Genomic DNA, 70,000 nt, shown 5'->3' on the forward strand with positions numbered 1-70,000 from the left:
AGCTATTTAAGTGCTTAGGCACTAGATAATAAACTTGTTAACATTGTAGGCAAGAATGGACAGAGCGTAGTCTTTCATTTAGAGATCTTCACATGCTTTAAAGTTCTATATGTTCATTTACTAGCTACTCTTAAACTGCCACACTGAGGCATGCTGGGATGAGTGACGTTGAAGAGGCGGAGCTTTGTGAAGAACTGTCACACCAATCTTCCCAACACAGATCCACACGGACAGTCAGAGCTCAAAATGCATCTGTAATGTATGCTTGAATAAACATGAATGTGAGCGTTATGAACCGCATACACTGCACAAATCATACTTGATAGTAGTCTTGTAACATGCAGTGAATATTTCTCAGGGTAGGTTTATTTCTGCATCTACGACCCTCGGTAAAATCTATGAAATTGGAGAGGGTAAAATCAATTATAATGCACATAACAATTCACACCCAAAAAAAAATGGAAAAGTTAATTTACATTGTTTTGTACATCAATATTGTAACTGATATGTTGTATACATTTATGACATTTAAAACACATGTGATAACCTGCCCCTATAGATGTGACAACATGCCCCGAGCTGTCTTTCTCTGTATGCAGCATACAGTATATTTACATTTACATTTATGCATTTGGCAGACGCTTTTATCCAAAGCGACTTACAGTGCACTTATTACAGGGACAATCCCCCCCGGAGCAACCTGGTGTTAAGTGCCTTGCTCAAGGACACAATGGTGGTGGCTGTGGGGATCGAACCAGCAACCTTCTGATTACCAGTTATGTGCTTAGACCACTACACCACCACCACTCCAGTGGTGTACAGTATATACTGCACTATGCAGGGAGCAGTGCACTAGTATTCAAGTATTATATAACTGCGCAGTGATAATATGTATGTCTGGTTTCAAGACATATTTTTGAATATTCATGAAGACACAGGAAACATTTTCTGTGCAAATTGGAAAATATACAGCATGCAATGATATGACAGGCCACTAGGGGGATTCATCCTATATTAATTATTAATAAAGTATTACTTTTATTGGCTACACAAAAATGTCCCCATTGAAACCCCAATATTTGGGGGGCCTGGGTAGCTCAGTGAGTAAAGTCGCTGGCTACCACCCCTGGAGTTCGCGAGTTCAAATCCCAGGGCGTCCTGAGTGAATCCAGTCAGGTCTCCTAAGCAACCAAATTGGCCCAGTTGCTAGGGAGGGTAGAGTCACATGGGGTAACATCCTTGTGTTACGTTCTCGGTGGGGCATGTGGTGAGTTGTGCGTGGATGCCGCGGAGAATAGCGTGAAGCCTCCACACGCGCTATATCTCTGTGGTAACATGCTCAACATGACATGTGATAAGACGCACTGGTTGACCGTCTCAGACATGGAGGCAACTGAGATTCATCCTCCGCCACCCGGATTGAGGCGAGTCACTACGCCACCACGAGGACTTAGGAATTGGGAATTGGACATTCCAAATTGGGAGAATTTTTTTTTTTAAATGCAATATTATATTAAAGCATATAATCATGAATTCTATGATATTATGTTTTCATTCTGGAGTCCTGGCTTCAAAATTTAATTTTTGTTATTTTCCACCAGATGGCGCCATTTTTCTCATGTTTAGCCTATGGAGCAAATACAAGCTTTTCCCCTATTCTCTGTTTGCTGTATTATATATCCCTGCAGCCCAATTCAATAAATGATGCAGCTAAAATTTGGTGGGTGTGTTGGTATGGATATCAGAGTGTGTTTTGTATGTGTGTATTAAGAAATGTGTGTGTGTGTGTGTGTGTGTGTGTGTGTGTGTGTGTGTGTGTGTGTGTGTGTGTAAAAACAACAGTGGCATTATGTAAACAAACTGGCATTTGAAGGGTTAATAATCCTGAAAAATAATAAATATTTGGTATTTATGATCAGTCAATCTTAGTCAGAGAAAGTGGAAAATAATATTAATATACAACTAATATACAAAATGTAACAAAATACTGTCCCAACTTAAATTTTTTTGGGGGGGTTTACATAAATACAGTTTGTTAGCAATTTTATTCCAAGTCTGAGTAAAATGGCTTAACTAGTACACTTCAAATAATGAGTCAATAAATAGATGTTTAAAATCACAGTAGGTTCTAACATTTTATAGCATATATTTTGGCAAATATTGCAACTCAGACCTTATGGTGACAGTTGAAGGGTTACATGGTGATCCTGTGTGTGTGTGTGTGTGTGTGTGTGTGTTGTTGCCAGCTCTCCTCATGTGTCTTGTGGCAGCAGGAAATTAGTAGGTTTTCCTTCAAACCATGTGATTTGTGGCCATCTATATTCTACAAACACACACTCACACTCACACTCACACACACACACACACACACACACACACACACACACACACACACACACACACACACACACATCTATAACCACCCATCTAACCTTACAGCACTTTTCAATAATAAATGAGTGGATGGACTAAACTCTCTCTCCTCATATATACTGAATATCAGTCTCTCTCTCTCTCTCTCTCTCTCTCTCTCTCTCTCTCTCACATCACACACACACACACACACACACACACACACACACACACTCCTACCCCAGGGGGAGGGAGGAATAAACATTTAATTTCCCCTGGTCAGCATACAGGACGTCTTATATGCTGTAAGGAGAATGAAAGTGTGTGTGTGTGTGTGTGTGTGTGTGTGTGTGTAAAGTGGGGTTAGACAGAGATTTGGTGATTATACTGTTGGCACACTAGTGTGCTGTTTCATTGGTTCTTACATAAGAAGCACAGAAGACTTGTGTTCAGTTAAATAAAACTTCACTGGCATGACTATTGAAATTCAATATGGCTAATGTAATATAGAGCGCATTATAAACTTAAATAAATAAATAATAAAACCTAATTCCAAAACCTAGTGAGCAGCCTCACTGCCTATTGCAACAACCTTATAAGGTCACATTTACACGGATACATTTTCATTTGAAAACTTGTTTTCCAAAGTATGCGGTAATGGGGGCCGTTTTTGAAACGCTCCATTTTGATACAGGAAATCGCCGTTCTATTGTGGATGAGAGGTGCAAATGTAGCAGGGGTATCTAAAAGTATTTGCACCAGGGTGTCGCTGTCCTTTTCTGCATATCCTGGCCCGTTCGGCATAATGTGATGGCCCGTTTCAGCTTATCGTCTCCGTTCAGCCTCGAACAGCCCTGTTTCGTGGCAGGCCCACCGGGAAAAGTCCCGGTTCTGGTCCCTATGGCCAGTCCACCCCTGCATATAATATCTGCCACTATTTGCACTGGGGTGTAAATAGCATCTGCCATAAAAACATAATATATAAATATAACAAATATAATTATATATCTATTTATATGTTTAAATATGACATTTTATTCGACTTGTCCGCCATCTTGGATAATGTTTTATTATTATGCATTATGAGAACACCTTATATTTGCACATGCAATGCTACAAACTGTACAAATGTTCCTTATACCAGGATTTTTCCTTCCCATACAAGAATGTTTCCTTATGCCATACAGGTAAAAGATCCAATCACCTTCATAAACAAACATGACCTGTCAATCAACTTGATTGCATATGCATTAGCTATTCCAGCCAGTCTTTCCCCATTCAAGCATAGGAGCTGCACTGGCATGACTGGAAATAGCCTCCCGAGAGCGTTGCAAAGATTGCCGGCAGTGGACGGACTTGCTAGAAAGACTTTAATTAAACAGCATGTGTGTCATAATCTTGATTAGCACAAAAATACATTTCGACTCGTCTCGAAAATTGAGGTAACAGTGAGGCACTTACAATGGAAGTCAATGGGGCCCAATTTTTAAATGTATTTTAAAAAACTCACTTTTTCTCACAAGTGTAGCCACAAAACATAAACAATACGCATGTTTACATGATTTTAGTGTGATAAAATCATGTACTCACCTTTACTTTTTAAAGTTATAACCAATTTTACTACTTCATTTCCATGACGATGTAATTTCAACAAACCTTAAAATGAGTGTAAAAATGAAATGAAGAGTTTTAACAGAAGAATGAACGCAAGTGATTTCGTAAAATTGTAAGAGTCACATTTCTGCCTTTAAACACGTCAAAAATTGGCCCCATTCACTTCCATTGTAAGTGCCCCACTGAAACTTCAATTTGTGCTTTTTTAAAGTAAAGGAGGGACGAGTCAAAATCATTTTTGTGGTAATCAACATTATGCAACAAATGCTGTCGATCGAGCTTAACTTGAAAAAAAACCCCCACCATGGTAGATATCCAAAAATCATGGCAGTACCATCATACTATGTCCAAAAAAATGGTAATAGCATGGTACTTTGTGGTACCTTTTAGTAAGTGAATAACTGTATTTATATCTGTGGTCTTTGGGGCCGATCCGTGTCAGGTGTTACTTTGACAAATGAACTCCGAGAAATGAATCAGTCCTGCCACAAATCCACAAAAACTGGATCAGCTTTTATAAATTCAATCAAACCTCTGAAATATCCCTCCTGTTAAGTTCTGGCAGCTGCTGAGAGAGAGAGAGAGAGCGATAGAGAGAGGCAAGCGAGGAGTACAAGAGAGGGAGGAGGGAGGCGTAATTGTAGGCTGTGAGATGTATATTTAGCTGGGTGCGTATATAGCAATTATGTTTATATATACGCATGTCTGCTCTGTACTCTTGCTATATTACTGACCACTAACTCCGCCCCCATATGACCATCGCTACGGTAACAACCACACGTTTCACTTTAAAACCCTAATGACAGAGTACAGCCACAGACAGACGGACGGAGAGAGAGAGAACAGCATCCCTTACAAAAAAGTACCATGGTATTACCACAGTTTTCTGGATGTGAAACTTCATGATGGTAATAAATAGCATGGTCTACAGTGTGAATGTTGCCATTTTTCAGTGCTATGTTATATAAGCCTATATCAAAGTATTAGGGATGGGAATTGCAAGGAATTAAATAATTGCAATTCCAAGGATCCATTGACAATATTCAGTATTTGTAGATTATTTTTTCACGTTTCTATGGTATACTGGAAAACAATGATAAGCATTTCATACGTTTTAAAGGCTTTGTTTGTCAAAAACATTCAATTTATGCAAAGAGTCAATATTTACAGTGTTGACCCTTGTTCTTCATAATCTCTACAATTCGATCTGTCATGCTGGATATCAGCTTCTGGGCCAAATCCTGACTGATGGTCATCCATTCTTGCCTTATTAGTCCTTGGAGTTGATCACAATTTGTGGGCTTCTGCTTGTCCACTCGCCATTTGAGGATTGAACACAGGTTCTCTATGGGATTAAGATCCGGGGAGTTGCCTGGCCACGGATCCAAAGTTTCAATGTAATCAAATCAAATCACTTTATTGTCACACTACCATGTACACAAGTGCAACAGAAGGTGAAATTCTTGTGTGCAGGTCCGAGCAACATAACAGTCATGACAGTGACGAGACATATACCAATTCAAGTAAACAACATACTTACACAACACGATTTACAAATCAAATGTACACATACTTACACAACACAATAATTATATACAATGTACAGTAAACAATACACACAATATACAATACAATAAGTAAGGAGTATATTAAATATATATATATATATATATATGAAGTAGTATATTGAGGAGAATATGTTGACAGTCCAGTGTGAGATTATAGGTTAATAAAGTGCAGAGCGACTTATTGATCGTGATAGATCAAGTGTTCAACAGTCTGATTGCTTGGGGGAAGAAGCTGTCATGTAGTCGGCTGGTGCGGGTCTTGATGCTGCGATACCGCCTACCTGATGGTAGCAGTGAGAGCAGCCCATGACTCGGGTGGCTGGAGTCTCTGATGATCCTCCGAGCTTTTTTCACACACCGCCTGGTGTATATGTCCTGGAGGGAGGGAAGCTCACCTCCGATGATGTTCCTGGCAGTTCGGACCACCCTTTGCAGGGCTTTGCGGTTGTGGGCGGTGCTATTGCCGTACCAGGCGGTGATGCAGCCAGTCAGGATGCTCTCTACAGTGCTGGTGTAGAACCGTGTGAGGATGTGGTGGTTCATTCCAAACTTCCTCAGCCGTCTCAGGAAGAAGAGGCGCTGGTGAGCCTTCTTCACAACGGCCTCAGTGTGGATGGACCATGTGAGTTCCTCAGTAATGTGGACACCGAGGAACTTGAAACTGCTGACTCTCTCCACCGGTGCTCCGTTAATGGTGATGGGGCTGTGTTCTCCGTCTTTCCTCCTGAAATCCACCACAAGCTCCTTGGTTTTACTGACGTTGAGGGAGAGGTTGTGCTCCTGACACCAGCGTGTCAGAGTGTGCACCTCCTCTCTGTAGGCTCTTTCATCATTGTCAGTGATCAGACCTACCACCGTCGTATCGTCAGCAAACTTAATGATGGCATTGGAGCTATGTGTTGCCACACAGTCATGCGTGTATAGTGAATACAGTAGGGGGCTGAGAACACAGCCCTGCGGGGCTCCAGTGTTGAGGGTCAGTGATGAGGAGATGTTGCTGCCCATTCTAACCACCTGACGTCTGCCTGACAGGAAATCCAGGATCCAGCTGCACACCGAGCTGTTTAAGCCCAGAGCCCGGAGTTTCATATCAAGCTTGGAGGGCACTATGGTGTTGAATGCTGAGCTGTAGTCAACAAACAGCATTCTCACATATGTGTTCCTTTTTTCCAGATGGGAGAGAGCAGTGTGTAGTGTAGATGCAATGGCATCATCAGTGGAGCGGTTGTTGCGGTAGGCAAACTGCAATGGGTCCAAACAGGGGGGCAGAACAGAGCAGATCTGATCTCTGATTAACCTCTCAAAGCATTTGCTGATGATGGGGGTCAGAGCAACAGGATGCCGGTCATTTAAGCAAGTGATTGTGGCTTGCTTTGGTACAGGCACAATGGTTGATGTTTTGAAGCATGTGGGGACTACAGACAGGGAGAGGGACAGATTGAAAATGTCCGTAAAAACACCAGCCAGTTGATTCGCGCACGCTCTGATGACGCGGCCCGGAATGCCGTCTGGACCCGCAGCTTTACGGATGTTCACCCGTCGGAAGGATCGGGTTACATCCACAACAGAGACGGAGAGTGAACCAACCTCTGTAGCGTCAGCCGCGAGTGCTCTCTCCGCGAGGGCGGTGGTGTTGTCCTCGAAACGAGCATAAAATGTATTAAGTTCGTCCGGGAGAGATGCAGCGGTGTTCACAGCGGAGTCTTTATTCCGTTAGTAGTCCATGATGGTATTAATTCCCTGCCACATGCTTCTAGAGTCAGTGGTGTTGAACTGACCTTCAAGTTTGTGCCTGTACTGGCGTTTGGCTGCACTAATGGTGTTACGGAGGGCATAACTGGCTTGTTCACGCTCCTCCGTGTTAGAAGAATTAAAAGCGGAGGACCGCGCATTGAGTGCCGCGCGAACCTCGCCGTTAACCCATGGTTTCTGGTTGGGGTATATCCGTATTGTTTTGGTCGGAACAACATCGTCTACGCACTTCCTGATGAAACACGTTACGCTGTCAGCGTAAACCTCGATGTCGTCATCCGAGGCGGACCGGAACATCTCCCAGTCCGCGTGATCAAAACAGTCTTGTAGCGCAGAGTCTGATTGGTCCGACCAGCACTGGATCGTTCTGAGGGTGGGTGCTTCCCATTTCAGCTTCTGCCTATAAGCGAGCCACTTCGTTATCACTCTTGCCTTGTGACATGTGCTCCTTCATGCTGGAAAATGCACGGATCATCACCAAATTGCTCCTGGATCGTTGGGAGAAGTTGCTCTTGCAGGACGTTTTGACACCATTATTCATGGCAGTGTTTTTGTGCAGGATTGTGAGCGAGCCCACTCCCTGTGATGAAAGCAGCCCCACACATGGATGGTCTCAGGATGCTTCACTGTTGGCACGACACAGGACTCACGGTATCGTTCACCTTTTCTTCTCCGGACTATTGATTTTCCAGATGTCCCAAACAGTCGGAAGGGGGCTTCTGTCCAATCCTTGTACTTCCTGCAGAATTTCAGTCTGTCTTGTTTTTCTTGGAGAGAAGTGGCTTCTTTGCTACCCCTCGACACCAGGCCATTGTCCAAAAGTTTTCGCCTCACGGTGCGTGCAGATGCACTCACACCAACCGGCTGCCAATATTGAGCTCTGCACTGGTGGTGACACGATTCCGGAGCTGACTCCTCAGGAGGAGACGGTCCTGGCACTTGCTGGAAACTCTGGGACATCCTGAAGCCTTCTTCACTGCAGTTGAACCTCTCTCCTTGAAGTTCTTGGTGATCCGGGAAATGGTTCTTTCAGGTGTAATATTCTTTGCAGCAATTTCCTTGCATGTGAGACCATTTTGATGCAAAGCGATGATGGCTGCACGTCTTTCTTTAGAGGTAACCATTGCTAACAAGAACACAATGATTGGAAGCACTTCTTCCCTCCTTTTATAGCAATCAGTCTGTTCTTATAATCCAATCAGGATGATAGAGTGATTTCACCTGACTAGTGCTCATTCACACTTTCCCAGGTGCTGCTGAAATGATTAGTGAAATGATGTTAGCTGGTCATTTTGTGCCAAGACCAAAAAACAGTGAAATGTTGGGGTTTTTGGCCAATGAAGCCTTTTGCAATTATTTAAAATGCATCTGAACACTATGCACAATAATCTAGAAAGAATGTGAATCAACACCACAACAACTGATGCAGAAAACGTTGCGAAACACTAAACTTGTGTTGTAGTTATGCATAAATTCTGCTTTATGAAAGTGTGAAAGAACTGTTTGAATGCACCGCCTTTCTGTTACTAAGGACATTTTGTTATTTAATGATATATTAAATAAATAAAAAAATTGTTTAAGATTATCCTTTTAATCCCAGTCTTCTGGGAGTGTGTTGAGGAGGCATGCAAAATTGCTCTTATCAGTAAACTCATTGAATGACGCTTTTCAAGTGAAGTCATTACTGGTCCAAACTGAGATCTCTAGTCCAACACGCTGACATACCCCTCTATGACCCAACACACATGAAAAAAACGTGTGCTCCTCTTTCTTAACACTCGTTCACTTCATATGTGTGTATATGTGTGTGTAGTTTAGCAACTGGAAACTGAAGATTTCTAAGAGTGTATAGAGAAAAGTGCCTCTGTGCTCTCATAAGTGTGTGTGAGTGAAACCTGATACTTCCCCTCAAAATGGAGCACATTTATTAAAAGGAGAAATATTTTCAAACGTGACAAATTCTTTGGATGGATAAGGCCTGTGTTTTGAATGGTATAAGGTATATTTAATGCATTTTTCTTAATGGCAATAGTGACATTTTATTCAGCTCCGTGTGAGTTCTGAACACTGGTTGAAGTCGGGCGGAACCGTTACAATGTGTCAGGGGTCATTACACTGATGCACTGATTCATTGTACAAAGCAAGCCCAGATGATGACACAAATCCAGTACTTTACAGCCTCTAAGAGCATTTTAATTATTACAGAAGCACGTCAAGTCTTAACTATCATGAAAATGCACATTATGACGTTGTCTGCAAGCACATTTCATGTGGAGTTCAAAGTGGCGACACCTCCGATCATATTCCGAGACCTGAAATATCAGTACAGGCCGATACTGATCCAATACCAGTGTTTTCATCTATTTAAAAATATCTCTCTCTCTCTTTATATATGTATATATATATCCGTCTGTCTGTCTGTATGCCTATTTATCTATATATCTGTCTGTCTGTCTGGCTTCCTCTCTATCTATCTGCCTGTCTATCCATTCATCGGCCCGCCTGCCCATCCGTCCGTTCGTCCACCTACCTGCCTGCCTGTCTGTCTATCTGTCTATATGTCTGTCTATCTATCTATCTGTCTATCTATCTATCTGTCTGTCTATCTGTCTATATGTCTGTCTATCTGTCTATCTGTCTGTCTATCTGCCTGTCCATCCATCCATCCGTCTGTCTGTTTGTCTGTCTGTCTATCTGTCTATATGTCTGTCTGTCTGTCTGTCTATCTGTCTGTCCATCCATCCATCCGTCCGTCCATCTATCCGTCTGTCTGTCTATCTGTCTATATGTCTGTCTGTCTGTCTATCTATCTATATGTCTGTCTGTCTGTCTCTCTGTCTGTCTCTCTGTCTGTCTGTCTGTCTATCTATCTATATGTCTGTCTGTCTGTCTCTCTGTCTGTCTCTCTGTCTGTCTGTCTGTCTGTCTGTCTCTCTGTCTAAAATTACGGTATAGCTGTAATCCAAAAGAAATGAGACGTAAACGGCAACTATTTTAGTTCAATACCATAATGTGTGTGTGTGTGTGTGTGTTTGGGTACTGGGACTGTAATGTCTTTCAGAAAAGAAGGTGGGTCTTTGCAGTTTTCTTTTTGCTCTTGGATTGAGGATAAACTGTGTGTGTGTGTGTGTGTGTGTGTGTGTGTGTGTGTGTGTGTGTGTGTGTGTGTGTGAATATCATTTTACCTCAGACGAACAGGGAGGCTATTGATGACTTGCTCAGAAACTTACAAACACACTCAAAAGTGAAGGTCTATTTATGCTGAACTGTGTGTGTGTGTGTGTGCGCATGAATACACATATTTTCTTTATCAGTATGTTTGTTTTGTTTTCCAGTAGAAATATCTCAACATCTATAAAACAATATATATTTACTTGAGATGCAAAAAAAAAAAAATATTTATTTCAGAGAATCATGATCATTTCTTACCATATCAATACACCCCCCCCCCTGTTTTAAGCACACATCTAACAACAAGGCCACATGGATTTTGATATGTTTTGCACCTCTCATTCGCACTGGTATGCAGTTTTTGTCCACCAAACACTGAGGCCACATCCACATGGATCGGTTTAAATTTAAAAACTCTGTTTCCAGTTTCCTAATGTAATAATAGTAGCTAAATTCATGCGTTTTGAAGTGTAATAGGCCCTGTCCCATATAGCACCCTCTGCCTTCGCAGTCTTCCTCGAGTCCACGGGACGTCTGACTACCACTCCTAGAGTCGTGAGTTCGAATCCAGGGCGTGCTGAGTGACTCCAGCCAGGTCTCCTAAGCAACCAAATTGGCTCGGTTGCTAGGGAGGGTAGAGTCACATGGGGTAACCTCCTCGTGGTCATGATTAGGGGTTCTCGCTCTCAATGGGGCGTGCGGTGAGTTGTGTGTGGATTGTGGAGAGTAGCATGAGTCTCCACACGCTGTGAGTCTCCGCGGTGTCATGCACAACGAGCTATGTGATAAGATGCGCGGATTGACGTCTCAGAAGCGGAGGAAACTGAAACTTGTCCTCCGCCACTCAGATTGAGGTGAGTAACCGCGCCACCACGAGGACCTACTAAGTAGTGGGAATTGGGCATTCCAAATTGGGAGAAATGTTGTTTTACATATACATGCAGTTTTACAAATAATTATTTGAAAAGACATGACACTGATAGATTTGCAAGTCCACTGTGATTGGGCGAGTCGATCAGCATCAGGACTGTTGGGTAGTAATCCACTGTGGAGCTCACACTGATGCAGGCTCAGGCAAAGGACCCATTTAGAGCACCCGTCTGCACCCTTCAGAGTGCTAAAATGTCAAATGGGACACCCTACAGTCTAGTAGACTTTGTGGGAACGCACAAATGAAGGCCACGAGACCGCACGTCCACATTAAGTGTGCCATTTGGTACACTGCCTGAGTGCGGACGTGGCCTGAGGCTTTATAAAACACCCTCTAGTACCGCAAATTTGGAAAATGATGAAGATACGAAACAGAAATAAAAGGGTCCAAAGAGTGAGAGTGATTTTAATCAATAAGGCTATTGACTTCAACGGCTCCAATATGGCTCTTCCACAGACACCACTGAGATGGTTTGATCATTGTGTATGTAAACAGGAGCATCCCGCCCATAATTAATGCTTCAGGTAGAAGTACACATACAGTCACACAAATATAGCTTGTATACACAGTGATGTTTGCAAAGGTCAGCATCAATATTTCTCATACTTAAGGTTAGGGATCTGAACATTAACCTTAAAAGGAATAGTTCACCCAAAAATGAAAATTCTCTCATCGTTTACTCACCCTCATGCCGTCCCAGATGTGCATGACTTTCTTCTGCAGAACACAAATGAAGATTTTTAGAAGAATATCTCAGTTCTGTAGGTCCATACAATGCAAGTGAATGGTGGCCAGAACTTAAATATACTCCAAAAAGTATATCAAGGCAGCATAAAAGTAATCCATATGACTCCAGTGGTTTAATCCATGTCTTCAGAAGTGATATGATAGGTGTGGGTGAGAAACAGGTCAATATTTAAGTCCTTTTAACAGGAAATTTCCACCTTTGACCAGCCCCGACCAGTAGGTGGCAATATGCACCAAAAAAAAAAAAAAAAATGAAAAGAATAAGGATGTGGAAGTCAAAGTGAAAGTGGAGATTTTCTAATAAAAAAGGACTTATATACACAGTATTGATCTGCTTCTCACCCATGCCTATTATATACTGCTTCAGATCACACAGATTAAACCACTGGAGTTTTATGGATTACTTTTATGCTGCCTTTATGTGACTTTTGAAGATTCAAAGTTCTGGTCACCATTCACTTGCATTGTATGGACCTACAGAGCTGAAATATTCTTCTAAAAATCTTCATTTGTGTTCTGGAGAAGAAAGAAAGTAAGTCATACACATCTGGGATGGCATGAGAGTGAGTAAATGATGAGATTCTATTTTTGGGTGAACTGTTTCTTTAAGTATTAAACTGCCTTAACTTAAAAGTACATTAAATTGTGCGGATAGAGATTGTATATTCAATTGGATTTAATATGTGGATGAAGTATGGGTAAGACATTTCCCCCTGCTGCAGAAGCTCTGGGTCTGAGTGATAAGAAACAAGACTATTAAAGCAACCCAAAAAATTAAAACTGTCATTTACTTGTATTACCATTTGTTTTTCGACATATGTGGTAACACCATGTTTTATAGACATCAGGACGTAACATGGTATTCTTAGTAGTACCTTGGATTAATACTATGCTACATAGTCATGGTAATCCTCCAGTACCATATACCACCACAGCACTTTATACTTTAAGGCTTTCTTGCAGAAACAAAATTGTTGAGAAATGCACAAGGCGAGTACAAACTGAAGACTGAGCACTAGACAAACCAGAGAGAGGAACTTAATTAAGGACAAAGGATAAAACGTGGTCAATAGCAAGTTCCAAATTGTAACATAACTGAAGGAAAGAGTACAAGACCCAATAGCGTCATCTACTGGTTGACAGAGGAAAGTACAAAAGCTCTGCATAATCACCTCAAATATCAGCACACACACACACACACACACACACACACACTTCCTCCATTTCTTTAAATTAAGCACAAATGGAGGTTACAGTGAGGCACTTACAATGGAAGTGAATGGGGCCAAATTATGGAGGATTTAAAGACAAATGTGAATTTTATAATTTTATCAAAAGCACTTGCATTAAATAATCTGTTAAAACATTGTGTGTAATTCACTTCCATTGTAAGTGCCTCACTTTAACTCATTTTTTAAAGAAAAGGAGGGAAAAGTCCAAATAAATTTGCGTTTTTCACAAATGCTGTCGATTGAGCTTAATTTGTATCAAACCCGGAATATTCCTTTAACAAAGTAAAAGGCAAACCACAAATATCTCAAGACTCTTTAAGAATAAAGGGTTAGTTCACCCAAAAAAATGAAATATTTGACATTGATTACCCTCAGATTTTGAAGAATGTTGATGCTGCTCTTTTTCCAATGAAAGTGAATGGTGACTGAGGCTGTCCTTTGTGTTCCATGGAATTCCAGCTTGAGGTTGAGGTTGATCCCCTGAAAGATATAAAAGTATAATAACAGCCTACATGATGTAACCAGTGATGGGTGTAATGCATTACTAAGAAATGAATCTGTAATTAAATTACTTTTTTATTGAAAAAATAAAGGGGTTACTCTTAATTTTTCAGTCATTTAATTACAGTTACTTATGATGTAATTGTGTTAAATACTATATAGACTCTAGAACAATTCAATACAAAACTATAGTGAATTTAAAATCGATATAAAATGTTCAAATATATGTTTTCTAATTTAACGCTGCCCCCTTAAATTCTTTGGCCAGTTCATGAATAATTTATTAGATTGTATATGATTTATTTGAAAGAATTAAAAGAATAATTTAATGTTTATCCTTGTATTTTTCATCTGGTCGAGGTTGATCAGGTTTTAGAAAGTAATTATTAATAAGTAATGCAATTACTTTTCAGACAGAGTAATTAGTACAGTAATCAAATTACAATGTAATGAGTTAGTAATTAATTACTTTTTAGAGCAACTTACCCAAGACTGGATGTAATAAAATATGTATTGCCAATTTTTTACATGTACCTGTCACGAATGGTGTGGAAGCTGGACAAGACAGACGAGAGGTGTGGATCCAAAAGCAGTTTTATTAAATAATAAGAGGAACACAAAACACTGGAACAAATTAAAGGTCCACGATGGGAAAATGAAATAAACACACGAACACGAAACATCCACGAACGATCAAACAAGGGAACAAGAGCAGGCATAAAACATTGGAAACATGGAACATCAAATACAACGACCGACAAGGGAATGGAGGAACAAACAGGGTTTAAATACACAAGGACACAATAAAGACTAAACGAGACACAGGTGAGAACAATGATGAGTGCAGGCAGTTAGGGAGGCCGGGAATTGTAGTTTTCTACACAGACAGCGAGACTCAGGGTGGACAACAGGGAAAACGTGACATGGAACAGGATCGGTGATGGGTGAAACGGAAAACACGGAGCAGACCACACGGAAACATGACATAAACGTGATGGGTGAAACAGAGAACATAGGGCAGACACAGGAACGTTACATAGCCGCCCTCAAAAGGACCGGATTCCAGACGGTCCTAAGAAGAGACAGCATAGAAAAAATAAACAAATGTTCAAAGAGAGGGGGGCTGGACAAGGGGGAAAACAGACAGACCAAAGGGGCCACAAGGGACACAAAGACGGACTAAGGAGGCACAAGAGACACAGAGACAGACCATGGGGAAAAAAGGGGCAAATAGGCAGTCCACGGGGGCACAAGGGGCAATTAGGCAGTCCATGGGGGCACAAAGGGCAGACAAGTAGACCTGGGAGGCCGAGAGGGCAGGCAAGCAGTCTCTGGGGGTGTGTGAAGGGAACCGGGTCCGGTGGCCTGGGGGGCGTCCACCGGGTAGGGACAGGTTTAGGAGGCCAGGGAGGTATCGACCGGGCAAGGACAGGTTTGGGTGGCCCAGGAGCTGGCCACAAGGCAAGGGCCGGTTCAGGGGACCTGGGAGGTGGCCACAGGACAGGGACAGGTCTAGGAGGCCTAGGAGACGGCCACAAGACAGGGACAGGTCTAGGAGGCCTGGGCCATCGGACAGGGAAAGGTCCAGGAGGCGGCCTCAGGACAGGGACAGGTCCCGGGGCGAAGCTGAGAGGGGCTCTGGAGACGGAAGGCAGAGCTCTGGTAAGCTCGGAGGGCGGAGCTCTGGAAAGCTCGGGAGGCGGAGCTCTGGAAAGCTCGGGAGGCGGAGCTCTGGAAAGCTCGGGAGGCGGAGCTCTGGAAAGCTCGGGAGGCGGAGCTCTGGAAAGCTCGGGAAGCTCGGAAGGCGGAGCTCTGGAAAGCTCGAGGAAGCTTCGGAAGGCGGAGCTCTGGAAAGCTCAGGGAAGCCTCGGAAGGCTGGGGAGCTCTGGAAAGCTCGGGAGGTGCAGGCTCTGGACAGGCGAGGCTCTGGAAGGCTCGGGAAGCGGGGCTCTGGAAAGCTTCGGGAAGCGGGGCTCTGGAAAGCTCGGGAAGCGGGGCTCTGGAAAGCTCGGGAAGCGGGGCTCTGGAAAGCTCGGGAAGCGGGGCTCTGGAAAGCTCGGGAAGCGGGGCTCTGGAAAGCTCGGGAAGCGGGGCTCTGGAAAGCTCGGGAAGCGGGGCTCTGGAAAGCTCGAGAGGCCTGAGACCCGGAGCCCTGAAAGGCTCGAGGGGCTTGAGAGGCGGAGCCCCAGGAGGCTCAGGAGGAGGAGCCCTGGAAGGCTCGAAGGGCGGAGCCCTGGAAGGCTCGGGAGGTGCTGGCTCTTGGACGGTCATGGCTACTGGCGCTGGCTCTTGGCTCGGGCGAGGCTACAGGCGCTGGCTCGGGCGAGGCTACAGGCGCTGGCTCGGGCGAGGCTACAGGCGCTGGCTCGGGCGAGGCTACAGGCGCTGGCTCGGGCGAGGCTACAGGCGCTGGCTCGGGGACGCAGACCGGGGCAGGCGTGGGCTCAGGCTCGCAGACCGGGGCAGGCGTGGGCCACGAGGCGGAAGCCCGTCTTCTCCTCCTCCGGGCAGATGAAGTGGACCGTGCTGGCTCGTAGAAAGTGACTGGCGTGGGGGTGCGCTCGCTGACAGATGGGGCTGGCGTGACAGGAAGCGCCATGGGCGACTGGAGAGTCATCCCTGAGGGGAGAGAGGTAGGGTCGTTCTCAGCAACGCCCACGGTTAACGGTGAGCCACAGACCCACAAAGTCACCTCTATGTAACCGCACAGAGTCCATTCGCGCGTTGCCGGTGGCAACCGCTCTCTCAGTGAGGCGTTAAGATTGCCCCAGAAGAAGCACACCAGGGCTGAGTCTGGGAAGTCAGAGACACTCGCCAGCTCGAGGAAGTCACCGACATGATCCTCCACCAGTCGGTCCTCTTGCCGCAGGCAGAGCAGGCGATAGTTGGCTTGCTGAACCGCTGGATCCATTGTGGTCGGTCGTTCTGTCACGAATGGTGTGGAAGCTGGACAAGACAGACGAGAGGTGTGGATCCAAAAGCAGTTTTATTAAATAAGAGGAACACAAAACACTGGAACAAATTAAAGTTCCACGATGGGAAAATGAAATAAACACACAAACACGAAACATCCACGAACGATCAAACAAGGGATCAAGAGCAGGCATAAAACATTGGAAACACGGAACATCAAATACAACGACCGACAAGGGAAAGGAGGAACAAACAGGGTTTAAATACACAAGGACACAATAAAGACTAAACGAGACACAGGTGAGAGACGAATGGATGAAGTGCAGGCAGTTAGGGGAAAGGACGCATGGAGGATTCGTGAGGAAACGCATGACATAAACGTGATGGGTGAAACAGAGAACATAGGGCAGACAACACAGGAACGTTACAGTACCTCATAGTCCCAATTTAGGCCATTTTACTGCACCTTAAAGGAATATTCCGGATTCATAGCAAGTTAAGCTCAATCGACAGCATCTGTGGCATACTGTTGAGTGTTGATTACCACATTAAGATTCCCTCGTTTATTAAAAAATACATAAAAAACAAAAATAGTTTTCAGTGAGGCACTTACAATGGAAGTGAATTGGGCCAGTCCATAAACATTAAAATACACACTGTTTCAAAAGTATAGCCACAACACGTACACATATATATGTTAACATGATTTGAGTGTGAGAAAATTGCTTACTAACCTTATCTGTGTAAAATTATGTCTGAAATTACAATTTAGCTTTGTAAAGATGACAATAGATCCCACACTATAAAATGTGAACACCTAACCTTGTTGTTTACATCTTGTGGATATACTTTTGAAACTGTGTTTTTAATTTATCCACGATTTTTGCATCTTTTTTTAAATAAATGAGACCAGTTGAAATGATGTTTGTGGTAATTGTGCAATAAATTGTGCAATAAAGTGAATTGATTTGAACCTTTCTTGAAGTCGGTACATTAATTAGTTTGAAAGCTCACTTCCAAACATGTATGTTACTTCTTAGTTAATATAATGTATTCTATATGGATGTATTTGGTTTTAAACTTTTTATAGAGCCAGACTCTGGTGGGTTTTTAATTTAGTTAGTGGGTAAAATTGCTCAGACTTCGCGCCGCGAGCACGATTTCCGCCACTCGGTCACGTGACCCAAACATTTGAGCAACATGGCGGCGCCTATAGAGAGACTGTTGAGTGAAATCTGTGAATCAGAGGAGCCGATCGAAGAGCTGAAGAACCTCCGGACCGCCGTGTTAGCGACGCCCGTGAGCGGCTTGAGGGAGGTGGTGTCTGGAGCCCGACTGGGGATTATATTCGGGCTTTTAAACACGAATGACATGTGAGTGTTGATACTGCTGAGTCAAGAGACGCTTTATTCCACAGGCTGCAGACTGTCAGTTGATAAAACATACTAAAATAGAGTGGGGTCCGAAACTCTAAGGCCACTAGTGAAAGTCTGTCAATTTAATAAAAAATAAATAATAGTTGTATTTTAACAAAAATATTGACTTTAAATTTATCCATTTAAATCCTCTGATAGACCCAAAACAGCGTTATTAAAATTAAATTATAACTGTTTTGTTGCAAGAAACCTTGGCTAACATTATTAGGTGGACTAAAGGGAAAATAAATATAGTGCAAACAAAGTGTATAATATGGCTGCTTTAAAACAATACAGTTAAAATTGATGCAAGTCTTATTTCCTTGTGTATAAAAAAACAAGCTGATTTTCAGTTGAAGTGTTTTACAAATAGTAAGTATATTGTATGAATCACCAGCTGTGTAAGTCTTTTATTATGTCATACTTTATTATAAAGCTGTATGGGCAGGTTTATATTAACAACGCGTGCGTGCGTGTTCCAGTCTTGGGTAAGTCACTCTAAAAAGTAATTCATTACTAACTCCTAAATACATTGTAATTAGATTACTGTACTAATTACTTTGTCTGAAAAGTAATTGCATTACTTATTAATAATTACTTTCTAAAACACTGATCAACCTCGACCAGATGAAAAATACAAGCATAGACATGAAATTGTTATTTTAATTCTTTCAAATAAATCATATAAATTATTAATGAACCAGCCAAAGAATTTAAGGGGGCAGCGATAAATTAGAAAACATATATTTTAACGATTTTAAATTCACTATTGGTTTATATAGAATTATTATTATTCTATAGTCTATATAGCTTTTTAATGCAATTACATCAGAAGTATCTGTAATTAAATTACTGAAAAATTAAGAGTAATCCCTTACTTTCTTTTCCTATGAAAAAGTAATTGAATTACTTAGTAATGCATTACACACAACACTGGTGTGTTCACAGAGAGCAGATTGAGGTGTGTGTGGAAATCCTGAATCGTGTTCTGCAGGCGTTAGAACCCATCCAGCTGGTACAGAACTACAGGGCAGCACTTCAGAGTGGACTGAACCATCCTGATGACTCTGTCAAAGTGCTCACCCTCGCACAGGTCAGTAGCACAGTCCAATCACTCATTCTATCTATACCACCCATCCATATCTCACTGTTCGGTGTGTTTCGTTCACAGATCGGGCGTGTGGTTGGTCATGCTGATGGAGTGACTCAGATTCTGAACAGTGCAGAAATCTTGTGTGATGTGATTCATTGCATCAGCGTTGAACATATTGCTGTGGCCAAAGAGGTACCGATACACACTCATCAGTAATAATAAAAACTCTGCCATTTTTCCTGCATGGGCTGATTTATAAGACTATTTTCATTTAGTCTTTACATTTGGCTTTGTTGTGAATTTTTCCATCAGGCAATAGCTGCCCTGGGCAAACTCAGTAACACAAAGGCGGGGCTTGACGCTCTGTTCCGCTCTGATTTGCTGAACAAACTCAAGGATGTGATGACCACCAGTGACATCATCAGATACAGAGTGTACGAGGTATGTCAGACAATTTATGGATGAAAAGCAGTCAAATGTACAGGACGTTACTGGAGGGGATTTGATGTAGTCAAATAATGCCAAGAACTGCTATTAGGGCTGGGCAAAAATAATGATTTTCCAATATGATATTGATTCTTAAAGGTGTAATCTTTCAGTAATCTTTCCCCATTTAAAACGTTTTACTCCTAAAGAAATGAACTGTAATTTTGAAACATATGTAGAAAATCCTTACTGTTCACATGAGATGAGGACTCATATCAGTAACCTCATAAATGCTGATTTATTCTACATGGGGTAGGGGCGCCCTCATGGAAGCTGCCATTTTAGAATCACATGACCCGCTGAATACTGCTCGCTTAATTTCACTAACCGACTTGTTATTGGACACGTTCACTCTTTGATTAAATTAATCATGGCTGATTGTGAACTAGTGAAATTCTACAATGGCATCTGTAACTAAATGATGCTGCATCCAGGTCACTAGGTGTCACTGTAAGTCCAAAGATGACCTTTAAAATCCCAAGATCGACCTTTTAGTCGCGAATGAATCAATCGCATATGCAACCAAACTTGCTATAAGAGTATATTTGCTAGAAGACTTCAAAGATTCTGCATGTAAACAATAAATATTACAAAAGAAAATGGCAAATATATATATTATGCCCTTTTTCCCAATTTGGAATGCCCAATTTCCCACTACTTAGTAGGTCCTCGTGGTGGCGCGGTTTCTCACCTCAATCCAGATGGCGGAGGACAAGTCTTAATCGCCTTCGCTTCTGAGAATGTCAAGCTGCGAATCTTATCACATGACTCTTGTGCATGGCACCGTGGAGACTCGCAGCATGTGGAGGCTCATGATACTCTCCACCATCCACACACAACTCACCACGCGCCCCATTGAGAGCGAGAACCACTAATCATGACCATGAGGAGGTTACCCCATGTGACTCTACCCTCCCTAGCAACCGGGCCAATTTGGTTGCTTAGGAGACCTGGCTGGAGTCACTCAGCATTCTGGATTCGAACTCACGACTCCAGCAGTGGTTATTTTAATTATATTTCATATTTTTGCAATGTACCAAGTTAGAAGGTCCTCTGTATAAATATATGGTGTGTTTGTGTCTGTGTGTGTTTGTATGTGTGTGTTTGTGTGTGTGTGTGTTTGTATGTGGTGTGTGTGTTTGTGTGTGTGTGTGTGTGTGTGGTGTGTGTTTGTGTGTTTGTGTGTTTGTGTGTGGTGTGTGTGTGTGTGTGTGTGTGTGTGTGTTTGTATATGGTGTGTGTGTGTTTGTATGTGGTGTGTGTGTGTGTGTGGTGTGTTTGTTCATTGTGTGTGACTCTACCCTCCCTAGCAACCGGGCCAATTTGGTTGCTTAGGAGACCTGGCTGGAGTCACTCAGCATTCTGGATTCCAACTCACGACTCCAGCGGTGGTTATTTTAATTATATTTAACATTTTTGCAATGTACCAAGTTAGAAGGTTCTCTGTATAATTATTAGCATTAGCTGAGTGACAATTTCTTTCATATGTAAGCAAAATTTGCATAACTGAAATATGCAAGTTGAATCGAAAATTGAATCAAGACCTCGTGAATCAGAGTTGAATCGGGAAATGGGAAATCTGCATCAAAACCCAGCGCTACCTACCTGCTGTAGAAATGCCATAGAAATGTTTTCTGTTCTGTTTGTGTGCAGTTGATTGTAGACGTGTCTACAGTGTCTCCGGTTTCTCTCGGTTACTGTGCCAACAGCAGTTTAATCTCACAGTTGCTCGAAGAACTGACCGGAGATGATGTGTTGGTCAGGTATCAATCAGACTTACAGCCACAATATGTTAATACAAAACAAAACAGAGAAATTCGTGCCACCAGCGATAAACACACTTGCAAGCTCTTTCTCACTAGTTCTCTCTGTCTGTCTCTCTATATTTCCCTCAGAGCGACCGCCATAGAGATGATCACCAGTCTGGCTCAGAGTCAACATGGCCGACAGTATCTGTCACAGCAAGGGATCATGGAGAAAATCTCAAACATGATGATCGCTGCAGAGTCTGATCCTTTCTCAAGCCTTTACCTGCCAGGTCTGGCTCTCTGTGTATGAACATGCATTTGACTGATTAGAATTCCCTAAAGTCTACTTATAATGTTCCTCAAGGTGTCTTAAAACATTTGTTTACATAGTACATCAAACTGTAATAATTATAGATGCATACCTCTACCATACGTTTGCTCAGGACTGGTGAAGTTCTTTGGGAGTCTTGCGATCGTGGACAGCCCTCAGCAGGTGTGTGAGAAGTACCCAATATTTCTTGAGGTGGTCTTCAAAATGGCATTGAACCTTGACCCCACGTTGACCCCCGTCGCCCTGGATACGCTCGGAATACTGGGTGGGACCGTGGAGGGTAAACAGGTCCTGCATAAAACAGGTAACTGTGTGTTTGTGTGTCATGAGTGTGCTATACGTTGAGTTCGGGATTTGTAGAATGTGTTGAGTAAATGTTTTCTGTGACGTTTTAAGTAATCTGTTACAGGTGAGAAGTTTATTTCCGTGTTAAAAAGGATCAGTACAGTCGCCTTTGATGGAGCCACTGAACTCCGAGTCAGATGTTTGGACGCACTGGCTCAACTTCTCACATTACCTGTAAGTGTGTGTGTTCAGTTTAATCAGTTAGAGGATTAACCTGGTAAAAGTAAATCTAATGGTCAGGTTTCCCTTTTGATATGTCTGTGAAGCTTTGAAAGGGAATATGTTAGCAGATTGTTGAAATATTTGTGGTTTGTTCATGGGATTTGTTTGTTTTGTCTGTAGGTGGAACAGCAGACGGATGACCTCTTAATGTTGACAGAGTCGTGGTTTAACTGTCTGAGCTCTCAGCCAATGGTGATGATCCGAAATATAAGCACACAACCTTTCCCTGAGCTCCACTGCAGCGCACTACGAATCTTTACTGTAAGAGAGAGAGAGAGTGTGTGTGTGTGGTGTGTGTGTGGTATGTGGTGTGTGTGGGTGTTCTTTAAATGTCATTTAAAAACACATGAATAAAATAGATTTATAAGGTTGCTGTTATTCATGATTTATTATATTACATTGTATTTCAGGCCATTGGTTGTCAGCCGTGGGGTCAGCAACTGATGATGGACACTCCTGGATTTGTGGAATGGGTGATGGATCGGTCAGTGGGGACTGGTAAAGAAGCCAAGGATTGTAAATATGAGCTGGTGGGGGTGCTGTTAAGCTCTTCCAGCACTCAGAGGATCTTTGGAGGAGAAAATTACTTAAAGCTGAAGACCTACCTGAAAGAGGGTCCCTATAACGTTACTGCTGTGTCTTCAGTCACCACAGAGGAAGCCGACTGAGATGCACGCACACATACACACACACACACACACACACCTATGCTTACAGTACAAACACATAGTTTTTTCTATACAAATACTTCAGCTAAAAAATGTTCCAAACTTTTTCTACTAGTTTTTCTGTCCAATCTAGATCAAATGTGACCAAATGCTCTTCAAATATCTACTCTCACACAAACCGTTAATACTTCCAGATGTTGATGCTCTAAGTTGGTTCTGTTTCTATCTCTTGTGCCATTAAAGGGTAAATCTGAGTGCCTTATTGTGTACTATATTTATTAAAGGTGCACTCAGTAATTTTTTCCCCATTAAAAAAGTTGTATTCCTAAAGAAATAAATTGTAATTTTGAAACGTATGTATAAAATGATTACTGCTCACATGAGATGAAGACTCTAGTCAACTGTTTTATTCTACATGGGGGAGGGGCGCCCTCATGGGGGCTGCCATTTTGGAATCACATGATCAGATGAATACTACCTGCTTAAAGTAACGTCTTGTTATTGGACACTTTAAAATAATCATGGCTGGTTGTGAAGAGTGAACAAATGCGTCTGGAAACTGAAAACCATTGATTTTGAATGATGCTGCATCCACACCACTAGGTGTCACTGTAAGTACAAGAGTCCTAAGTGTGCTTTAATATATCCACATAATTTACCTTCCTCAAGATGCCATCTATTTTGTGAAGTGCACCAGTCCCTCCTGCATCAAAGCACCCCAACAACATGATGCTGCCACCCCCATGCTTCATGGTTGGGATGGTGTTCTTCGCCTTGCAAGCCTCACCCTTTTTCCTCCAAACATAACGATGGTCATTATGGCCAAACAGATACATTTTTGTTTCATTAGACCAGAGGACATTTCTCCAAAAAGTAAGATTTTGTCCCAATGTGCACTTGCAAACTGTAGTCTGACTTTTTGATGGTGGTTTTGGAGCAGTGGCTTCTTCCTTGCTGAGCAGCCTTTCAGGTTATGTCGATATAGGACTTGTTTTACTGTGGATATAGATACTTGTCTACCAGTTTCCTGCAGCATCTTCACAAGGTCCTTTGCTGTTGTTCTGGGATTGATTTGCACTTTTTGCACCAAACTATGTTTAAATCTTGGAGACAGAATGCGCTTTGCTTGATGGCTGTGTGGTCCCATGGTGTTTATACTTGCACACTATTGTTTGTACAGATGGACGTGGTACCTTCAGGTGTTTGCATTTGTTAAAATGAAATTCGTTTTAATGACTTCGAATGACTTCGTGTATGTAAACTTCTGACTTTAACTGTAGTTAGGTACTACAAGCATGCTTTAGCACATTGCTAGACATTACTAAGATGTTGTTAGGTGGTGTGAGAATGTTGCTAGGCATTGCTAGCATGATTTAGCATGTAGCTAGTTGTTGTTAGCATGTTTTAGCATGTAGTTAGGTTTTGCTAATATAGAGGTAGGCATTGCTAACATATTTTAGCATGTAGCTAGGCATTGCTAGCATGTTGTAGTGTGCTATTAGCATGTTGGTAGGCATTGTTAGCATGATTTAGCATGTAGCTAGTTGTTGCTGGCATGTTTTAGCATGTAGATAGGTTTTGTTAATATAGAGGTAGGCATTGCTAGCATATTTTAGCATGTAGCTAGACACTGTTAGCATGTTGTAGTGTTTTACTAGCATGTTGCTAGGCATTGTTAGCATGTAACTTGGCATGCCTATTTGTTCCTTGCATGTTGCTAGGAACTGCTAGCATCATGCTAGCATGATTACTATGTAGCTAGGTGTTGTTAGCATGTTGCTAAGCAATGTTAGAAAGTTCTAACATATTGTTAGTTATTACTAACATGTTTTAGCATGTTTCCAGGTGTTGCTATCATGTTTTACATGTAGTTAGGCATTGTTAGAATGTAGCTAGGCATTGCTAGTATGTTTTAGCATTTAGCTCAATTAGCGTGACAACATTAAATTAAACATACACATTTATTCTTAATATAAACTAAAACATGACGTTGTATATAACCAAGTCGAAATATCGTTAAGAAATAGCAGCAATTAACTTTGTATTTCACTTGTATAAGGCAAATTCCCTCCAATGGCTGCGTGGGGCTACGGTGAATTAGTAAATAATTTGTGAACTAGTTAATTTACATGAACTGTCTAAATGAACTGTTATCTAAAAGGACTAAATAATCTTAATTCACTTCTAAATGCCCAAACATGTCTTTTTGCCTATTGATTGTATTTAGCTTATATTAAAGCTCCTATAAGTTATGTTTTTGGGACACCATGCACGGAAGTCATTCTGCAAGCTATTCTTTCTCATGAAAGTGCTCTGAAGCAGCTGCGTTATGTGCTGAGTTATACATCTATAGTACACTGTGTACACAGAATAGTCACACACACAAAAATATCCCAATTGAAACCCATTAAAACGGCAATGTTTGATCCCAGTGCCATTAAAGCATAAAATCATGAATTCTATGATATTATGCTTTCATTCCGAAGCCCTGGCAACATAATTTTAATTTTAATATTTTCAGCCAGATGGCGCCATTTTTCTCATGTTTAGCCTATGGAGCAAATACAAGCTTTTCCCCTATTCTCTGTTTGCAGTATTATAGAGCACTGCAGGAAAACTGAATAAATGGCGCAGCTAAAATTGTGTGTGTGTGTGTGTGTGTTGGTATGGATGTCAGTGTGTGTTTTGTATGTGTGTATTGAGAAATATGTGTGTGCGTGTGCGTGTGTGTGTGAAACAAAAGTGGCATTATGTAAATAAAGGGTTTAAATCCTGAAAATGAATGCATATTTGGTATATAATATTATGTTTTTTGATGCAAACATTTTTGTCCTCTAAGGACCTCTGAGTAACTTTTATATGTACACACAAGGGTTAAAACAAGGGTCTTTTTTTTTTCAAAGGCCCTTTGCAAGAAAAGAGACACGTAGGATGTAATACACAGAGATGTGATGTTACATTTGGAAGACGTATTTTTTAAGCTGTTTGGTCATTTTCAGACATTTCAAATGTCAATAAAACATTCAGCAGATGTCAGCAAACCTTCATGATTTAACATGTTTGTAAATATGATCTTTTAAAGATGTTCAGTCGATGTTAATTAGAATGCGATGCTTTCCAGATGAATGTGCCATCTGGGTATTTACGTCCATAGATTCGGGTGTAAATGAATCTGTTTTGTGGACAGATTTAAAGGATGAATCAAAATCCCCATCACAAAAACACTGTAGTCTCACTGTAATTCTGCTAATGCCACAGAAATTACACACAGCATATCTGAGATCAATAAAAGTGATGGGAAAATACCTGAAAATATGTATAGGCAAGACTTGAATGTGACCTGATGATACAATATGTGTTATTTAAAATATATAAATAAAGAAGGTCTGTACATAGTGATCGACTGACCTCAGTCACTGAAATGACCAACAGGGGGCGATATACCCGAGCACATTCATAATGCACACAATACACACGCACATACAGAAATATAGCCTATATAGCCTATATAAAATGATATCTGACAATACCTAAGAACCACTTTTTGTTTTTGTAAAATAGGCCAACATTATCATAAAATGCTATAGGCGCTTCAGTAATTCCAAATGACTTTATTTACATATTTATATATGTCAAGCTATAAAGACATTTAGCAATGCAAACAGGCCAATGAAGCATCATTCCAGAGCATTCGTCATATCAGAAAACAAAAATTCTGTATTGTTTTTTATTATTATTATTCTTTTTTTTTTTTTGCAGATGAAAAACATTTTAACATTTTGTGGTATGCTCCTTTAACTTACCTAGCTGCTAATGGTAAATGGTACTGTAAATCCAATCAAAGAGTTTAAGGACAACACAAACAAACAAACAAATATAAAAGGCATTAACTGAATAAAAGCATTTGTGAAGTCTGTGAGATCACAGAAGTTCCATTCCAGAGTTCCAAAATTTGAAAAGAAGGTTCTAAATTCTGATTAAATACTGTTATTTAGAGTCTTCTATTGCAACATTGGGTTCCACCAACTCAACAGTGTAAGAATCACTGCACTGTTCTGTATTTATGAAAGCAAAATCCTTTTCTGTGTTTGTTCAGGTAAAGGAGGGGGACTTCAGCACTGGTTATGTTTGAGAGAGAGAGAGAGAGAGAGAGAGAGAGGCATACCATTCTGCGTTGATGGATGGATCTCCTGATGTCTTCCATGTTTCTATAATCAGGATCTCGGTGGATATTAAAAAGTCAATTTCTTTGCAAAGTGATAAGGTCCCACTGTTATCACAATATCATATACAAGCAACCTGAAAAATTAGGTGTATATAAAGTTTATGCGCTATAGAAACATGATCAGTCGATTTAAAAGACACTAAAACCTCAGTCACATATAGTGTGTACAGGAACGGATGTGTGTATGTGAGTTGGTATATATGTTGCATGTGAGAGAGAACACCAATATACTGTCAAAACATTCCTTTAGCATAAACAGTTGTGCTTCCTTTTTAAATGATGATGACTTCAGAACCTGTGCATTAAACAAGAACAAGCATACACGGAAACGTTTTAACTGATCAGACATATAAAACTGAGATGTTCAACCTCATGTCAAGCCTTAAGTCTATGTTATGCACTGTTGTAGTTATTAATTAATGTTTTACTTGTCCTTAAAATGTTGTTATGACTGTTATAAGGAGCTATAAAGCCTAACACAGTGTCATAACCTGGAGCGACGCAACACTGAAAGTGAAAAGTCTGCGTTTCGCCACCAGCGCTGGGAAAGTTACCCCAAAATTAGTAATCAGATTACTTTAATGATTACTCTGTGGAAATGGTAATCACATTACTAATTACTTTACTTTTAAATTACTTTCTAAAACACTTTTCACTGGAAGGTTTTTGGGTTTTCCACTCAATAAACTGAAAATTATGTTTTATTTATTTATTTATTTATGTCCTTGTTAATTGTTGCTGTCGCTTCAGCTGTCACAGAAACACAAACAGACATACATATGAACATAATTAAAGTTTGAAATGTGTTCTAAACAAATAATATTATTTTAGAGATACTGTATGTGTAACCCAAGTAATCAACAGTAAATAACTTCATTGAAAGTCAGTAACTGTAATCTGATTACAAGAATTGCACAAATTTTTGACTATAAAAGTAGTAGGATTACAGTAACTAATTACTTTTGTATTCAAATTACGCCCAACACTGTACACTCCACAATCGTAGCCAATCAGAATATATTGGGGGGAGTGATTTTGGACCAATGAGATTTAACTATGGGCGGGGCTACCCAGCGCAACACCACATAAATTGGACCCAAACAACCAACAAAATGGCCTAAACTCAGATTTACATGGAAGAGATTTGATTTATCGCTTGTCGCTTTATTGCGTCCCACCAGGTTAAGACTTTGTAGATATTAAAAAAGACACTCTCAAATTGTTTGATGTGACATCTGATTTCATACACAAATACGACAACATTACAGAAAATCACCAAACAGGAGACAAGTACCGTTTTGCCAATGTCCCGACACAATGTAGTAAAAACACGTAGTATTGAAACGTCCGGCCTTTGAGGGAGCGATTTGCACGCGCTCACCTACGTAACATCCGAGATCCACAGCGCCAGTACATGAGAGGTGTTCTACAAAACAGACCAATCCGATTGCAAGTCACCCAAGCTTCGCCATTTCACCTGCAAGGGCCAGTGTGCACGCGCAAGATGCCGCGAGCGTGCATGTGCATAAAATTAAAGATCTCATACGGCATGGCGTGGAATCCAGGGCGGGGCTTGATGTTGTCATAGTAATGGTGCGTTATGAAGATTCCCAAGGGATTCATGGGAAACGCCCAAAAGCCGTAGAGGTGCACTTCTTCGCATAATTCCATCGCCGCGGTAACCAGCATCAGACCGCTGCTGAGGCGTTTGGCGCGCACGCCCTGCACGGCCCAGTAACGCTGTACGTTCAGCAGGTACTGCGGGTGGAAGAAGTAAACGCCGCGGGCGGACTCAAAGTCATCGAGCATGTATTTGACGCGGAACGACACATCCGTGTTCCGGGTGTTGTAGAACGCGGGCAAAACCACAGACGAGTTCTCGTAATTCTGGAGAACGGCATAAAATGGCTTCCTCCATTTCTCCAACTTTTGAAACCTAGACCGTAAGTGGAGAGACAGAGAGAAAATCCGTTGAGGTATGCAGGTTGCGTCGGTGTTTTTGTGCAAAGTGAAGTTTTAGCATATTCAAAAAAAACATTTCTTACGTTCGGTTAGACTTTCAAGAACATGTACGTGTCATATTTCGCACCAAAATCAGTAGAAAGAGATACAAAAGTTTTTAGCAGTGAGGCACTGTCTTCATGATATTGAACCCTTCCTGGGTCTTTGGGTCAGTTTGACCCTTTTGAATTTTTAACACTAATTTTAACACTAAAAGATAATCAACTTATCTTTATTATCAACCATTCGGCCAGAAATGGAAGCGCAGCGTAGTTCTAGAGGGAAGACTAGCAGCTGTACATCATAACATCATTAGCTGGGTAACTCCTAGCCAATCACATGTAAGCCGTTGCTTTATAAGTCTGCTCACAATCTATCACATTGCTGTTTCAGTGTGCTAACACGGCAACCTCCTCCACCCCACCACCACCAGTTGAACCCTGTCCCCCACGGGGGTAGGCTCCTCGCCCCTGCCTCCTATCTCCGGCAGGATATGATGGTTCTGAGTACAACTCTCTCGGACCACCAGACAGGTCCTACGCCAAACAGAGAGACATTACCTTTCTGTTTTATTTTCATCAAATAAATGGCATCTTAAACCTCACTCAAGCCTGCGTGCCTTCCCGATAGAAACTACATGACAACCTCCTCTAAGGGTCAATTTGACCCTTAAGGACAATGTAGGGACTTGATCGTTAAGACCAAGGAGGGGTTAAAGGAATATTCCGGGTTCAATACAAGTTAAGCTCAATCAACAGCATTTGTGCCATAATGTTGATCACCTGAAAAGATAATTACGACTCATCCCTTGTTTACTAAATAAGTGGTGTCAGTTAAGCACACAATGGAAGTGAATGAGGCCAGATCAAAAAATGCTAAAATACACTTTGTCTCAAACCTATAGCCACAAGACATAAACATTAATGTGTTAGCATGATTTTAGTGAGATAAAATAAATTATTTAACACAGGTAAGTTTACTATGTGATTTTATGAAACATCAACATGCCAGAAATGCTGTTAATTGAGCTTAACTTGCAGCTAAATCCAGAATATTACTTTATTAGCATAATGCTGAGGTTTTCTAATTGTAATAATAGAGACTTTCTTTGTTCTGCTGAACACAAATGAAGATTTTTAGAAGAATATTTCAGCTCTGTAGGTCCATACAATGCAAGTGAATGATGACCAGACCTTTGTAGCTCCAAAAATCACAAATGTAGCATAAAAGTGGTCCATAAGAATCCAGTAGTTTAATCCATATAATCAATATAGTAGGTGCTGGTGAGAAACAGATCAAAACGTATGTCCTTTGTTTACACTAAATCTCCATTTTCACTTTTACATCTGAAAGTCATATGTGGTGCCTGTAAAGTGAAAGTTAAAGTGGAGATTTAGAGTAAAAAAAGGACTTAAATATTGTATAGTGCTTGTGAAGATAAGGATTAAACCACAGGATTACTTTTATGTTTCCTTAATGTGATTTTTGGAGCTACAAAGTTCTGATCACCATTCACTTCAATTTTTTGGACCTACAGAGCGGAGATATTCTTCTAAAAATATTTACTGTTTTTCTGCAGAAGAAAGAAAGTCATACACATCTAGGATGGCCTGAGAATGAGTGAATGACGAGAGAATAACATTTTTTGTGTGAACTATCCCTTTAAATCTTTGTTGAGGTTCATAGAATATTAAATGTATGAGTTCACTTTATGTATGAATACCAACAAATCATAATGAGATCATATAAATGTATGTGCATGTGTGTACCGCTCAGTAATAATGCTGGGATTAATGGTTACAAGATCAGTCTTGGATCCCACATCTTCTCTGTACATATCTGAGATGGGAGGAATATTACATCTGTAAGAGTAGAGAGGAAGGTTTGTGTAGATTTAACAGGCAAATTAGTGCATATAAAGTGCATAAAAAGTGCATATAAACCAAGACATATAAACTAACAAACAGTGCTTTTTGTTTTTTACCGGAAGACAAAGTCAGCAGCATCGATCTCTCGTCCACATTTACTGTTTTTGATGATACCTCCATTCCCAATCACGGCACATTTCTTGAACTGGGATTTGGAATAGGGCATATCCTGCAGTCAGAGCACAGAATATATTCAGAAACAGGACACTGAAATGGGATTAGAGAAGGTGATTGCTGCGAGATGGTTGCTAGGCAACTGTGGCAGGCATATGGTGGGTGTGATCAGTGCGTAGGTTGCTAGGTAAAGCTTGTCGTGATACAGCTACTTAAGGGTGCCTGCTTCGTAATGTTTGGCAGGGTGTGGTTTGTTTATGTGGAAGATTAAATGTAAGAAAAAAAGATGATGCCACTGATAACCACAGCATGCATGTATGTTGTAAACACAATATTTATATCCCTAGTCAAAAAATGCTAAATGAATGTGAACCAGATTCTCATTTTGTTAAGGCCAAAACATACTCTATGCAAATACATGAACGCTTCTAGCTACAAGCTCGATTTCTGGTGTTGTTGAGTTTCAAAATGTGTCAGACCCACTGATATATACAGTATATATATATATAGAACTGGATCGCTGAATCAACGGAAAATTGTTGCCGGCAGTGTCATCCCCTTTTTCCTGGATCTGGGAGGGGACAAGGGGAGGGTAACAACAATAGTAACAATAAAAAACAAACGCTGTACATACACACTGTAACAGTGATAATACCAACCAAAAAACACAATAATAATATTTAAAATAGAGGGAAAGGCCAACGCGGAGCAGCAGTGGGAGAGAAAGAGAGAGAGCGAGAGAGCAAGAGAAAAAGTAATTTATTCGGCAGTTCTCCGATACGCCGTAGCCTGGTCCTCGGCCACTCCTCCAACCTCTAGTGGACAGAACGCCCCGCCTTGTTTTCGGTGGATGGAAGGGGTCTCCATCGCCCCTGGTGCAGGCGGTCGGCCAGGAGCCCCTTCCCGCTTGCGGTCCTCCCGCTCAAGACGTTCGGCCAGGAGCACCTCCCTGCTCGCGGTCAGGGGCGGAGGAGACCCCTACCAGCCGCTAAAATGCGGCGGGGTCAGAGAACCGCTGACTGCTCCAGTCAATCGGCTAGGAGACCCTCCTCCCCTCGCGGTCGGTGGCCATTCCTCCGCTCTCAGGTAGCCGGGCTCCTCCGTCCCCCGGCGGATGGCCTCGGCTGCTCCGTTGGAGTGGATGGTAGTGGCGAGGACTCTACTACGGCGCATCCCTCCTCCTTACCGGGTTGAGGCACAGTGTAACACAGTTCAATGTAAAGGAGGAGGCAAGAACCGGCTTAACAATATAAACAATATTTCAATAATAAACTTAAGCAAAAGCACACACAGGTGTCGGGCAGCTGCCATAATGCCGAGCTTACACTACATGATTCCCGAAATCATAGGCAAATCGGCGCTTGAACGACGATCACAATGTCTGAATTATCAAAGATCTAAGAGAATCGCCGACGTGTCGCCTATGTCAGCGAGATATCTAGCATGTTAAATATCTGGACCTGTCTGCGAGTCCAAATCGTGCGATGTGAAACATGTTTTGACTGAATACAACAGCAGTGTTGACCTACAGCCAATGAGAGAGCAAGAAACGGGGCACGGGAAGTTTCAGTGGAGGAGTCCTGATGTACCTGCAACAGAACATCAACTAGCATGGCTGCGGTATCAAGAACGTCTCATTGGACCGAAGAAATGGAGGAAAAATTGGTGGAACATTGGCAGGAGCACCAGATTTGATGTTTCATCTCCAACCGGGTGGAGAAAGAGAAGAGTTGGAGAAAAATGGCCAATTCTCCAATTCTCTTGGACAGTCAAGTCAGCAAATAGGTCAATTTTTCAGTAGGAGGTACTTTTTCATATTGTAACCAATAAAATATATGATTAAAAACATCCACATCATATTCTGAGATGCATAACATATGATCATGCATTTGTTTTCATATCTCGTATCACTTCTCGCGTGTACTCTGTTGTGAAACGTAATTTGGAGTCCAGGCAGAGTCATCGGGGATTCGTCAATAGTGAAATGTTTTGTAATGAGTTCACTCCTGTTGCCGATTCCTCATGTAATTTTAAACGCTACGTGACAAGACAGACAGTTGTGTAATATGAACGGTACCACAATCCGACATTTGAGAAAGTCGTGTAGTGTGTAGGAGGCATTACTCTCTCTCTCTCTCTGTCGCACTGCTGTCTCCGGTTGCCCTTATCCCTCTCGGGCTTAATCAGCCTAATTAGGTGCCGGATGTGCGGAAACAAGGCCCGGCCCCGCCCTCCGCCCTGCCACAGTATCTTACCTCAGTTTCAGTGAACTTGTTTACATTCAGCTAATCTATTCGCTGATAAAGTTTGTTAGAGGTGGATACTGTTTAATATGGATATGCATAACTCGCTCTGGCTTTCAAGAAACAGGCTTTAAATAAATAAACAATTACATGTGTAGAACATTTGCGTTGTAGGGATGTATATGCAGATTTTAGATATAAAATCGGTGATTGAATGACTAATGTTTACCCACAGAAATGAGATGATTTCCTATTAAATCAATAGGAACATTGGAATGTTTGGGCACAGCAATATGGCGGCGCAGTGGCTTCACTAATATGACATCACGAGCAATCCAGTTCTACGTATACAGTATACATCAGTGGTCAGACCGCAATTCATAACAATGCAAGAACATGTTGCATTCTGAACGTTGCCACAAGGGGGCGCTTTAGCGGACATTAGTGTGAACAGTCCACTTCTAGAGTTCTCTCTTTAAAACTAACTGCTGTCAGTTAGTTGGTGGAGCAACAGTTTAAAGAGAATATTTCTGAGCGATTAAGTTAAAGTCAGTATAATTATACTTGAATAATAACAATCCAATACTGAGGTTTGTTACCACCAGAAAAATGCAAGAATGTACATTGAAGGGGACCTATTATGCAACATTCACTTTTACATAGTGTTTGAACATAAACGTGTGTTGGCAGTGTGTGTACACAACCACCCTATAATGATACAAATCCACTCAGTCATTTTATGTAATCCCCATTAATCATAAGCACTGTCTCAGAACAAGCCGTTTGCAGATTCTGTACAAAGTGATGTCACTTTGTACAGGTCCCGCCCATGACTGTTGACGGACACTGCCAACGGACATGTTTGTTTGTGTGTGTTGTTTCGTTATAGCACATAGCGAACATTGTAACAGTATTTGTGTGTGTGTGTGTTGCTCATCCATCGTTGCAAATCTGCTGAAAAAACTCTACAACAAATAAATAAATGTATCTAATAACCATTCGGAAACTTCCATGTTCATTCTAAAAGTTGTTCCTTCAGACGGAGTCTCTCACTCATCAGTGTCTGACTCTGGTTCAAACATATCGGGCTGAACACCGCTATTTTCACTGTCAGACATATTGCTTATGATGCCTAGTTATCCGAAGCGGAGACATCAAAACTCCACCCTAGGGGCAGGGAGCAGCAGCTCATTTGCATTTAAAGGTACACACACAAAAATAGCTTGTTTTTATTCCCACCCAAAAATGGGCATTTTCAACATGGTATAATAAATGATCTGTTGGATATTTTGAGCTGAAACTTCACAGGCACATTCTGGGGACACCAAAGATATAAATAGCATCTTGTGAAAAGGGGGATAATCGGTGCCCTTTAAGCATGTTCAACTGGACCGCGAGTTGGTCATGTGCTCACATCTGCGTACGTGAACCTGTGTGAAGTACGTTTCTGGCCTTAGGGTACTATTGGATATTGTCATTTTTATCAGAACACTACCTCTATATTGGAATATTACATTCAATGCAATTGAATTGAAGACCCCCAAAAAAAGCTTATTTTTAAGATTTACCCATTTAAATTTCATAAAAAGATTCTGTTCAATTAAATTGTGTGTTGTTAACAAAAGTAAATAAAAACAATTATTCATTTATTTATTTATTTTTTATTATTATTCATTTTTATTTTATTATATATTTCGGGTTTTTTTTATTTAGGGTTTTTAATTGAATTTTATTAAAGATTGCTAAATTTACATTTTACTATGAAATTGAAATGCATAAATTCTTTCAAAATTCAAAAGACATATAAACAAAATTCAAAATTCCTTATGACATCATAAAGGGGCATTCTAAACTTCTCTTTTTTATTATTATTCTAATATTCCATTAATGGGTTGGTTCTACAACTAGGGTTGGTTCTAAATTTTGGTTCTATGATAAAATGATACAAATAATCCTGCCCATATTTCTTTAGGATATTTGGACTAGGGCGGTGCTGCTCTCCTAAAAGACATCATGTATTCAAAGACATGCACTTTAAATTGATTCAAAGCAATGCTAACTCACATTGGGGAACATTTTAAAAATCTCGGGGCTGACGTGTAAGATTCCACTTGTATCAACCTCATATCGCAGTTTAGTCCCTGAGGGTGTGTTTCTCTTTGTGGTAAACAGGAAGGAGGGGGCATTGCAGCAGCGTGACAGAGACATCCTATTGGACACAAAGAGATGATATCATTCCGAAATGACAAAGGCATCTTATTGGACCTAGAAAGATAATATTTTCATTATTTTGTTTTGTCAAAAGAATCCCATTGATACACATGAGATGACATCATCCATTTATGACAACACAATCCTATTAGATATAGAGAGATCATCATTACTTGGTTATGACAGAGGAATCCAAGTGGACAAAGAGAAAAATAACATGGGGGATAACGGTAACGGCAAATGGACATGTCTTTGTGCTTGTATACTCACTTAAAGTTGTCTGCCTCCTCCTTATTTTGGTTCCACTTACATGCCTGTAGGTTCCTCCATCTTTCAAACAATTCTGATGTCTTCACCCTGAACACACACATACACACACACACACACACACACACACACACACACACACACACACACACACACACACACACACACACACACACACACATATTTATGGAGGTGCTAGTCAATTAAATAGGTCCAAAGGGGAGTACTGACTTCAATGTAAGTCTATGGTATTTTTTCGCCCCTTTTTGTCGTCCACCAGACCAAAAACGTGAGTCTGATCGCTTCGAATGCACATCTACAGTAGTACCTCTCCTCAACGAACCACTCAATTTGGGGTATTATGCATGTTTGTTGCACAAAACCGAATTGGTGTTTGTTTACATCCCAAACCCTAAGTATGAGAAATAGTGATTTGCCTTGGCAAACACCACTAATGAGAGGAGATGAGTGGAAAGGAAATGGTGTTCTTGTACAGACATTATATATCTTTAAATAGATGTTCTTTATTGGGTTTGTCCTTTGAGATGAGACATCCATCAGGAAGTCTGACTCCCTCTGCAAGCTCATTCTACAGACATGAAGTTAAAGGAATATTCCTTTAAAGACATAGTCAAACATCTGACGCGAGACTTACATGGTCAGTACTTTCACATCTGTGATTTCTTGCCGTAGTTCCTTACAGGAAGTGGAATTAAACTCCAAAGAACCGTCGGAGCGTTCAAGATACCTGCCAGAAAACGGACAGTCACACATGCTGTAGGAACAACCTGAGAAGTTTCACCATGCAGAAACTAACTAAAGATCCTGTTTGAAAAGGCTTGTTGAAAGTTTGCATGTCTACAATCTTGTCAAAAGCTCCTAAAGCAATGCTAATGCTAATTTCTATCATTATTTAGAATCAATTGAAATGTCTCTCTCTAGCGCTACTGACAGCAGGTTGCTGGAAGTAGGAAGTAATGCATGAGGTTGCATTTTTGCTCAAAAAATAACGTTTGACTCCACCTCACAGGAAGTTTTAGAGTTTGGGTTGGGGTAAGGGTGGAGAGCTCATTAAATGCACATTCTTGTTGACTGTTTTACATCGTTACAACTCACGTTTGGCACCACCCTGTGGTCATTTCACCCGCGAATTCAAGCAACACTTCCAGCTTTGGCCACTAGAGCGGCGGCAGTGACTGGATCTAAATCATGATGGGACTTCTATTAGCATTCCTTCAGGATTTTTTTGACAAGCAGCATTGTAGACACATTTGAAGAACTTTCTAACTTAGCTGAAATGATCTTTTCTACATTTCTGCAGATACATATATATATATATGAAATAACAGTTTCACCACAATGAGGAGAGGCAGCAGGGTTTTAAGGGATGAGCGTGTCCTCACCTTGGTTGTGAAACAAAAATACAAACAAAAACATGCCTTTAAAAACATGAAAATGCAATAACATGGAATAAATGAAATAAATGTAAATATGAGAATATAGTATGAGTATATCGAGAGACGTAGCCAACGGTGGGCATTACAAACTATTCTTTGACTTCAAATATATATTTATAAAATAGTTTTAAAATGCATCTGAAAGTGTGATTAAGGGAAATGACTAAAGATTTGTTTTTATTATTATTGAGGCCCATTCAAAAGTAATTTCCTGGCTAGGCAGTAGAGTAAATCATGTTGTAAACTGCTGGTAGAGGTAGTCTTTTTCTCTCTATTACTCATTATGTGATTCTGTTTGTCATTTTGAGTCTTTCCTCAGGCGAGGCACCAATGAAAACATCTTCAGTGCTTCTTGTTTCCATTTTAATGGGGGTTTAAATGGACTATAAAGAAGGTCAGCCTGCTACTGCAGACCACTTACTGACATTGTAAATTAAATCAGAGCCAAAATGGCTGCTAACACTTTTAGCAAACGTCAGTTTGGTTTACGCCATATGCCAATGACATTTTTTCACGTATCTTATCTTTAACATGATCCTTTTATGCAAAAACACTAAAACCACCCTATTTTCTATTTTATTTCTATTTGTCTTGCATAATAACATGCTCTGAATGATGCTCTATCCATCCTAGTATATAAAAGCAGCATAAGTCCAAACAGCTTTCTTACAAAGGTCCAAATTAAAAATAAAATGCTTTTTGTTTTATCTGCATAATTATTTGTCAGTCATAACCAAGAGGATTAGAAGAGGACAACAGTCTGTCTATGTTCAGAATAGCATACTGCCAGAAGTTACCTTAAGGAGCTATTACTACCTGAGGTAACCCTTTAAATGACTTTTATTGGTGTAACGTAAATTGTCAGGTAAATTCAGTCGAATTAAACAACATTATTAATCAAATAAAACCAGTTAATTTAGATGTTACTGTTGTGTTTGTCTATTAATATAATAGAAATCAGAGTCAAGACAACGATGGGCAATTCTTCTTTGTTTTACTGTGCACTAACAGAATTCGCTGGCCAACCCAACTCTAACCCAGAGTTAACCTAGAGTGGCCAAGCAGTACTTATTCCTGAGTTTACTCTAAGTGCGTTCTACTCAATACACTACAGTTTTTACACAATTTTTGTATACCTGACAAGATATTTCCTACAGAGTTTGTTTACTCTGCGTATTTTGCAAATGTTCTGTATGCATAAAATACCCTCTACATTTGTCAAAATGTCCAGAGTATACAACAGAACACACTGCACCCTGTACTGTATCTCACAACGCATGTGCTATAAGTAGGCCTAATAACGACTATGATTTTTAACATTTCTCTTGACTCATTATTTGATTGAACTGCCTAAAGATAAGCCATTTTAACACAAAATAGCATTAAAAATGCACCATAACAGTATTTATTTCTGAGATGATAACTGCGCATTGATTTATACATTGTGAGGTCATGCAATAAAATTGCTGTTTAAGATGTTTGTAGTTGCATAATGCAATATGCGTTGTGTTGCATAATTACAGTTGAATTGCATTTGGCGCACGGCGAGTGTTGTTCTTGATTCACAAACATGTGGTGCATTGGGTTATCTAGAATGTACAGTATTTTGAAGGGTCCACAATAACATAACTATGCATGTTAAGTATTGCGTTATTCAGTATTACCGAATACCAGCACGTGTCTGGAATACAGTGTGTACTGCGCCATATGCAATAAGCAGAACGCTGGTATTCCATTCTGAACATAGCCATTAATTTCACCCAACTCTGGTGGTAAATTTGTGTCTGCATGGTGGTTTAGCTGGCAATGCTTGTGCCTGAAGAGAAGTAAACATCAAAGGTGTGCTGATTTATCACAATGTGTGTTTAAAATGAAGAAAAATGACCAAAGAAAACAAAGAGACAAACTGAAAGAATGAAACACATTAGCGATTCCATACATCTCTGACATGCTTCTGTTGCCTGAACTCTCTGTATGTGTGACCAGCCTGATCACAAACACCCTGGATGACACATTGCAACTTTCTGTGATCATTTTGATGGGAAGAGAAACTGTAAAAAAATGATAAACTTCTTTTCAAGTCAAAGGGAGAGCAAATGTGCAAGCGGGAATCGGGTAGAGTTGTGTTGAGATAACATGACGCACACACACACACTCATACAGTCCAGTAACATGCACACACACACACACACACACACACACATGCAGGTTGGGGGGGTGGAGATGCATGATGGGATATACAGGAACCCATGACATCCAAAGGAACTACCAACCTCAGGGAAAGAGCAAGGTGACGGTGTCAAAGGTCAAGGGCAGATGGAGGGTTGCAGACAACATGCACAAACGGACCGGCGGAGCACCGAGTACAGCGAGCATGAGCAGTCGTCTCTCAGACAAGATGGAAAGACATAAGAGACATCCTCAAACAGGGACGTAAGGTTTGTGAACTGGAGATGCCATCAGTGTGGCCTACCTTCTCTTTTCTTTTTTTTTCTTCTGAATATCGGCTAGGCAGGGTGTGATAACTACGGAGCTCTGAGCCTCGGAGTGCTGAAAATTGTGACGGACACATCTGTCGAGATGCATACAAGTGAGTTAGCTTTAGAGTTTAGAGTTAAAACGTGAGGAGCAAATGACCTGTCCCAGTACTGACAAACACAAGTGAGCACAACGGAGCCCGCCCACTTTTTCCCATTCATTTTTTCAATAGGGATTTCATCAAATCCTTCATAAAACAGTTTTAAGTCATGAACCAAACCAACCAGCTCCGAAGCGAAACTTTAATTGGAAGCAAAAAAATATTTGAAAAAGTCTGCGTATGTCATAGTTAATGTCACTCACGGTTAATTGTAGTTCATTCCTTAATGAAGTACGTTATCAAATTAAAGGAATATTCTGGGTTCAATACATGTTAAGCTCAATCGACAGCGTAATGTTAATTATCGTAAACATTTACTTTGACTCATCCCTCCTTTTCTTTAAAAAAGCCAAAAATGGAGGTTACAGTGTGGCACTTACTGTACAATGGAAGTCAATGGGCACCAATTTCTGGAAGGTTTAAAAGCAGAAATTTGAAGCTTATAATTTTATAAAAGCACTTACATGAATTCTACTGTTAAAACTCATGCATTATATGAGCTGTAAAGTTGTTTACATCATAATATTTTCAGTCGTTTTAGGGTTTATTGACATTATATCTTCATGGCAACGATAAACAGTGGCTAAACATTTGAAAAATGGCCCTCATTGACTTCCATTGTAAGTGCCTCACTGTAACCCAGAAAAGGAGGGATGAGTCGAAATACAATTTTTGTGGTAATCAAAAAGATGCCACAAATGCTGTCGATTGAGCTGAACTTCAACTTATTTAATGTATATTGCTAAATATAAAATGGGTGGTTGCTGCAGAGCTCATTTGGTGCACATTTATTGGTGCAACTCTCTGATTGGTGGATCTTTCTCTGTTGAATAAGGGGTAGTCTTCACCGGGATTTAGTGAAAAACTGCTTTTAAGCACAAGTTAACGTAACGAAGATTGATGACTTCAACAGAAGCACTTACTATCCAACAGCAATATACACCGATCAGCCACAACATTAAAACCACCTGACTAATATTGTCTAGGTCCCCCTCTTGCCAACAAAGCAGCGCCAACCCGCATCTCAGAAGAGCATTTAGAGATGATATTCTTCTCATCACAATTGTACAGAGTGGTTATCTGAGTTACCGTAGACTTTACCAGTTCAAACCATTCTGGCCGTCCTCTCTCATCGACAGGGCGTTTCCGTCCACAGAATTTAGATTTTGGCACCATTCTGAGTAAATTCTAGAAAGTCCCAGAAATACTCAAACCAGCCCATGTGGCACCATCATCCATGCATACATGCGATTATCTAATCAGCCAATCGTGTGGCAGCAGTGCAGTGTATACAATCATGCAGATACGGGTCAGCGATTTGGACCATGGCATGATTGTTGGTGCCAAATGGGCTGGTTTGAGTATTTCTGGAACTGCTGATCTCCTGGGACAACAGTTTCTAGAATTTACTCAAAATGGTGCCAAAAACAAAAAACATCCAGTGAGCGGCCGTTCTGTGGATGGAAACACCTTGTTGATGAGAGAGGTCAACAGAGAACGGCCAGACTGGTTCGAACTGGTAAAGTCTACAGTAACTCAGATAACTGCTCTGTACAATTGTGATGAGAAGAATATCATCTCTGAATGCTATTCTGAGATTTGGGTTGGCACTGTTTTGGTGGCACGAGGGCGACCTACACTATATTAGGCAGGTGGTTTTAATGTTGTGGCTGATCGGTGTATACTAGCATTTACTTTTCTGTAAAGCTGCTTTGAAACGATGTGTGTTGTGAAGTTATCGTTTAAAATCTATTCCACCGTGGTAGAAAATGTATGGTATTTCTACTTCAATTTACTTCTAACCTTCTGCCTAATTTTGGGTGAACTATCCCTTTAAACAGTGGTATTTGCTTGTGTAGAAGCCATAACCCTCCGTCGTTAAACACAACTTAAAACAAAATCATGTTTAATAGCAGAATTTCTGAAGAACTACATTACCCATCGATCTAAAAAGAGAGATACACCAATCAGAGAAGTCGCTGTTACCATGGAAACAGCAATTGTGCCAAAAGAGCTCAGAACTGACCATAATGCCAACCGTATTACTTTGTATGTTTGTTTTTAAATAGTAGGCAATATGTAGAGTCTAATGTATAAATTACCGTAAGTAGTTGGATAATACTCTTTTGCGAACGTGCCGCATTTTCCACGATTTTCAAACTTCAAAATCTTTTACGTCAAATCAAAGCTTTTAACGTTTCAATTCATCCCGGACCTGGTTGGATCATTTCATGGCTTCATAACTGACTCTTAACTGAAGATTATTTGGGAGAAAACAAAATGGAAAAACACTTCAGAAACCAACAACGCTAAAAAAAAAACATGGACGGTCTCTGTTGTGCTCTATTTCACCTCTGGAACTCTAAAAATGGATCCCTAATTAGTCCTGGCCCTCTGATATCAGTAAATTGGTTGTAATTGCCACAGCTGATCATTTCTGTTCATCTGATTGGCTGAAGGGATTGGATGTGTCTCCAGTCCAGACATGCAAGCGGCTGAGTTGTCATTCACTATGTGGCATTCTCTCTCTCTCTCTCTCTCTCTCTCTCTAGAGTGTTAGTTGTGTAGTTGAGAGGTTTCTGTGCTGGTTTTGTACCTTTTCCTCCCATTTCTTGCCGGCTTCATCCCTCCATCATCAGGGTAACTAATGAGCCCGCTCCAGTTGCCCACCTCCTCTCCTTTGAGGCGGGAAAACTGTTGCCCACTAGTGAAAAAATGAGGCAGGTCGTTTAAGGTGTCATATATTAGTTCAAAGCCACACAAAGTCAAACACACAAAGATTTGTAAGGAATGGAAAGAATGTTTAAAATCCATTTAAAAATGGTGTTCGTTGTGTGTAAAGTCACTGATAACAAAGAAGCAAAACCCCCATTCAAAAACTACAAACAGCAAGTCTCTGTGATTACAGTAAATCGTAAGATCAACTTGTTCTGTTCACATGAACAGTTGCCCCAAAAAGGGATTCTTAAAGTGAGAGTTCACCTAAAAATAAAGATTTTCTCATCGTTTTCTTACCTTCATGCCATCGCTGATGTGCATGGCATGTCTTTCTTTCTTCTGCTGAACACGAATGAACATTTTAAAAAATGTACGTTCCAAAAAGCACATAACGGCAGCATAAAAGTAATCCATATGACTCCAGTGGTTAAATCAATGTCTTCAGAAGTCATTTGATAGGTGTGGGTGAGAAACAGATCAACATGTAAGTCCATTATTTACTACAAATCTCCACTTTCACTTTCACATTCTTCTTCATTTGATTTTTAGTGATTCACGTTATTTTTGCATATCGCCACCTACTGTGCAGGAAGGAGGATTTATAGTAAAAAGGACTTAAATATTGATCTGTTTCTCACCCACACTTATCATATCGCTTCTGAAGATATCAACTTAACCACTGGAGACTTATGGATTACTTTTATGATGCTTTTATGTGCTTTTTGGAGCTTCAAAGTTCTGGTCACCACTCAGTTTCATTGTATGGACCTACAGTGCTGAAATTATCTTCTAAAAATCTTCGTTTTGTGTTCTGCAGAAGAAAGAAAGTCGTACACATCTGGGATGGCATGAGGGTGAGTAAATGATGAGAGAATTTTCATTTTTTGGTGAACTACCTTGAGTTAAAAATTTATGTATTTACACTTAAAAATATATGAATGTCATTGATTAGATTAAAAAATAAATAAATAAAAAATACCCAAAATTTTGCATCAGCAAACCAATGATCCTAGAGCTTTTCTCAGAACTACCTAACTCTGACCTGGTCTCATAAAGTCATGTTACCTTCATTTTTTTAAATGATGTGGCTTCTTGTACATATTGCGGCAGTTTCCTGTTTAAATGAACACCAGAGGAGGCCCTACAACAACAGTGACTTTTATTAACTTTCACACAAATCAGTTCACATTCTTTCTTTTTCTTTTTTTGCACTGTTCCTCACACAATGCTATCTTAAAACACTTATTTAGATGTCATATAGCGCATGACTTTTAAGGGGATACATTTTAACATCTGCATTACAAAACCAAGTACATTTACAAGCTTGTTCGAGTGTGATCAAATTGTGCAGTAGCTCAACTGAAAGAGCATTGCACTAGCGATGTTAAGGACCGAGGAGCACAAAAGTCGGCATGTGAGCAAGCTTCTGTCACCATGACAAATTCCTTGTGTGTGTAAGTATACTTGTCAATAAAGCTCATTCTGATTCTGATACTGAACGTGTCATAGAAGCACCAAAAACGACGTGGTTGCTTCAGCAATTGCGTTTTTCGTGTCTCTTTTGCTTTTTCGGACACTATCGGTCAGGCTGAAGATTAAGGGTAGGAAGGTAGTTTTGTGGATTTAAAACTTGACCTTAAAAACCATCAGTGTAAAGCGTCAGACAGTGGACATTTCACCTCAGAACTGCCCCAATATGTGCAATAAACCATATTGTATACTTTTGCCACAGTCACGTGTTTTTAACCGACTGGTGTCTAGGTGATTTTAGTGTATGTATGAAGTCATACAGTCGAGGATGTATGTAAGTTGTATGCAGTCTCCTTTCAATCAACTTTTAAAAGAACATACATGGCCACAAAGCTAATAGACATAATCTAAAGGCTACAAAATTCCCATTTTCATGAAGTTTGTCTTTACAATCTACATTTGAAGCCAGTTATACTCGATGTAGAACGTACAAGGCCCTTTCCTAAGTGCCCTGAAAGCATCAGAGGTAATTTAATGTGGGCATCAGCTCTTCAATTTCCTGTATTCACTGACCAGAACAAGGAACGCAAAGTCAGCTGCTAATGTGAAGAGCAGAGAGAGAGAGAGAGAGAGAGAGAGAGAGAGAGAGAGAGAGAGAGAGAGAGAGAGAGGTTGAAATGAAGGACAGATGCTCTTCTGGAGACCAGCACATAATGGGTATGTCACAGCTGAAGATGTCAATACTTCTTCTACATGGGGCCAGACACTTAACAAATCAATATTAACAGAACAACGGGCAAATTTAAAGCATGGCACAGGATTGCAGAAGCTGATCCTTAATCAAGCACCGGTGTAATAGAAACTTGGAAGTACCTGTATTAAAATAACCTAGTTTGACTTTTGTTTGATTCGTCTATATGCAACAATCAACTCTTGGCCAGTAGTGATGAATGATACCACTTAAGTCGTAATAATAGGACGAGACTTTGTACGAGTTGGCTCGTGCAAAGACTTATGTGGCAGGGCGGAGGGCGGGTCGTGATTCCGCACACCCGGCCCGTAATTGGGCTGATTAGCCTGAGAGGTATAAGGGCAGACTGGAGACGGCAGTACGAGAGAGAGAGAGAGTTACAGACAGCTGTCCGATACCTGTGCGTGTGTTTGTCTCCAGTCGGCACTTATCCCTCTCTGGCTAATCAGCCCAATTACGGGCAGGGTGTGCGGAGTCACGACCCGGCCCCGCTCTCCGCCCTGCCACAACTTATGACTTTTACTTCCATACAGAAATAGCAATGATTATTACGATATTTTAGTTTAACCCCAAACCCTAAACCAGGGGTATTCAATTAGTTTTAAGAGAAGTACTTTTGACCGTGAACATATACAGTATGGAGGTTCAGAGGTAACCCATGAGAGAACATTTATAAAATGTAAAAGTCCGAATGGACCATTTTAATATTTTCCTAAAGTGAGAATCTAATAACAATAAACTAACAATTCACATCTTAAAAATACTGTTTGCTTCAGACTGACTATGAAATAATGGAAATGTTCTCATCAGAAGAAGAGAAATCTACTAGCAATGCTAACTAATCATTTCCATTAAATGGTAAATGGTCTGCACTTATATAGCGCCTTTTTAACCTTTTCGGTATTCAAAGCGCTTTACACTGTGACACATTCACCCATTCATACACCAATGGCGGTAGAGCTGCTATGTAAGGTGCTAGCCTGCCATCGGGAGCAACTTGGGGTTCAGTGTCTTGCCCAAGGACACTTCGGCATGTGGAGTCGTGTGGGCCGGGATTCGAACCACCAACCCAACTGAGCCACAGCCGCCCCATTAATTATGACTAATAATCAGAGATGATGACATATCTGATTCATTTACACAAAATAAAAGATTTTTAAAAACTGTTTATCGTGAAAGGCACGCAACAGGCTGATTAATAAAGCTAAATTTAGACAAAAAAAGACGTTAGTCTAAAAAGTGGCATGTGAACTCGTCCTGTCTCAATCCTGCTTTAGCTGATCCGTCCGAGTCATTTATCAGACACATATAGTTTCACATTGCTTTATTCTCATTTTCTGCGGTGTGTTTTAGCGAAAGATGCCAGTCTCCATCTACATTGCTGCTCATGTAATGGGAGCCAGCTGGTAGATAGCTGTGCAGTGTGTAAACCTCACTCTCCTGACCTCAAGAGGTGCACTAGCGACTGATGCTAGAGGTTGTAGCCTTTAGACTCCATGTTAGAGCACCCGCCTCCCAGGCCGAAGACGCCGGTTCGAGTCCATTACAGAGCGGGTATAACAAGAGCGTCACACTCACCGTGTCTCTGCTGCTGATGTTAAAATAACCACGCCTGGAACTCTACGTAGCCTAATCAAGCTTTATGCAATGCCTCGTGTATATCGTGACGGAGAGTGGCAACATGGAGCAGGAAATTAAGCGTGTTTGGTGCTTCAGAATAAGATGATATAGTGCTGATCGGGCCTGAGTGCTTGTGGTGTGTATAGCTCCGTTGTTTTCACGCACTGCTCACTAAAACTGTAGAAACGTTAAGATAGGACAACCATGGGGTCCTGGGTAGCTCAGTAAGGCAAGACGCTGACTACCACCCCTGGAGTCACAAGTTCGAATCCAGGGCGAGCTGAGTGATCCCAGTCAGGCTTCCTAAGCAGCCAATTGGCCCGGTTGCTAGGTAGGGTAGAGTCACGTTGGGTAACCTCCTTGTGGTCGCTATAATGTGGTTCTCGCTCTCGGTGAGGTGCGTGGTGAGTTCTGAGTGGATGCCTCGGAGAATAGTGTGAAGCCTCCACACATGCTACGTCTACGTGGTAACGCGCTCAACAAGCCACGTGGTAAGAAGCGTGGATTGACGGTCTCAGACACAGAGGCAACTGAGATTTGTCCTTCGCCACCCGGATTGAGGCAAGTCACTTCGCCACCATGAGGACTTAAAGTGCATTGAAATTGGCCATTCCAAATTGGGGAGAAAAGGGGAGAAATTGGAAAAAAATAAATGAATAATAAGAAAAAGGATAGGACAACCATTGTCATTATCTCGTGGTCCGGATGGAACCAAGCTAGGGTCTGGACTCGGTCCGCTAATTGGTGACCGCTGCCCTAAACCAAGACCAAAATTTCTGACTGTACCTAGTCCTAATGGTTTTCCTGTTGTGGATGATCTAAAATCATGAAAATCCAATAGACTTACATTAATGGAATGTTCAAATAAGACAACGGAATGTTCATGAGTTTAAACTCCATCCATCACCTTCAAACTTCAAAGCTTTATAGCATCTGTGGAGCATTTGTGGCTGTTCACACTGTCATCCAGTTAACATATCTGTGCCTCATGTGAGCAAATAAATCAGATTTGGGCCATGATCAGTTGCTGTGTGAGCGGAGCCAAGATGTCAGATTTATAGTGAATAAGGACTTTGAGGCAGGGCGTAGGTTGGGGCCGGGTCGTGATTCTGCACACCTGGCCCATAATTGGGCTGATTAGCCTGAGAGGGATAAGGGCCGACTGGAGACGGCAGAGTGACAGAGAGAGATTTGGTGCTGAAATCCGGGAAGGTGGAGGGATGCACCGTAGTGGCCATCGCCACTACCATCCACCCCAAAGGAGCAGCCGCGGCCATCCTCCAGAGGACTGAGCAGCCCGGCCACCTGGAAGCAGAGGAACAGCCGCCTACCACGATGGGCGGAGGGGCTCCCACCAACCGCCTGGAGCGGGGGAGACCCCTACCGTCCACCAAAAACACGTGGGGCGCTCCATCTGCCAGGGGCCAGAGGACTGCCTCCGATCCACCCGGGGAGGCGCGGCTGTCGTCCACTAGAGGGTGGAGGAGTGGACGAGGACCAGACTACGACGTATCGGAGAACTCTCTCTCTCTCTCTCTCTCTCTCCCGCTGCCTCTCTGTGTTGGCCTTTTCCCTCTCTTTTTAAATATTTTGTTAAATTGGCATGATCGCCGTTACGGCATGTGGGTGCCACATTTTCTTTTTATTTCCCTCCCCTTGTCCCCTCCCCTGATCCAGATAGACGGGGATGACCTGCCGGCAAACGGGGCGCAAGACATGAGAGAACGGGGGAGGAACGTGGCAGGGCGGAGGGCGGGCCGAGTCGTGATTCCGCACAACCGGCCCCTAATTGGGCTGATTAGGCTGAGAGGGCCGACTGGAGACAGCAGTGCGACAGAGAGAGAGTTACGGACAGTCCGACACCTGTGTGTGTTTGTGTCTTTTTGGTTCAGTTTTATATTAAACTATTATTTATATTGTCAAGACGGTTCTCGCCTCCTCCTTTCCATTAATCCCTTTACTCACCCAAAGTGATCACTTGAGTTATATTTATTACTTCCATGATGACTTTATGTTCTTTTTGGAGCTTAAAACGTTTTGAACCCCATTGACTTACATTGTATGGACAAAAACACCTCATACTTCCTTTAAAATATCTTTGTTTGTCATACGAGTCGCCTAAATGATGAGAGAATTATCATGTTTGTGTGAACTATCCCTTTAGTATAGAAAACATAGCTCAGAGCTTCGGTCTTGGAAGAATCTGATGAGAAATGTTTGGGTTTATATGAAAATTACCAACTTTTCTATGCAGGCTTTTGTTTGAGACATTGTTGAGATCTCATCTGGCACTAGATGAGACACGTGAGATTACGGAGGTGTATTTCTCCAATTTTGCTCAGAAATATGTGACATAACGGAAATAAACTGGAAAGCAAATGATACTTCATGCTGACTTTATATCTCATTTCTATACAAGTCTGTCAGTTTGTGCTTCTGGTAAATGCATGAATCAAATATAAACATGTGAATCTGCAATTTGCATGTAACACAAACCAAAACCTCCATCCCATCTTCACCATTTATTCTTTACAGTTTTTTAGAATAGATAGTGGGATACAGGACAGCATTCATGCAATCTGTGGCCGTCAGCCTCTGATGTCATGAATCCTAAAAGTGTGTTGGACGCAGGAGGAAAATGGGGGGTTCAGGTGGGAGTGTGAAAAAGCTCGAATTCAGCATATGGGCATCTGCTAGGACGTAGGAACTATAAAGCACTGGGTGGGGGCTTCTTTAGAGAGAGACGCCATTTTATAGACAAACACACACACATACGCACTCAAACACCCTCTCAGTGCTGAGCCATCTTACACTGCTTACCTTCCAGACTGATGTCATTTCAGTTTAAGTGGCTTCACAAAAACTGGGTCTGTCTTGTGGAACATCACCATGATTTAAATGCATAATTAATTACTTGAATCTAGGCTACTGCTCATGCAAAAAGCACAGAGGCTACATGCACTATTTTTATACTAAAGCTACAAATTACAGACACAATTGCATGTGATAAGGTTAATGTTCTGTGATAAAGGCTTTTAAAACCAGCTTTTTGCTGTCACACAGGTTTTATGCAAGATGTATGAGCCGTTCAAAAGGGCTGAAGATAGAAAAACAAACCAAAAAGAGGAAAACAAGAAATATAGAATAAGACAAAACACACTTAAGCATCTTGCTGCATAGACAGTCAGCCATGGGACTGTGTATGTCATGATTCAATGAAGCTCGACTTTAAAAAGAGATTTAATAGCAGAAATCAACACATATGGGTGTAACATGAGTAGAATAGTTCCTATGCACAATATAATTTAACACAATTTACAGGATATATTGTACTTTTTTTACATAAACACTATCAGAAAACATTCATTTCTTGTTTAATATTATTTTTTGCATCATGCATTTTGATTAAATACAACAACACATAATAAAAGAAAGAAGAAAAAAAATCACTTACCTTTTAATATAGTTCTTGCCATACAGGATTTGCTGCAGTAACGTGACCAGTCCAAACGCGCATATGAAAATAAAACAAAGCGATCTGTTTCCTAACAAATCTCGACTAGCTGTCGGGTCTGAGTACCTCATCCTTCCCAAAAAGAGTCGCTTTTGCCTTAAAGAGGACACATTGAGGCACAGCCGTGCGTGTTTACCGTCTGAAGGGTGAAGCGCATCGTTCGGTCCTCAGAGGAACAGATGCGCGCTCAGTCTCCATTGCTGGAGTTGACTTTAATGCTGCATTTGCGCAATCTGACTGTATGCATATATCAATTAAAGCGATATTATAACGACCCATTTAGGTTATTTTTCTATTTGGATGCGTAGTAAATATCCTAGTTCTATGAATAAGACACGATGCGGTGTGCGTCTCTCAGCTGCGGAGTGCGCGCGCAATCGGTGACGCGCTCCACTCCACTCCCTCTCATCATCAGCAGCAATGGGACTGGAGGGAACAGCAGATGCTGGTTATAACGGTATAATGAGATGCTATGATCAAGACTCAATGAGACATCTGAGTAGTATCACAGACTGGGATGCATTGGGATGAAGGCCTATATGCGATGATAGTATACGGGGTAAATAAATGTCATTTCGGCGCTTTTGTCTCAGCAACAGTCCGTGTCCAGACCTTTTGGCAGCTTTAATTTATGTTAATGGTCATCGGTGGTTGCTGTGAACGTTGCACTTTAAATACCATTTAAAAAGGACTAATCGATTAAAGTGTTCCACAATTTGTTGGCTTTGTTCCCCAAGGATAACTCACACACACACACACACCACACACACACACACACCACATAAACAGACACACACACCACATAAACAGACACACACACACACACACACGCCACATATACAAACACACACACACACCACAAAAACACACACACACACACATACACACACACCACATAAACAGACACACACACACCACATATACAAACACACACACCACACACACACCACATAAACAGACACACACACACACACCACATAAACTGACACACATACACACACACCACATTAACAGACACACACACCATATAAACAAACACACACACACACACACACACCACATAAACAGACACACACACACACACACATATACAAACACACACACACCACATAAACAAACACACACACACACCACATAAACAGACACACACACACACCACATATACAAACACACACACACCACATAAACAAACACACACACCACATAAACACACACACACACACACACCACATAAACAGACACACACACACACACACACACACATAAACAGACACACACACCACATATACAAACACACACACCACATAAACAAACACACACACCACATAAACACACACACACACACACACCACATAAACAGACACACACACACACACACACACCACATAAACTGACACACATACACACACACCACATTAACAGACACACACACCATATAAACAAACACACACACACACACACCACATTAACAGACACACACACCACATAAACAGACACACACACCACATAAATAGACACATAAACAGACACACACACACACACACCACATAAACAGACACACACACACACACATCACATAAACAAACACACACATCACATAAACAAACACACACACACACACACACACACACACCACATAAACAGACACACACACACACATCACATAAACAAACACACACATCACATAAACAAACACACACACACACACACACACACCACATAAACAGACACACACACACACATCACATAAACAAACACACACATCACATAAACAAACACACACACACACACACACACACACACATAAACAGACACACACACACACACACACCACATAAACAGACACACACACACACACACATATAAACAGACACACACACACACACCACATAAACAGACACACACACACACACACACACCACATAAACAGACACACACACACACACATACCACATAAACAGACACACACACACACACACACACCACATAAACAGACACACACACACACCACATATACAAACACACGCACACACACACACACACACACCACATAAACAAACACACACAAACACCACATAAACAGACACACACACATACAGACACACACACACACCACATAAACAGACACACACACACACACACCATACACACACACACCACAGACACACACACATACACACACACACACACTCAGACACACACACACACACACCATACACACACACACACACCAAACACACCACATAAACACACACACACTCAGACACACACACACACACACCATACACACACACACACACACACACCAAACACACCACATAAACACACATACACACACACACACACTCACACGTTTGTTAAGACACATTATTTACTGCCTTAATTCAGCTATTAAAAGAATATTAAAAGATAATATAATACAAGTTAAGCTCAATCAACAGCATTTGAGGCGTAATGTTGATAAACATAAAAATACGCTTTGACTCGTCCCGCCTTTTATTGAAAAAAATAAATAAATAAATAAAACTTGAGGTTACAGTGAGGCACTTATACAATGGAAGTGAGTGGCGGCAATTTTTGGAGGGTTTAAGTGCAGAAATGTGAAGCTTATGTTTCACATGAGAGCTTTAATTATTCTGTGAAAATGTGTGTTTTATTTTGTTCATCGTCGTTTCGTCATTGGAACAATGTTGGATATATCTTCACACAGAAAAAGTTAGCAAATGATTTTATCACATTAAAGGCATATTGTTTACATCTTGTAGCTATACCTTTCAAACACAGGGTAATTATTTATTTTTTTATCCCATTTTCTCCCAATTTGGAATGCCCAATTCTCACTACATAGTTCACTCCAGACTGGGCTTGCTGCAGGGGGGGTTTGCACAGGGCACCATACAAGATAGAATCGCCACTGGCAACACATGATGAGCAACAGCGCAGTCAACAAATGGGTCTAAAATTATTCTTTATACAGTATAGCCAACATCTCACTAGCCGGTTCAGAACAACCTGATTTTGGCCGAGGGTGTCACACACCCACCGAATGTTGTGCTCGAGGTCTCCCTCTCTTGAGTCGGAGCTCTGTCACACACACACACACACACACACACACGGTTCAGAATGGCACTGGGGAGACAAACCGGCTCATTCTGACTTTCTCTCTGCTTACCTGTCATGTCGAGATCGGCAAATAACAACAGGAGGGCCACGTGTACATAAACCATCATAACAGACTGAATAATAAGGAATAATGAGGTTTGCTGTAGAAAGTGTTACGACGCTTAAGTGAGAAAATGAGTTGCGTTCAATAAACATACTGTGCCGACTGTGCTCTGTTTTCTACATTTTATTGTCAATTATCCTCATTTTAGTGTATGAATATTGCAGTGTCGCGTCGCGGCTGGTTTGAACAGACAAATTACTTTTCGCTGGAATCTTAACGCGTCGTGTCTGGTTAGGACAAGGTGTAACTGTGTGTGAAGTTGTAGCCCTCTTTTGGACTAACCCCGCTCTCTTTTGGAGATTCCACCCCAAATAGAGATCTCCAACCTGCAACTTTGCCTACTTGGAAAAGGTAGCCAACTTACTGTCACTCTCAGCAGCTGTATAAGTCACCTCATCGCCAGGGACGGGTGAACTACCAGGCCGATTGGGCCATTGCCCAGGGGCCTCAAAACCCAAAGGGCCCGAGCTCTAAATCAATCATTTATTTATTTATTTATTTTGTGATAACTATTATAAATCCATGTAAATGTCAGCATTTAGTGAAATATTTTTTCAGCCAAATACATGCTGACAACAGCAGCACGAACACAGACACTCGAGTGCCTAGCGCGTTTATTTTAAGTGTAGCACGTTTATTTGAAGGACTGCAGAGAACCAAACGCTTCCAAACACAAACATAAGGTGCAGTTTCTCCTGGCTGTGTACAAAGCTGATGGTTTAAATTCATATAAGCTGCAGAATTCGTGCAACAGTATGGAGGACTTTAAAATGTTTAAGTCCTGGATGGATTTAATGTTTAATGATAAAGCGAAAGACGCCTTAATACCCTAAATATGTGCATGGTAACCGTCAAGAACGGTTATTTTGTTATTTGTCGGCAGGGGAGCATTAATGCAGGGGCTTATACAGGCTGAAGCCCAGGGGTCTACAACTCCCATGGGGCCCAGCAGGAGGACCACGTTTACATGCTTTCAGCGGGAGACGCAGCTGTTGACATGGTGACAGCATGCAAGCGTTAAAGTAATGCTTGTTCAATGCACAGCAGTTGCACCCCCTACTAAATGTCTGGACCTTTTTATGTTTGTCTGTCAAAGGAGCTTATAAATCCATTTGTAGAGCTCCACTTGCGTAGCTGAGTATATGCTCAGTACTCGTAATTCACGCCCTGCATGGGAAGGCGTAAAATCAATGATGAGGATGCAGTTTAAGAAACGTCAAATATCCCTTGATTGCAAGCTTGACCTTGACCTTTCTAATGAACTGAACATTAAAAAAAAATAGTTTTAATGTTCATGATTTCATTGAGGAACTGTCAGTCAAAAATGCTGTTCCTGAACAGAATATTGTATATGTTGAAAGGAAAAGTCCTGGTCCTGATGGTATTGGAGGTCATTCATCCATCCATCCATCCATCTTCAACCGCTTATCCGAAGTCGGGTCGCAGGGGTAGCCGCTCCAGCCGGAGGCCCCAAACTTCCCTATCCCGAGCCACATTAATCAGCTCTGACTGGGGGACTCCGAGGCGTTCCCAGGCCAGTGTGGAGATGTTATCTCTCCACCTAATTCTGGGTCATCCCTGAGGCCTCCTACCAGCTGGACGTGCCTGAAACACCTCCCTAGGGAGGCGGCCAGGGGGCATCCTTACCAGATGCCCAAACCACCTCAACTGACTCCTTTCGACTCAAAGGAGCAGCGGCTCTACTCCGAGCTCCTCACGGATGACTGAGCTCCTCACCCTATCTCTAAGGGAGAAGCCCACCACCCTTCTGAGGAAGCCCATTTCGGCCGCTTGTACTCATGACCTAGTTCTTTCGATCATGACCCAGCCTTCATGACCATAGGTGAGGGTAGGAACAAAAATTGACCGGTAGATCGAGAGCTTCGCCTTCCAGCTCAGCTCTCTTTTCGTGACAACGGTGCAATAGAGCGAGTGCAATACCGCCCCCGCTGCCCCGATTCTCCGGCCAACCTCCCGCTCCATTGTCCCCTCACTCGTAAACAAGACCTCAAGGTACTTGAACACCATCACTTGGGGCAATACCTCCTTCCCTACCTGGAGAACGCACTCCATCGGTTTCCTGGAGATCGGATCGGAGGACGTATTCTTAAAAATGTTGCAGAACAGTTGGCAGATATATTCTGTTTTCTCTTTAAGTTGTCACTCCACCTACATAGGGTTCCTTGTCTTTGGAAAGATTCCATTGTAGTACCTGTGCCAAAAATAACATGTTCCAAAATCACTCAATGACTACAGCCCTGTTGCGCCTACCTCACTTGTTATGAAATCATTTGAGAAGATTATGAAGGATGCTCTTCTAAATACAGTGGACTCATTCCAATTTGCCTACAGGTTAGGCAGGGGTGTTGATGATGCGACATGCACCCTATTAAACGTGATTCAATCACACCTTGAGGGTGCAAAGACTTTTGAACGATTCGTTTTTATTGATTTCTCCTCTGCTTTTAGTTGTAACCAGCCTCATATCTTATGCATCCCACAACATTGATCCTGGCCTGATATGTTGGCTGATGGATTTTTTAACTGGAAGGTCACAACGTGTGAAGGTAAATGGTATCTTATCCGATGGTATTTTCTCCTCCACCGGATCGCCCCAGGGGTGCATTCACTCGCTTCTTTTTCTTGTGCTATACACTAACGAGTTCCAAAGCCAATATGTGAGGTGCCATATCATTAAGTTTGCCTGAGATTCAGTGAACGTGTCTCTCTTCAGTAGTGATGATCCTGATCATGGCCCTGTAGAGGAAGAATTCACAGATTGGTATAAGTCGTCCTTTTTGGACATTAATGTATCTAAACTAAAGAGATGACCATAGATTTTCGGAGAAACTCAACAGTTATATCCCCCGTCGTGTGTAATGATCAGGCTGTTGAGTTTGTGCAGCAGTACAAATATCTTGGCACTGTCATTGATGACAAGTTGACCTTCGAGTATCAGTTGGATGCTGTGTGTAGAAATGCCCATCAACATATGTAATTTTATCGTAAGCTTCAACGTTTTAATGTTGATAATACTTTTATGAAATTGTTTTATTGAATCTGTCCTTACGTTTTCTTTTGTCAGCTGGTATGGGTCACTTAACCTAAAAAATAGAAACAGATTGCAGGGTATCCTTAAAGTGTGCAGCAAAATGACCTTGAATGACTTAACTCTGTACACGGTCAGGGTTTTAAAGAAGGCCCAGTCAGTTTTGGCTGATTCTAGCTACCCCCGTCCATGAAGTTTAAGTTGCTTCCGTCGGGCCGCAGATATAACCTGCCAACATGTAGGACAAATAGACTTAAGAACTCATTTGTTCCAGCTGCCATTAACTTTTTAAATAATTAAATGCGATTTATTGTTTTTGTTGTATTTACTGTCCATTTATTAATGCTGTCTGATGGTTGTGTGTTTACTGCTGACTGTACAACAAATTGCCCCTCTGGGACAATAAAGATATCCTTGACCTTCAATACAGTGCACATCCCTTAATTAATAACTCGTGATTTTGGATCGGTTCACCATTAAAAACTAGGCTACATATAATTGGCTGTAAGACATTGGGCCAAACTTTTCTTCTGTCAATTTGATAAACCCAACCAAATCTGCCAAGCGTCCTGTACCAAATAAAGGCGAACATAGTCACAACGTGACTATGAGGGGGTCTCAATTGGTGTACAGGCCCATGGGCCTCTCAATTCTTAATCCATCTTTGCTCATCACATCTGTGGTAACTTGTTTTTTTTTTTTTTTATATATATATAATGTTATATCTTTAAACTAAATAATTAGAAAATAGCAAAGATGAAAAAAAACATTTGCAATATTTTCACTAAATAAGGCAGAAATGTGTCATGAGTCTATGAAAAGGGCTCAGCCTCAGGTTGTTCCTGGCAGGGTGCTCAGCCTTAAAGGCCCCAAATGGTTAGGATTAGGGTGGGGGCAGGGTTAAGGCATCTGCTGCCTTCCAGGAACAAACAGAGGCACCTTTGTACAATGGGCTGAAAAGGGTCCATTAAAAAAAACTAATGTATAAAATGATGACCACCACCATGAGATAAAGACTCCATTCATATTAATAGCCTTCTAAAAGCTGTTTGATTCTACATGGAGAGGGTCTCCTCACGGGGGCTGCCATGTTAGGATAACATGGCCAGCCGAATACCACTCACTTAATCTCTTAACCACCCTGCTATTGGACACTTTCGCTCATGGGTTGAATTAATCAAGGCTGATAGCGAATGACGCTACATCCAGGCCCCTAGGTGTCAAATTCAAGAAAACATACAGGAAATTACAGCTTGAAAGAGACGGACAATAAACCAATCAATCAATTAATCACAACATAAATAAATAAATAAATGCTGCATGCAAATAATGTGGGCCTCACACTGAAGAAAAGCTATTTGTCTATAAGAATGAAAATAAAAAGGTAAACAGAACAATGACTCGTTTACAATGAACAGCTATCAAATCTAGAAACCAGTTATATCATGAATTTTAAAGCGAAGTGTTTATGTAAACATTTACTCATTATGGTTAAAACGGGTATTATTTTGTCAGTTGTGACTTTGAAAGAGTAATTTGTAATCGCTCTAAATTCACAACAGAGGGGAAGAATTGAATAGTCGCACCGGAAAAGCCCGGTGCTGTTTTAATGGTGCACTCGCGCCTCTTCCGGTCTCTTTCGATTCAACACTGAGGAAAGATGGTGAGTTACAAAGCGCTTGCCTTCAAAATCGTGTAACATCTGGTTCGTGGCGCATTTTTACCACACCACAGTTATTAATATCAAACGACCTCATCTCCAGGACTCAGTGTCCTCCATCATGTTTGCGATTCCGCGATTATAAGACTTATACAGTTTGATGTTATCCATTAGCTTTTCCGTGCAGGCACAGAGAGTAACAGGAATTAGCCTATTAGCAGTGACATAACCAACATTTAGTTTACATACATTTATTAAAAACGAGTCTTAGTAAAGCTATACAGTCTATAACTGTCTAAATGAGTGTTTTGAATGAAAGTAATTTCTAATGGTTGGTTTACGTGGCATCAGTGCTGTGTGGCAGTTGTATCCGTCTGCAGATACGTTTACTACGGCTCAAACCGTAGCGAGTTGGCTACCTAGACAGCATCTGTGGGCATCATAGTCTGAAAACATAGTAAGCTTCCTATCTAGACAGCATGTTAGAGCGTCCTATGTCCAGGCATGCTGTCTAGGCAGCTCACTAGGTTGAGATATTGACGCATAAAGCGAGACGAGCTAAAACATGAACACTTTTTGTGAATTAAGTTTTCTGTGTTGTGTTCCAGACGAAGGGTACGTCGTCTTTCGGTAAGCGTCGCAATAAGACGCACACACTGTGCCGCCGCTGTGGATCCAAGGCGTATCACCTGCAGAAGTCCACCTGCGGGAAATGTGGCTACCCCGCCAAGCGCAAGAGAACGTGTGAGTATCCTAATCCACTCTTATGTGGGACCATGCTTTAGTTTGTATATGGGTCATACCAGAACCTGTTATATGTACTATGTAAATGCTTACCAGTGATGTCGGAAAAATAAATGTCTGAACAAATGACTGTACAGTGATAAAAGTATTTACTCTGAGGTGAGCCTGAACTTATGGACAGGCTGGTGATATGCGTTTGCTGCTTTCGTTTGCATATTTACTGTGTGATCATTCTGTTTTTGTAGACAACTGGAGCGCTAAGGCCAAGAGGCGCAGCACCACAGGAACGGGCCGAATGAGACACATGAAGGTCGTGTTCCGTAGGTTCAGGTGAGTTTAAATGCATGCAGTCACTCTGTTCAAGATTGTTTGTGTACATTGTCATGTGGGTTTATCCTTGTGAAGCAGTTACGTGTTTCAGAGAATGATTTTATTTTTTCTTCCAATCATATGAATCACTTGTTGCATAGCCCCCAATATGTATTGTAGTTTGTCTGAGCAAATTGGTGATTTGTGCATTGGAACTGTAGCATGTTTACAATGCTTTTATTTCTTTGTAGTTTTATTTCATCCCAGTTTGCCTTTACATTCATGCATTTGGCAGGTTCTTTTATCAAATGTGTCTTTTTAACAGTTTATCAGCTTGTTTGTTCCCTGGTAATCAAACCCATGATCTTGGGGTTGCTAGGTACATTCTCTACCAGCTGAGCTGGGAAGAGGTCAAACAAGGAAAAAGGGGTTTAATGCATTGATGATAAATGTCATTCCTAGTCTGATTCTGATTCATTTACATTAACTCTCAATATCGGCCAATTTTAAAGGGTCACAACACCCCCTGTTTCCACACAGGTGAGTTCTTAACACACTTTTAAAAGATGTGCCCAATATGGGCGTGATTAGAAGCGGAGTGTGGGGAGAAGGGGGATTGAACGCAACTTGTCTGATCCAGTCATCCAGCTTTATTTCAATAATGCAGTTTACAGCATCAAAGATTCTCACAATTGCTCATAACAGAATGCACAAAGGACACACACTTTAAGCTCTGCTAAAAACAATGTTTTTCATTTCGGTTCATTCATAGCAGAAACCGATTGGAATGAAATAAAAGAACCGTTAATAATCTTCATTGTGCTAAGGGTGAGTGAGATCTCCCAATAGAAACAAGGCACCTGTTTTGGAAAAATAAGTGATTTGCCTCACAAAATATGCAGTTTAGTTTTTTCCCCTGTGTGGGACATTTCAGGACACAAATTATAAGCTTTGTACTGTATACAGAAGCCTATATAAAGTATCATAATTTAAAAAAAATTATTCTTAATATTAAATATATCCCCAAAAATATTTGAAATATCTACGGTATTGAGGTGAAAAAGTGCAGCCGGATAGAGAAACTCACCTGAGCATCTCCTTTCCTCCTCGATGTCAGTCTCTTCAACTTGCCCCCACACACACACACATACAGCTGAGAAAATGTCAGAGAGAGGCGAGGGGGTCTGACATAATTGTGTGTGTGAGAGAGTTAAAGCAGTGTTTCTCAACTGGTGGGTCGCAGCTCTATTTGGACTGGGTCGTGGACCGCAGGGAAAGAACCATGTCACGGTTCTCCCATTGGAGATTTCAGTGGCCGCCCAAGTGATAGCCATTTTAGGACTGCAGAGGAAGATTTAATGATAATCTTGCAATCAGCTAAAGGCTTCTCATCTGCACTTTCATGATCTGCTCCCCTCTCTGGCGTGCAACCGGGATTCCCTCTATATTGCGGAGATCAGACCTCAAAACTGATGTGACCCATTTCAATTCTAGTGAGACTTTTCTAGTTTAAAGCTTTCCGGAGTAAGTCATGTCGAATCTCTCAAACGGTAGGCATCCCTGACATGCCAAACAGCTCTGAGGAAAAGAGCAACTGTGCTATGTGCTAAATAATATATTTTAATTACACACCACCTTTACAAAATATTTTACATGAGTAATTTTGACAATGTAATTGTTTCATATGAAATAATCTAAAGGTAGGTAGAATCTATTAGACCTCATTTTATATCAGCTGTTGTAGTTAAAGATTCAATATCAGTCCGGATCGGGAACAGCATCTCCACCATCACACTGAGCACTGGAGCCCCCCAGTGCTGTTCACTCTGCTGACTCACGACTGTGCAGCAATGCACAGCTCAAACCACATCATTAAGTTCGCAGATAACATGACCGTGGTGGGTCTCATCAGCAAGAACGATGAGTCAGCATACAGAGAGGTGCAGCGGCTGACGGACTGGTGTAGAGCCAACAACCTGTCTCTGAATGTGGACAAAACAAAAGAGATGGTTGTTGACTTTAGGAGAGCACAGAGTGACCGCGCTCCGCTGAACATCGACGGCTCCTCTGTGGAGATTGTCAAGAGCATCAAATTCCTTTGTGTTCACCTGGCGGAGAACCTCACCTGGTCCCTCAACACCAGCTCTATCACCAAGAAATCCCAGCAGCGTCTCTACTTTATTCGAAGGCTGAGGAAAGCACATCTCCCACCCCCCATCCTCACTACATTCTATAGAGGGACTATTGAGAGCATCCTGAGCAGCTGCATCACTGCCTGGTTTGGGACTTGCACTGTTTCGGACCGCAAAGCCCTGCAGAGGATAGTGAGGACAGCTGAGAAGTCATCGGGGTGTCTCTTCGCTCCATCAAAGACATTTACAAAAAAAAAACACTTTATCTGCAAAGCAACCAGCATTGTGGACGACCCCACACACCCCTCACACAAACTCTTTACCCTCCTCCCGTCTGGCAAAAGGTACCGAAGCATTCGGGCCCTCACGGCCAGACTGTGTAACAGCTTCTTCCCCCAAGCCATCAGACTCCTCAATACTCAGACTGAACTGACACACACACACACACACGTCCCGAGTTGCACTTTAATTATTGTCACTTTATACCTGGCTGCTACCTCAATAACTGCTATGTGCGTAGAACACTCATCTCGTAGTATGTTATGTTTACATTTGGCATTTTTAGAAACTCATCTTTTTGCGCTACTGTGTACTGGTCGGCGCTGCACTGTCTCACTGTGTCTATTGTCCTGTTAATTTATTGTACTTTTTGCACACGTTTGCACGTGCACTTTATATAAGTATGTTATTTAGTCTGTGTGGCCTCATGTGGTCCTGTGTTTGTCCTATGTTGTTTTTATGTAGCACCATGGTCCTGGAGGAACGTTGTCTCGTTTCACTGTGTACTGTACTAACTGTATATGGTTGAACGACAATAAAAACCACTTGACTTGGAGAAGAATAGAAAATGTGTAATATGTATGTTTTAATTCGGTTTGAAATTAAGAAACAAATAGGATAATGGGCTCATAAGTAAATTTACTCTTACAGAAAAAACAGTCCAGATATCAGATCAGTGCATCCCTACAAAAATATGGCTGTATTCAAGTCGACTGTGCTTTAGGCTTACCAATGATGTCCAACAAATAAATGTCTGAACAATTGACTGTCCAGTGATATTGATTATGTACTGAGGTAAGCCTGAACTGTAGTTTTCAGTACTCTTGTGCAACACACTTAAAGTGCTAGTTAGGATGGACTTGACTGATGATTTGAGATCTGTACCGTTATGGGTTTTTTTTTTTTGTGTGCGTGTCTCTAGTGCTGATTACATTTTAATGGGTAAAGCCAATTTTGTTCAGCTGATTTGAATACTTAAATCTGTGACCGCTTGTCTGTCTGTTTTTTGTTTCCACTAAAGTGTGTTTTCTGTGTTTCAGAAATGGATTCCGTGAAGGAACCGTACCCAAGCCCCGTCGGGCAGCAGTGGCTGCGTCCAGCTCCTCATAAACTGTTTCCAATAAAAGTGACGTTTCAAATGTCTGTCTGAACACCTCTCTTGTGATCTGTCATTCACACGGCACACGCATGACACTATAACCTATTCAGACCAGACAAAAGTGGCTTGATATGCTGTCTAAATATCAGGGTTGACACGGTCATCGAAAACTTGGAAATAAAGTCACTCAAATTTCTATAGTGAATCTAAATTTTCTAGTTTTCATTACATTAGCTAGATATTGCTCAAGGGATGTGCATTCTTTGTTCATTTTTAATTTAGCTTTTGCACATTTGTTTGGCTTAAGCTTGTAAAAATAAAGCAATGGCATAGAAGTGGTACCAAATGAAGGGGACATGGGCTTAATTGACTAATTCCAGTACATATTTTTTTTAATATACACTTGTCAAGAATAAGATTAAATAGTCAAGTCCAGGGACATGTTTGTCACCATATTTTAAGAGAAACCAATTTGGGTGCAAATTGAATTAGTTGATGTGGTTCACAAATTGGTCTAGAAGATTAATAATGGGTTGGTCTTAATCAAAATTGTTAGTTAATATCTGTATCCAGTTATCACAAATGACTGGAGAAGTCATGGAATTTCATTGGTCATAAAGGAAGGGAATACTGGAAGTTTCACTGGAGCATAATCTTGTTGAATGTACCCATTTCTTCTGCTGTTTTAAGCTTTGGGTTTCATTGCATGAATATTTAAACGTCAAACCACTGACCATGTCTGTGGTGTGTGCTAGTTATCATGGAAAATACTGTTTTGACATGGTATATAAAAATATGACAAATGCTGTTTGAGTCTATTTAGCATGGAAGCTCAGCAAGACACTTTTGAACAAACTGACGGAATATTCTGGGTTCAAGACAAGTTGAGCTCTAACGGCAGCATTTTTGGCATAATGTTGAAAACTACAAAAAATTAATTTAGACTTGTCCCTTCTTTAAAAAAGCCAAATCGAGGTTACATTGAGACTGAATGTGGCCAATTTTATAGCAGAAATGTGAATCTTTGTATTCTGTTAAAACTATTATTTTAGCTGTTAAGTTTAAATCACTGTTTTTACAGTCATTTGAGGAGTTTCATGGCAAATTTTGTAAAATTGGCTTTAACTTGACACAAAACGGTTAGGAAGTGAATGATTTTCACACTAAAATCATGTTTATATGCTTATTGTTTGTCTTGTGTCTACACTTTTGAAACCGTGAGTATTGTAATGTTTACAGATTGGCACTATTCACTTCCATTGTAAGTGCCTCATTGTAACAAAGATTTGTGCTTTTATTTTTTAAGGAAAAGGAGGTACAAGTAAAAAAAAACAAATTGTGGTAATCAATGTTATGCCACTTTAACCGGTCCTACTCGATCCGCTCCGAATGGGATTTGAACTGGGATATCTGGCATAGGAGGCTAAAGGCTACAGCCTCTAGCATCAGCCGCTAGTGTGCCTCTTGAGGTTTAAATACTGCACAGCTATCTACCAGGCTCCCGTTACACTCGCTCCCCTAAACCTCAATCCTATCCGGGTCACGGCACCAATGTGACCGGTCCTACTCGATCCGCTCTGAGCGGGATTTTAACTGGGGTCTGGCATAGGAGGCAGGCGTGCTAACGAGGTGCCTAAAGGCTACAGCCTCTAGCATCAGTCGCTAGTGTGCCTCTTGAGGTCAGGGGAGTGAGGTTTACATACTGCACAGCTATCTACCAGCTGGCTCCCGTTACACTCTAAACCTCAATCCTATCCGGGTCATGGCACCACTGTGACTGGTCCTATTCGACCTGCTAAATGCAGGATTTGAACTAGGGCTCCGGCATAGGAGGCGGCTAAGCTAACGAGGAGGCTAAAGGCTACAGCCTCTAGCGTCAAAAAAGCATTTACATGTCTCCATTGATAATTGGAGGGTTTTACATGATTGTTTAGATTATTAGGGGGTTATAGACTCAACCAATGATGTAAATTTGAGGTGTCACTTCTGCAATTTAGCTTAGTGGTGCATAAATAACACACAAGTTTATCTACAGATTATGAGACCACAATCTTGCTATGACTGCTTTTGTTTCTTCTAAAAGTAATGTAGAAGTCAAGCTCTCTGTGTTGTTTGTATTTCATGGTTTTAACACCAGATGTCGACGGTGTGTTTTGGTACACCTGTGATCACTTGCTGCAGTACCAAACAATATTTCCTTTGGTGGCGAAGGTAGTTTCAAAGTTTCATCGGGCTAATATTTCAACAGGGCTTCAAAGATAAACGGTTTGATGTCTAGAATGGGCCTGAATGACTTAAATCTTATTCATTTCAACAACAACAAAATTGTGGCCACAAAGATTTTACTGAAGTGCATCAAAGTGCTGGGTGACATGCATCTGCACGCACAGTGAGGCGAAGACTTTTGGGCAATGGCCTGGAGTCAAGAAGGGCAGCAAAGAAGCCAATGCTCTCCAAGAAAAACATCAAGGACAGCAGAAGACTGGTGCAAAGATATTTTCTCTGATGACGCCCCCTTCAGACTGTTTGGGACATCTGTAAAATCGATAGTCCGGAGAAGAAAAGGTGAACACTACCATGAGTCCTGTGTCGTCCCAACAGTGAAAATGGACGTGTTATTTTAGCATATAATAGCCAAACTGCTATGTGAATAGATCATGTTAAAGGGGAGGAAACTGGGGCTATTGTCACACTGGGAAGTTGTCACAAGGGCAATATCTAAGTAACTATAAGGTTTATGTGTTCTAGCATGCATCATTTAAACACAATCAACCATATTGGGATGTGTTTAAGAGATACTGTATTGCACCCAGACACGAAAATAATGTCATTCAAAACCCTCAGAGCACAAAATGACGGGATGGTAGGCAGAATGACAGTCTCGGTCACCATTTACTTGCATTGAATGGAAAATTAAAAGTTAATGGTGACTAAGACAAGGATGGTTTTGGCATCTGGGGCCCCACAGAGGGCCACAAGGGGGTGCTAGTGTGTATGTGAAAATATTTAGAAAGTAAAATGATATGATATATATATATATATATATATATATATATATATATATATATATATATATATATATATATATATATCAACATTATTTGAAATTATTAGCATGGGATTCATTACAATTATTTTGTTCTATTGACTGCCAGAGTTTTAAACCATGGGAAATAAAACCAAATATGCATATAATTTCAGATATTATTTAAATAAAATCTTATTTGTTAGAAATACGGGTTGTAATTCGCTATTCTCTGTTAAGCTGCTTTGAAACAATATTTCTTGTAAAAACTGCTATTGTTTTTCTTCATGTTTACACGCTTGTCAAATTAATTAAAAGTATATATTTTCCCTACACAATTTAAATGATCAATATTGCTTTAGTACTTTTATAGTCATGATACTATAAAAGCCAGTTATTTTAATTTTGCAAGTAAAATAATATAATTTTGTATTTTTTTCTCACACGGGGGTGCCTCATATCAAGGGGGTTGTCAATTGATCTTATTTGGGGGACCTTGGCATAAAAATAAAATATCTTATCCTCTCCTCTCATTGCAATTATTCAACATTTTCAAAGAAAACAAATATGAAAAATGTAGCAAAGTTTGCATAAACACACATAGTGTGTGCATGTATATATCTGTTTATCGCTGTGTTGCTGTTTGTGCCATTTTTTTCTTTATTAGGCAGCAGGAGATGTCATATAACAGCGGGATACAGCACAAACACACACACACGCACATGTGGCTATTCATGTCCCACACGTGTAAAATACTCAGTAGCTTACAACTGTTTTGGAATTATTACGTCCCATTGAACAGCTTTAATACGACAAACACACTTTTGGCACAAGAGCGCAGAAGGCCTGATATTGTAGGTGTGTGTGTGTGTGTGTGTGTGTGTGTGTAAAGCAGACAGGATGCTCCTGGCCTGCTGTGTAAATGTGCGTCATTTGAGAAGAGTTTTAAAGGTGAATTCATGTCTGAGAATCTAGACTAATCCGAACTGAAGTTTAACACAGACGGTGGGGGATTAAAGGTTAAAACAGAGCACCACAGTGATGCAAGCCTTGGGAAAAATTCATATCGTAAAGGGCGTTTCTGTAGATTCCCTTATAGAAAAAAGTCAATGGTATTAGCATGCATTTGGACATATAAATTGGTAATATCATGGTCTCATTTGTTCAAGAGTAGAGAGTTTTTCCAAGTCAGATCAACCAGATCTCTGAAATCAGATTTTTTTTAATTTTTTTTCTATTGTTTCCGATTATTGTAAATGTGTAACATGAAAAAATGTGCACATGGAGGCACATTGAGAGCCCCGTATCTCTGGGATTTAACCATATAGGGCCATAAATATGAAGATATTAAAACGAAAAGTTTGTTCTGAATGAGAATCTAAAATTATATTATGATATCTTTTTTACTTCCAAAGTTACAGGCACTTCAACTTAGAAAAAAACAATACAAAAAAGTGTTTTTCTCCGATTTTGGCCTCACACCATTAGCATAGATTACAATCAGGGGTGCTGAAGTCAACTGATTTTAGTTGTAGACCTACCAATCACTGTGTAAAAATAAAATAATCATGTTGCCATATGTCTAAGGTAATTTTGTTTGCCTGTAGTTTTGCTCCAAAATCATAGGTGAAAATTGTCGTTTTGACCCCTCTCTACAAAATAATGTTTTACTCAGTAAATGGTATTTAATATGTTGGTCTTTCATCATCATTTATGCATTTCTTTCTCCAGAAAACAATTATAAAAAATACCATTTTGATCCAGGGACCTCTGGTTGAGTTGATACTGATTGACCTTTGCTCCCTGAACATTTGCATTTCCTTGAAACTAATAATTAGTTTCTTGTCAGTGTTATTTTAACTATTTTCATACTTCAGTAAGTGCTTATTTGTGATTGTGTTTTATCATTAATAGTCGGCATGTTGCCTTTAAATCTTTGTTGCGAACGTTAGTCATCTGTTTTAAATTTGTGGCATTTCTCTCCCTGTTAAATTCTTCTTTGCACCCTATAAATATATTAACCTAAATTCACAGGAAATGAGTTAGTCGTGGTTCTGAATGACATACTCTTTTCCACTCATTCATGGCATTAATACAAACTAGCAAAGCTATGTAGAATATGTCAATGTTTTATTTTAGGCCAATGTTATTTACACCCCAGTGCAAATAATGGCAGGTATTATTTGCACCCCAACCCTGGTGCATATAGTGTCAGATACTATTGCACCCATATTTAAATACTAACATACAGTGTGGGCATCACTGCAGTGTGTTTATTATGTTTATTTAGAGTCCCACAGACAAACTACATTAACCTCTACTAAAAATGTAACCCTCATGCACTGCGGTCATTTTTGACCGAAATCAATTTTTGGTTCTTCAATCAAATTGGTTTCCTTTATCTGAGGGGTACGAGATTTGGTGACTTTTCGTCCATTTGACACACTGAAATGAATTGTTGAGACCGTAACACATCTACAATGCTGAACGCGCACACATTTGGCAGACGCTTTTATCCAAAGTGAATTACAGTGCACTTATTACAGGGACAATCCCCCCCGGAGCAACCTGGAGTTAAGTGCCTTGCTCAAGGACACAATGGTGGTGGCTCTGGGGATCGAACCAGCAACCTTATGATTACCAGTGATGTGCTTTAGTCCACTACGCCGCCACCACACACACACACACACACACACACACACACACACACACACACACACACACACACACACACACACACACACACACACACACACACACACACACACACACACACACACACACACACACACACACACACACACACACACACACACACACACACACACACACACACACACACACACACACACACACACACACACACACCTTGTTTTATGGGGACTTTCCATAGGGTGGCTGTGACTCAGGTGGTAGAGCGGGTTGTCCACTAAAAACAGCGTTGCCGGTTCGATTCCCGGCACACACGACTCCACATGCCGAAGTGTCCTTGGGCAAGACACTGAACCCCAAGTTGCTCCCAATGGCAGGCTAGCACCTTACATGGCAGCTCTGCCGCCATTGGTGTATGAATGTGTGTGTGAATGGGACACAGTGTAAAGCGCTTTGGTAACCTCTAAGGTTAAAAAAAGTGCTAAATAAATGCAGACCATTTACCATAATGTTTTTTATACTGTACAAACTATATATTCTATCCCCTAAACCTAACCCTACCCCTAAACCTAACCCTCACAGAAAACTTTCTGCATTTTTACATTTTCAGAAAACATTATTTAGTATGATTTATAAGCTGTTTTCCTCATGGGGACCGACAAAATGTCCCCACAAGGTCAAAAATTTCAGGTTTTACTATCCTTATGGGGACATTTGGTCCCCACAAAGTGATAAATACACACTCACACACACACACACACACACAAACACACACTCACACACACACACACACAAGCACACACACACATACACACTCACACACACACAAACACACACTCACACACAAACACACACAAACACTCACACACACACAAGCACACACACACATACACACTCACACACACACAAACAAACACACACACACACACACACTCACACACACTCACACAAACACACTCACTCACACAAACACACACTCAAACACACACACACTCACACAAACACTCACACAACCACACACACTCACACAAACACACACACAAACACACAAACACTCACACAAACACACACACACAAACACTCACACAAACACACACACACACACAAACACACTCACACAAACACACACACACACACAAACACACACACACACACACAAACACACACACACAAAAACACACACAAACACACACACACACACAAACACACACTCACACACACACACATTAATCTGGCTACAACCAGGGATAAATTAGGTTATTACTTGTTATTCTACTAATTTCTAACAAATTGCTAAACTTTGACAAAAGTAGTCTTTGATAATGTTTACATATGTATCTAAATGCAGAACTTGTGACAAAATCTAGAACTCATCCTCTCTTCAACCAGGGATGAACAAGTAGCTCTCTGCAGCCATCTAGTGTTTATACTTGTAATTTCATCTGGTTTGTATTTTTTTTTTTTTAAATGGACAGCACCGTTTTATTCTTGAGGCTTTAAGCTTTCAAACAGTGATTGGCTTCAGACTCGAGTCCCGAGACGAGCACGGCGCCACGGCATGCACCGGGTAACGATCACC

The 70,000-nt window shown here is 41.0% G+C and overlaps 3 protein-coding genes and 2 non-coding genes across 7 annotated transcripts; 4 read left to right on the top strand and 1 right to left on the bottom strand.

The window, feature by feature from the left end:
* Nucleotides 1–17,971: 17,971 nt before the first annotated feature.
* Nucleotides 17,972–23,493, top strand: LOC127628501 (26S proteasome non-ATPase regulatory subunit 5-like). Its single transcript, XM_052105286.1, has 10 exons — nucleotides 17,972–18,154; nucleotides 19,145–19,289; nucleotides 19,368–19,481; nucleotides 19,602–19,730; nucleotides 21,429–21,538; nucleotides 21,671–21,813; nucleotides 21,967–22,158; nucleotides 22,264–22,373; nucleotides 22,542–22,682; nucleotides 22,832–23,493. The coding sequence occupies exons 1-10, from the start codon at nucleotides 17,982–17,984 to the stop codon at nucleotides 23,087–23,089; spliced, it is 1,515 nt and encodes a 504-aa protein (XP_051961246.1). The 5' UTR covers nucleotides 17,972–17,981; the 3' UTR covers nucleotides 23,090–23,493.
* A 3,238-nt stretch (nucleotides 23,494–26,731) lies between these two features.
* LOC127628502 (alpha-2,8-sialyltransferase 8E-like) lies at nucleotides 26,732–50,630 on the bottom strand. 3 transcript variants are annotated; one of them, XM_052105287.1, is made up of 9 exons: nucleotides 50,187–50,630; nucleotides 42,770–42,877; nucleotides 40,009–40,107; nucleotides 36,734–36,826; nucleotides 36,082–36,168; nucleotides 35,665–35,809; nucleotides 31,300–31,412; nucleotides 31,085–31,177; nucleotides 26,732–29,250 (listed from the first exon to the last, which is right to left on the bottom strand). In XM_052105287.1, exons 1-9 carry the CDS (start codon nucleotides 50,315–50,317, stop codon nucleotides 28,788–28,790), a joined length of 1,332 nt encoding a protein of 443 aa, XP_051961247.1. In that variant the 5' UTR covers nucleotides 50,318–50,630; the 3' UTR covers nucleotides 26,732–28,787. The 3 variants fall into 3 exon arrangements, with proteins under 3 accessions (XP_051961247.1, XP_051961248.1, XP_051961249.1); XM_052105288.1 differs by lacking the exon at nucleotides 40,009–40,107; XM_052105289.1 differs by lacking the exons at nucleotides 36,734–36,826; nucleotides 40,009–40,107.
* Nucleotides 50,631–58,122: 7,492 nt separating this feature from the next.
* Nucleotides 58,123–62,788, top strand: LOC127628503 (60S ribosomal protein L37-like). Its single transcript, XM_052105290.1, has 4 exons — nucleotides 58,123–58,184; nucleotides 58,790–58,925; nucleotides 59,171–59,255; nucleotides 62,686–62,788. The coding sequence occupies exons 1-4, from the start codon at nucleotides 58,182–58,184 to the stop codon at nucleotides 62,753–62,755; spliced, it is 294 nt and encodes a 97-aa protein (XP_051961250.1). The 5' UTR covers nucleotides 58,123–58,181; the 3' UTR covers nucleotides 62,756–62,788.
* Nucleotides 59,012–59,091, top strand: LOC127629367 (small nucleolar RNA SNORD72). The gene has a single exon (XR_007968761.1). It is a non-coding gene; the product is annotated as a small nucleolar RNA SNORD72 (small nucleolar RNA).
* LOC127629368 (small nucleolar RNA SNORD72) lies at nucleotides 62,369–62,447 on the top strand. The gene has a single exon (XR_007968762.1). It is a non-coding gene; the product is annotated as a small nucleolar RNA SNORD72 (small nucleolar RNA).
* Nucleotides 62,789–70,000: the final 7,212 nt, after the last annotated feature.

Source organism: Xyrauchen texanus, chromosome 35 (genome assembly GCF_025860055.1).
Source record: "Xyrauchen texanus isolate HMW12.3.18 chromosome 35, RBS_HiC_50CHRs, whole genome shotgun sequence".
Taxonomy (NCBI): domain Eukaryota; kingdom Metazoa; phylum Chordata; class Actinopteri; order Cypriniformes; family Catostomidae; genus Xyrauchen; species Xyrauchen texanus.

Excerpts from the sequence above, each read along its gene's own strand:
- LOC127628501 (XM_052105286.1), top strand. The coding sequence starts at position 17,982 with ATGGCGGCGCCTATAGAGAGACTGTTGAGTGAAATCTGTGAATCAGAG. Across the intron at positions 21,539-21,670 it reads GGAGATGATGTGTTGGTCAG|AGCGACCGCCATAGAGATGA; the intron begins GTATCAATCAGA and ends TATTTCCCTCAG. Across the intron at positions 21,814-21,966 it reads CTCAAGCCTTTACCTGCCAG|GACTGGTGAAGTTCTTTGGG; the intron begins GTCTGGCTCTCT and ends ACGTTTGCTCAG.
- LOC127628502 (XM_052105287.1), bottom strand. The coding sequence starts at position 50,317 with ATGAGGTACTCAGACCCGACAGCTAGTCGAGATTTGTTAGGAAACAGA. Across the intron at positions 42,878-50,186 it reads GGCAAGAACTATATTAAAAG|TGGGCAACAGTTTTCCCGCC; the intron begins GTAAGTGATTTT and ends TTTTTTCACTAG. Across the intron at positions 31,413-35,664 it reads TTTTTAAAATGTTCCCCAAT|GATATGCCCTATTCCAAATC; the intron begins GTGAGTTAGCAT and ends CTCTGACTGCAG.
- LOC127628503 (XM_052105290.1), top strand. Across the intron at positions 58,926-59,170 it reads CGCCAAGCGCAAGAGAACGT|ACAACTGGAGCGCTAAGGCC; the intron begins GTGAGTATCCTA and ends CTGTTTTTGTAG. Across the intron at positions 59,256-62,685 it reads GTCGTGTTCCGTAGGTTCAG|AAATGGATTCCGTGAAGGAA; the intron begins GTGAGTTTAAAT and ends TCTGTGTTTCAG.